Source organism: Rattus norvegicus, chromosome 7, assembly GCF_021556685.1.
Source record: "Rattus norvegicus strain SHRSP/BbbUtx chromosome 7, alternate assembly SHRSP_T2T, whole genome shotgun sequence".
Lineage (NCBI taxonomy): Eukaryota > Metazoa > Chordata > Mammalia > Rodentia > Muridae > Rattus > Rattus norvegicus.
The window spans coordinates 12,736,588-12,807,575 of record NC_141540.1 but is presented as its reverse complement, the minus strand read 5'-3'; the positions used below and the strand labels follow the sequence as shown (position 1 = coordinate 12,807,575).

Here is a 70,988-nt window from a genome sequence, read left to right as displayed (position 1 = left end):
CTGTAGGCTTCTTCTATGCTTATGGGTATCTCTTTCTTTAGGTTAGGGAAGTTTTCTTCTATGATTTTGTTGAAGATATTTACTGGTCCTTTGAGCTGGGAGTCTTCACTCTCTTCTATACCTATTATCCTTAGGTTTGATCTCCTCATTGACTCCTGGATTTCCTGTATGTTTTGGACCAGTAGCTTTTTCCACTTTACATTATCTTTGACAGTTGAGTTGATGATTTCTATGGAATCTTCTGCTCCAGAGATTCTCTCTTCTATCTCTTGTATTCTGTTGATGAAGCTTGTATCTACGGCTCCTTGTCTCTGCCTTTGGTTTTCTATATCCATGGTTGTTTCCATGTGTTCTTTCTTGATTGCTTCTATTTCCATTTTTAATTCATTCAACTGTTTGATTGTGTTTTCCTGGAATTCTTTCGGGGATTTTTGTGATTCCTCTCTGTAGGCTTCTACTTGTTTATTTATGTTTTCCTGTGTTTCTCTAAGGGAGTTCTTCATGTCTTTCTTGAAGTCCTCCAGCATCATGATAAAATATGATTTTGAAACTAGATCTTGCTTTTCTGGTGTGTTTGGATATTCAGTGTTTGCTTTGGTGGGAGAATTGGGTTCCAATGATGCCATGTAGTCTTGGTTTCTGTTGCTTGGATTCCTGCGTTTGCCTCTTGCCATCAGATTATCTCTAGTGTTACTTTGTTCTTCCATTTCTGACAGTGGCTAGACTGTTTTATAAGCCTGTGTGTCAGGGGTGCTGTAGACCTGTTTTCCTGTTTTCTTTCAGCCAGTTACGGGAACAGAGTGTTCTGCTTTCGGGCTTGTAGTTTTTCCTACCTACAGGTCTTCAGCTGTTCCTGTGGGCCTGTGTCCTGAGTTCACTAAACAGGTCGCTTGGAGTAGGAAGGTTTGTCTTACCTGTGGTCCTGAGGCTCAAGTTTGCTCGTGGGGTGTTGCTTATGAGCTCTCTGTGGGGGCAGCAACCAGGAAGTTCTGCACTGCCCTTTCCGGGAGCTTCCGTGCACCAGGGTTCCAGATGGCATTTGTTGTTTTCCCCTGGAATCAGTAATGTGGGCAGAGTGCAGTCTCTTCTGGTTTTCCAGGCGTGTCTGCCTCTCTGAAGGTTTAGCTCTCCCTCCCATGGGATTTGGGTGTAGAGAACTGTTTATCTGGTCGGTCCCTTCAGGTGGACCTGCTGCTCCTGGGCCCTCCTCTACGGGAACCCAGAGGCCGTATACAGTTTCCTCTTGTGCCAGGGATGTGGGCAGGGGTGGGCAGTGTTGGTGGTCTCTTCCGCTCTGCAGTATCAGGAGTGCCCACCTGTCCAGGTGGTGAGCTCTCTCTCCCACGGGGTTTGGGAGCAGCGAGCTGCTGTGGGCAGGGATCCACGGGTTTGGGACTCCCTCTAAAAACCGGAAGTGCCTGGTCCTAGAGGAATTTTGCCTGTGTGTGTCCTGAGTTCACCAGGCAGGTCGCTTGGAGCAGGAAGGTTTGTCTTACCTGTGGATCCGAGGCTCAAGTTTGCTTGTTGGGTGCTGCCTACGAGCTCTGGGCAGCACCCCACGAGCGAACCTGAGCCTCGGGACCACAGGTAAGACCAAATTTTCTGCTGCAAGAAAGCTGCCTGGTGAACTCAAGACACAGGCCCACAGGAACAGCTGAAGACCTGTAGAGAGGAAAAATTACACGCCCGAAAGCAGAACACTCTGTCCCCATAACTGACTGAAAGAGAGGAAAACAGGTCTACAGCACTCCTGACACACAGGCTTATAGGACAGTCTAGCCACTGTCAGAAATAGCAGAACAAAGTAACACTAGAGATAATCTGATGGCGAGAGGCAAGCGCAGGAACCCAAGCAACAGAAACCAAGACTACATGCCATCATCGGAGCCCAATTCTCCCACCAAAACAAACATGGAATATCCAAACACACCAGAAAAGCAAGATCTAGTTTCAAAATCATATTTGATCATGATGCTGGAGGACTTCAAGAAAGACATGAACACACTTAGGGAAGCACAGGAAAACATTAATAAACAAGTAAAAGCCTACAGAGAGGAATCGCAAAAATCCCTGAAAGAATTCCAGGAAAACACAATCAAACAGTTGAAGGAATTAAAAATGGAAATAGAAGCAATCAAGAAAGAACACATGGAAACAACCCTGGATATAGAAAACCAAAAGAAGAGACAAGGAGCTGTAGATACAAGCTTCACCAACAGAATACAAGAGATGGAAGAGAGAATCTCAGGAGCAGAAGATTCCATAGAAATCATTGACTCAACTGTCAAAGATAATGTAAAGCGGAAAAAGCTACTGGTCCAAAACATACAGGAAATCCAGGACTCAATGAGAAGATCAAACCTAAGGATAGTAGGTATAGAAGAGAGTGAAGACTCCCAGCTCAAAGGACCAGTAAATATCTTCAACAAAATCATAGAAGAAAACTTCCCTAACCTAAAAAAAGAGATACCCATAGACATACAAGAAGCCTACAGAACTCCAAATAGATTGGACCAGAAAAGAAACACCTCCCGTCACATAATTGTCAAAACACCAAACGCACAAAATAAAGAAAGAATATTAAAAGCAGTAAGGGAAAAAGGTCAAGTAACATATAAAGGGAGACCTATCAGAATCACACCAGACTTCTCGCCAGAAACTATGAAGGCCAGAAGATCCTGGACTGATGTCATACAGACCCTAAGAGAACAAAAATGCCAGCCCAGGTTACTGTATCCAGCAAAACTCTCAATTAACATTGATGGAGAAACCAAGATATTCCATGACAAAACCAAATTTACACAATATCTTTCTACAAATCCAGCACTACAAAGGATAATAAATGGTAAAGGCCAACATAAGGAGGCAAGCTATACCCTAGAAGAAGCAAGAAACTAATCGTCTTGGCAACAAAACAAAGAGAATGAAAGCACACAAACATAACCTCACATCCAAATATGAATATAACGGGAAGCAATAATCACTATTCCTTAATATCTCTCAATATCAATGGCCTCAACTCCCCAATAAAAAGACATAGATTAACAAACTGGATACGCAACGAGGACCCTGCATTCTGCTGCCTACAGGAAACACACCTCAGAGACAAAGACAGACACTACCTCAGAGTGAAAGGCTGGAAAACAACTTTCCAAGCAAATGGTCAGAAGAAGCAAGCTGGAGTAGCCATTCCAATATCAAATAAAATCAATTTCCAACTAAAAGTCATCAAAAAAGATAAGGAAGGACACTTCATATTCATCAAAGGAAAAATCAACCAAGATGAACTCTCAATCCTAAATATCTATGCCCCAAATACAAGGGCACCTACATACGTAAAAGAAACCTTACTAAAGCTCAAAACACACATTGCACCTCACACAATAATAGTGGGAGATTTCAACACCCCACTCTCATCAATGGACAGATCATGGAAACAGAAATTAAACAGTGATGTAGACAGACTAAGAGAAGTCATGAGCCAAATGGACTTAACGGATATTTATAGAACATTCTATCCTAAAACAAAAGGATATACCATCTTCTCAGCTCCTCATGGTACTTTCTCGAAAATTCACCATATAATTGGTCAAAAAACGGGCCTCAACAGGTACAGAAAGATAGAAATAATCCCATGCGTGCTATCGGACCACCACGGCCTAAAACTGGTCTTCAATAACAATAAGGGAAGAATGCCCACATATATGTGGAAATTGAACAATGCTCTACTCAATGATAACCTGGTCAAGGAATAAATAAAGAAAGAAATTAAAAACTTTTTAGAATTTAATGAAAATGAAGATACAACATACTCAAACTTATGGGACACAATGAAAGCTGTGCTAAGAGGAAAACTCATAGCTCTGAGTGCCTGCAGAAAGAAACAGGAAAGAGCATATGTCAGCAGCTTGACAGCACACCTAAAAGCTCTAGAACAAAAAGAAGCAAATACACCCAGGAGGAGTAGAAGGCAGGAAATAATCAAACTCAGAGCTGAAATCAACCAAGTAGAAACAAAAAGGACCATAGAAAGAATCAACAGAACCAAAAGTTGGTTCTTTGAGAAAATCAACAAGATAGATAAACCCTTAGCCAGACTAACGAGAGGACACAGAGAGTGTGTCCAAATTAACAAAATCAGAAATGAAAAGGGAGACATAACTACAGATTCGGAGGAAATTCAAAAAATCATCAGATCTTACTATAAAAACCTATATTTAACCAAATTTGAAAATCTTCAGGAAATGGACAATTTCCTAGACAGATACCAGGTATCGAAGTTAAATCAGGAACAGATAATCCAGTTAAACAACCCCATAACTCCTAAAGAAATAGAAGCAGTCATTAAAGGTCTCCCAACCAAAAAGAGCCCAGGTCCAGACGGGTTTAGTGCAGAATTCTATCAAACCTTCATAGAAGACCTCATACCAATATTATCCAAACTATTCCACAAAATTGAAACGGATGGAGCCCTACCGAATTCCTTCTACGAAGCCACAATTACTCTTATACCTAAACCACACAAAGACACAACAAAGAAAGAGAACTTCAGACCAATTTCCCTTATGAATATCGACGCAAAAATACTCAATAAAATTCTGGCAAACCGAATTCAAGAGCACATCAAAACAATCATCCACCATGATCAAGTAGGCTTCATCCCAGGCATGCAGGGATGGTTTAATATACGGAAAACCATCAACGTGATCCATTATATAAACAAACTGAAAGAACAGAACCACATGATCATTTCATTAGATGCTGAGAAAGCATTTGACAAAATTCAACACCCCTTCATGATAAAAGTCCTGGAAAGAATAGGAATTCAAGGCCCATACCTAAACATAGTAAAAGCCATATACAGCAAACCAGTTGCTAACATTAAACTAAATGGAGAGAAATTTGAAGCAATCCCACTAAAATCAGGGACTAGACAAGGCTGCCCACTCTCTCCCTACTTATTCAATATAGTTCTTGAAGTTCTAGCCAGAGCAATCAGACAACAAAAGGAGATCAAAGGGATACAGATCAGAAAAGAAGAGGTCAAAATATCACTATTTGCAGATGACATGATAGTATATTTAAGTGATCCCAAAAGTTCCACCAGAGAACTACTAAAGCTGATAAACAACTTCAGCAAAGTGGCTGGGTATAAAATTAACTCAAATAAATCAGTTGCCTTCCTCTATACAAAAGAGAAACAAGCCGCGAAAGAAATTAGGGAAACGACACCCTTCATAATAGACCCAAATAATATAAAGTACCTCGGTGTGACTTTAACCAAGCAAGTAAAAGATCTGTACAATAAGAACTTCAAGACACTGAGGAAAGAAATTGAAGAAGACCTCAGAAGATGGAAAGATCTCCCATGCTCATGAATTGGCAGGATTAATATAGTAAAAATGGCCATTTTACCAAAAGCAATCTACAGATTCAATGCAATCCCCATCAAAGTACCAATCCAATTCTTCAAAGAGTTAGACAGAACAATTTGCAAATTCATCTGGAATAACAAAAAACCCAGGATAGCTAAAGCTATCCTCAACAATAAAAGGACTTCAGGGGGAATCACTATCCCTGAACTCAAGCAGTATTACAGAGCAATAGTGATAAAAACTGCATGGTATTGGTACAGAGACAGACAGATAGACCAATGGAATAGAATTGAAGACCCAGAAATGAACCCACACACCTATGGTCACTTGATTTTTGACAAAGGAGCCAAAACCATCCAATGGAAAAAAGATAGCATTTTCAGCAAATGGTGCTGGTTCAACTGGAGGGCAACATGTAGAAGAATGCAGATCGATCCATGCTTATCACCCTGTACAAAGCTTAAGTCCAAGTGGATCAAGGACCTCCACATCAAACCAGACACACTCAAACTAATAGAAGAAAAACTAGGGAAGCATCTGGAACACATGGGCACTGGAAAAAATTTCCTGAACAAAACACCAATGGCTTATGCTCTAAGATCAAGAATCGACAAATGGTATCTCATAAAACTGCAAAGCTTCTGTAAGGCAAAGGACACTGTGGTTAGGACAAAACGGCAACCAACAGATTGGGAAAAGATCTTTACCAATCCTACAACAGATAGAGGCCTTATATCCAAAATATACAAAGAACTCAAGAAGTTAGACCGCAGGGAAACAAATAACCCTATTAAAAAATGTGGTTCAGAGCTAAACAAAGAATTCACAGCTGAGGAATGCCGAATGGCTGAGAAACACCTAAAGAAATGTTCAACATCTTTAGTCATAAGGGAAATGCAAATCAAAACAACCCTGAGATTTCACCTCACACCAGTGCGATTGGCTAAGATCAAAAACTCAGGTGACAGCAGATGCTGGCGAGGATGTGGAGAAAGAGGAACACTCCTCCATTGTTGGTGGGATTGCAGACTGGTAAAACCATTCTGGAAATCAGTCTGGAGGTTCCTCAGAAAATTGGACATTGAACTGCCTGAGGATCCAGCTATACCTCTCTTGGGCATATACCCAAAAGATGCCTCAACATATAAAAGAGACACGTGCTCCACTATGTTCATCGCAGCCTTATTTATAATAGCCAGAAACTGGAAAGAACCCAGATGCCCTTCAACAGAGGAATGGATACAGAAAATGTGGTACATCTACACAATGGAATATTACTCAGCTATCAAAAACAACGAGTTTATGAAATTCGTAGGCAAATGGTTGGAACTGGAAAATATCATCCTGAGTGAGCTAACCCAATCACAGAAAGACATACATGGTATGCACTCATTGATAAGTGGCTATTAGCCCAAATGCTTGAATTACCCTAGATCCCTAGAACAAACGAAACTCAAGACGGATGATCAAAATGTGAATGCTTCACTCCTTCTTTAAATGAGGAAAAAGAATACCCTTGGCAGGGAAGGGAGAGGCAAAGATTAAAACAGAGACTGAAGGAACACCCATTCAGAGCCTGCCCCACATGTGGCCCATACATATACAGCCACCCAATTAGACAAGATGGATGAAGCAAAGAAGTGCAGACCGACCGGAGCCGGATGTAGATCGCTCCTGAGAGACACAGCCAGAATACTGCAAATATAGAGGCGAATGCCAGCAGCAAACCACTGAACTGAGTATAGGTCCCCTATTGAAGGAATCAGAGAAAGAACTGGAAGAGCTTGAAGGGGCTCGAGACCCCAAAAGTACAACAATGCCAAGCAACCAGAGCTTCCAGGGACTAAGCCACTACCTAAAGACTATACATGGACTGACCCTGGACTCTGACCCCATAGGTAGCAATGAATATCCTAGTAAGAGCACCAGTGGAAGGGGAAGCCCTGGGTCCTGCTAAGACTGAACCCCCAATGAACTAGTCTATGGGGGGAGGGCGGCAAATGGGGGAGGGTTGGGAGGGGAACACCCATAAGGAAGGGGAGGGGGGAGGGGGATGTTTGCCCGGAAACCGGGAAAGGGAATAACACTCGAAATGTATATAAGAAATACTCAAGTTAATAAAAAAAAAAAAAGAATTTGATGACCTGGAAAACAGACTCTTTTTCTTCTTAGAGCAGTGCCTCTCTTCTCCCTCCTTCATTTCCTGTGCAGCAGTTCTTTCCAGAATATCCAAAGGAATAAGGCTGAGAAAGGCCCAAACCAAAGGCTAAAAGATACAGCCACCACCTTTCTTAGAATCAAAACCAAGTACAGCCTCTAGACAGAAGCATAGATCGAGAGTAAAGTTTGCCTTTTTCAGATACTACAATTGGAGTGGTGATCTCTTTCTTTACCACGCTTGAACATTCTTCTAGCATGACCACACAATAAACAACTTTTAAGGGTAATTTAACACCTGTTACCGGACACATAGTCTACTACACATGAGCTGCAATCTGCCTGACCTGCCTGCTCAACACCATGAATTTCTGGGAAAGCAATGTGGCTCAGATACTCATAGATAGCAGCACAGTGGACAGAGTGGATTCACATGTTGGCCTCAGAGGAGAATCTTGGAAAGAAACAACATGCTGCTGCTCCCTGGTGTTCCCACTGCAAGGTCTGCCCAGAGATCTGCTTTGGCAAGAGTCACCCAGCTAGATAGGTGAAAAAAAGTATATATATATATATATATATATATATATATATATATATATATATATGATCATAACTGCTCCTAGGTATTTTGGAGCAGTTTATGATAGATAAAAAGGAGAGCATAACTTGAGGCAGAGACATTTGTAAGAGTCCATTTGAACATAACCCTGAACCAGGACATGTGAGGGAGGGGCTGGTCAAGGGAGAGGGAAGATCCAAGAGAGAAAAGGGTGGATGAAAAAGCCAGGGATCCTAAATGATTGGATTATATAAAGAAGGGCAGCTCAGCACCCGATCTGAAGAAGTCTAGGGTAAGGAGTAGGGTATGCCAGGTATGCTGGGAGAACCTGGTGGTCATTTCTTCTGGGTTTGAGACCTAACTTCCCAGCCTTTTCATTGATAATAATGATAAGTTGTGGTGCAATCTTTTCTATGACTACTTCATACTTCATGGCATTGTAGTTTGGGACTCATGAAGACTGGAATGCTCTCCACGTTTGGGAAGAGCAGTACGTCTCACTTGCTGTCCAGGCTCTGCGGGACCACCTGGGGTTACAGAAATTCAGTCCACAGAAAGATGGGGAACTTCCCGGGTCCTTTTACAGTATACTATTAGAGACTACTCCACTTCACTGTATGACTCCATTTATCCAGATCGCTAAAACTTAACAACATGAACAAATGAAAGCTAGACAAATGTTACCGTGAACCTGAGGAGACCTTAAAAATATACAAACCTTATTTATCAGGCACATGTTGTTACCTATCTACATTTTTCAGAAACCTGGTATTGCAGTTACCAAAGACATAAGTAGTTAGGTATAGCTCTCTAAGTCAGCTTCTGCTGATCTGAGTAGACCTTAAAAACCTTGAAATTTTATCACACAAAAGTCCACACCAATCCAAAATACTCTGGAAGCCTGCTACTGTCTTCTTTGTATAAATGATAAGCAGAGAGCTCAGCAGGACTAAGAAGTTTTATAGGCGCTGCCTTAGTTGGTGCATACCATGTGGTCATCTTAAGATGATGAAGTCACATGGCAAGTACCCTTTACCCTTAGTAAAGATGGCTGCCAACCATGCAGTTGCCATTTAAAATAGCTGTTTTTCAGATTTATTTTTAAGTAAGAGTTGCATCACAGCTATAGTAAGTTGTAGCAAATTAAGATTACCCATGTATAGATTTTTAAGCATGCCCAATGAACTTCCAGACAAACCTTGGCCATTTGTTTCTTTGTGTGTGTGTGTGTGTGTGTGTGTGTGTGTGTGTGTGTGTGTGTGTGTGCCTTTATGTGTTTTTCTCTGCTGAATAACAGGTGACTTTCCTCCAGGCTTATTTCTAAATAGTAAAAGGTTAAAGATCACTGCCCTTGTTTTCTGCAACTGTCATTTAGTCACAATGTGCTCTCTATATTTGCCAGAATCATCTAGAACAAGTAACTAAACAAACACAGGTTGTCTAATATAGATATGCTTAATAGACCTGATCTCAATCTTGTCAGAAATCTGCTAAATGTTTAAGCTTATGACAGACAAAGATCCCAAAGCCTAACATGACCCCCTCCCCACAAGACCTCTGAGAAGATAATGGGCACAAACACAAGATTCTGCCTGGACTGTGGTATTCCAACCACTGAGAAACACTGCTTTATTGCCTTGCCTGCTCTTGACCTACATACACTGTGGCCAAACAGGATACCCAGAGAGTTAAATGTCTCATATTGCCTAAGTCAAGGTGGGTCATTTCTCATTTCGCACACATTTACTCCACAGGAAAAAACTTTTCATCTTCTGGGCCTGACAGCCAGACTGTCTCCACCCAAGTTGCCATGGAAACCACAGAAACCTGAGAACTGCCCTGGAGACCACAGGGAACTGTTTACTTTGTGGACTACAGAACAACTTCTGTTATTTTAATTATTACATGACTCCTAGATTATAATTGATTCTTCCAAGATTTCTGACTACATTGAAGTTAAGCTTGAGAGCTAGAAAACAGACCTAGCTCCTTATCCCAATGTAATCTACCACTATATTACTTCATTAGTCAATTTGTTAATTACTTAAGACTACCAGATCTCTTATAAAAGAGACTTCATGATAAAGCACACAAGTTCATATATAAGCCTTCACAGATGTAACCTTCTACTTCCTTATGTAAACTCAATTTCCATTGATCAAATGCTTCATATATCCTCTTCTTGCTACGTCACTGTCTTACCATTAATTGGTATAGCTCTTATAAAGTAGCCCAACTCAAATAAAACATTTCATTATATGATCCAACTGTATAATCATAGGTTCAAATTTTAAGTTTTCTTTGATTGTCTTTTACCTATGGACTTAAGGTGTTTCTCATACAAAAACTCTATGATCAACTATTTGATCAACTACGTTCACAAGGTCAAGGTTTTGAGTTCCCTTTTCTTTCAAATGTAAACTAAAAATTGTTTATCTATCTATATCTATCTATCTATATCTATCTATCTATCTATATATATATATATATATATATACATATGACAAGATTTTGCCTGGATTATGGTATGATAACTATATATATATATATATATATATATATATATACATATATATATATATATGCAGTCTTCTAGACAAAACAAAAAAGCCCTTCTTGTTCTTCTACTCCACAAAAGGTTATCTTCCCTAAGCTCATTTTAAAGACTGTTCATATTGTTAACAAATATATCTCTTTTGTAAACTTATAAGCTACAGGAAACCCACTCAGATCTACCTCTTGTGAACCAAATAGACTCCATCCAGATAAGTATACCTGCCAGTCAATAGCCTATGTTCTCACCTGCTACCTACTCCAGAGTGTGGGATTCTTCTCCTGTGCCATGGGAATGGGACCCCTTTCACCCCAACCATTTCAAATGTACTTACAAATGTACATATAAGAAATTATCCCAAAAGTATATAACCTTATTCTCTACCTCTAATATATATGTGTGTGTGTGTGTGTGTGAGTGAGTGTGTGTGTGTGTGTGTGTGTGTGTGTGTGTGTGTTTCATCAACTTGTCAAGCCTGGCATTTACTACATCCAGGACTGCTCCAGAGAAGCAACCTACACTGTCTCCTCACCCTCTACCATTTTCCTAGATGGCTGGGAGCCAGAGTAACTGAAGAGGAATCCATAATGACTCACTGGATCAATCAGCAAGGATAGACACATACCCTTCCTAATTTTTTTCAGCCAACTGGAAATCAAACTCTCAAATTCTTCAAACCACATAGGCCAGTTCAGAAAGCTATGCAGACAAATGGAGTTTTTTTTATTCTTAAACACTAATCACCTGGTGGTAAATTTTAAAAATGGAGAGTAAATAAGTGAAAGAATGCCCCTGGTATTCCCACTTTTTATGTTTTAATAATTGTTTTAATGTTCTCTGTGCTCTTTCAATTATATCCTGGCCTTGAGAATTATAAGGAATGACTACAATATGAATAGTATTCCATTCTCTAAAGAACTTCTTAAACTTTTTACAAACTACAGGCTGTTCATCATCTATTTATATACAAAGGCATGCCCATAGCAGCAAAAGTTTGTATAAGGGAAGAGCATACCAAAGAAGGATTCTCTCAGGATTAAGGTACAGTCCAAAGAAATATCGGCATATGTATCAATGCAGATATGCAGGTATGGCATCAAAGGTACAAGGACAAAGTGACTGACATTCACTTGCCATAATTAGTATTTTTAACTTTGGGAATAACCTTAACTATACAATCATGACAGTGAAAGAGAGCATAAGTAGGACACTCCTGCACAATTTTCATGTTCATCTAAGCATGATGTGCTAGATAAAATGTGTTAGCATTAGTGTATTGATGTTCCTATTCTGGAGGAGTAAAAGGAGGGCAGGTTAATGTATCATCTTGCATATTCTGCACTAAAAACAGAGTATGCATGAGTAAGAGGAATAAACAAAGGACATGTGAGGGTTTCAAGGAGATGGTGCAGTTCCTGTAGAGTGAGAGCATAACAGGATGTGAAGATGAAACTAAAGCAATTTTTATTTCTGGAAACAATCCCACTACATAAACAAAATCTAAAATGTTATTTAAAATTCATGAATTAGTCATAATAGATGGACAAAAGTTCCACCTGTTTGACTGAGGAAGAAGTATTAATTGATTTTTGACTATCTGGATCCCGAATCTCTCCTACACCATTAGATGAGTCATCAATAAAATAAGTTATCTGCCTGTGGAATGGGAAAAGTGGAAAGGTTTGAAATCATAAATTCAGTTTTGATGAGAAAATCACATTGCTGGACAGGTGGATAATGTTTTCCTATCCTTCTAAGGTTATCTACAGATGAATCCATAGAATTGTATAACACTCTTAAACAGATTGTTAGGGACAATATAAAAAATAAAGAAAGAAAAGTAAGGAAGGCAGTAAACATTTCATAGACCTTATGGTGTAAATAAACCCATTCCAAAGATTTATTCTCTTGTGCTATAATACTTGTAGGAGACAATTTAGTGGGGGAAAAAGAGTAAGTTTAGCAGCAGCAAAGAATCCAAATGCTACAACAATGACTCTTTTAGTCTGGATTCAAATAGCTATCATTTTTTCTTGCCCAATAAGATAATAACTGAGGACTTTGCAATGACATCTGACCTTCTAGAGTTTTAAATAATATGATTACTGCATAATTGGGCATTCCTAAAGCAGAATGTATGTTGGACCCTCCTGGGATCCCTCAGTGTTTGCCCCCTGCTGAACCTTCCAGACAAATGTGGAAAGTTTTGTTTTTAAGAAAACACCATTGAGTCAGTTCCTGTTTTTATCCTGAGAATGTAAACTTGTTTTTGTCATTTCCGTTTCCTATTTTTATCCTGAGAACGTAAACTTGTTTTTCCATTGTGTTTCCAGGGGTTTTTCTACCCGATGGACTTGGTGTATATATACTGTGAACCTCAGTAAAGCTTTGGCATTCTCCTAGCATGAATGACCCAAGTCTTTGTCTTCTGTTAAATCTCCCAAGCCTATGCCCACATCTCGGTACTGTGGTGGCATGGGCGCCATCTGATGTATCCAATTAATATCCCCTAAAAATTTCTGAAAGTTAAGTATTTTTAAGTTGTCTTACCTAATGGACATTTTTTGTAGTTTAACAATTGTTCTAGTAATCAGTAGCCTCAAATCATTAGTGTCTAATCATTGTACCTTTTCAGATGCAATAAGCCCATTTTTAGATAGCATATCATGATTCATGTTACATATGGAAGGTAGCTCTTCATCTTTGAAGGGGGCCAACAGTATATCATCCATATAAGCCTGATGAAGGCTTTTCATCTAGTTCATGTTCCTGTCCAATATTACTTCAGATTCTGTTCCATACTTCTTCATCTAAAGTTCCATCATCTGGAAACCAGAGTTTATAATCATAAACAACTTATGGGCAATTGAATGGTTGTGATTTTAATATTTAAGGTGATTTGAATGTTTGTTTAATAAAAATGATGCACAAGCTCAACAAAGTCAAAGGTTTCCCTAGTTTCTGCCCCATTAGTTTCACTCACCTCTTTCTGTGAGAGTCCCCATTCTCTTCTTTTGTAGCCAACTTCTGATCTAAGTTCAGACACACTTGTCACTACTATAGAGGAGATTTGGAAGAATGGAGCCAACAAATGAGACAGACTAAAGTCCCATGCAATAGTCAGCTTTATTCAGGGCCCAACACACTTTATATTCTCAGGGTTAAAAAAAGGTCATATGAGTAAAGTTTTCAGGATGTTGAGCTGTATGCAATCACAAGAACCCAGACATGGGAAACTAGCATTGCAGGGTATTTGACCACATTGTGAACCCCAGTAGTATGAACAGTATCATATTGAGGTATGGCTTAGCCTTTGGTCCTAGAGCTTTCTGTTTACTGTAAGTACTTGTGGTATGGCCTAGCCCAAGCGTACATCCTTAATCCAAGAGGTAATGCAACTAACCAGCTGACAGGGAGTGAACATAAGTAAATAGAAAGAAGGGCCTTTAAGACATCATGGAAAAGGAGAAAGAGCCTTTTTCTTCTGGGATGTTGGTGGAGTAGGAAGGTAAGCTGAGTGCTTTCTCTACCTCTCTGAGCTGGCAGGTTTTCACCAGGGTCTGGCTCCTGAGTCTTCATATGGTGAAACTATATAGCTGGAATTTTTGTTTTAAGACAACTAACAAGTTTTATCATATAGGCATATAAAGGATAGTTTAAACATTTAATTGAATAACAAGGGCAATAATGATTAATCTGGAGAGAACTCACTCTTATCCACTACACTAGAAAAAAGAAACCACATTCCAAAAACAATTCTGTTTAAAAAACTAAGGTCAAAGAAACGAAGGTCACAAGACTTTTCTTATATTTTTTTAAAAGATTGATTGATTGATTATATATTGGTACACTGTAGCTGTCTCCAGACGCACCAGAAAAGGGCATCAGATCCCATTACAGATGGTTGTGAGCCACCATGTGGTTGCTGGGATTTGAACTGAGGACCTCTGGAAGTCATTGCTCTTAGCCACTGAGCCATCGCTCCAGCCCTTTTCTTGTATTCTTGAAGTGTCCACACAAGCACAACCATGTTCCAAGAGTACAGTTAAATTTTCTATTCAAATTAGTTTAAAAAAAATAAAGCCCCTTTTACAATAAGTAGTCACATATCTACATAATTTACATGTAATCATGTGTGTGTAATGAGTTCAAATTTTAAAAGTACTATCAAGCTTGCTATAATTGAGAAACATATAATATATATAAAAACTGTATACAATGTATATATGCCTTTACACTACTTACATACCTGGTGACCAAACAAGCCAGAAGAGTACATTTGGACCTGGAATTACAGGTAGTTCTGAGGCATTTGATGTGGGTGCTAGGAAACACAAGTTGGACACCCAACAGGAGCAGTACTATTGAGTCAACTTTCCAGAATCCAAATATGTCATTATAATGTAAAAGATGAAGATGTCCTATTACCCGCTCTACCTTGTACATGAAGAAATGTTCCTGCTACATCGTCATGAAAGTATTGAATGGATTTCTATTCCTGTGAATGAACTTAGCATATTGCTTATTTTCATTATTAACTCCATTCTCTTTATGTGAGTGAGGACCTAGAAAGGTTTAATTGAATAAAGTACAGAGTATTATTAGGAAAGGTTCTATAATGTGATATGTGCTACATTTACTTATTCTTTTTGGTTCTTTTTAGCAAGGATCGCTCTACATGGCTACTGGTGTCCTGGAACTTACCATGTGGATCAAGATGGCCTCAAACTCAGAGATGCATTTGTATGTCTCCAAAACACACCACTAGGTCCAGGTGAGATATTCATAAAATGAGCTATCTTTGAATTAAATCAGAGACAAACAACATAAGATTTAAACAGAAACCATCACTATTTTGTTGAGTATTAACACTCCACAGAATGCTTCAGTGTATTAATTTCAATTGGTAAATAGTTCCCTTTGTTCTCAGTATTTTGGTTATTTGCTTTGCTTTGTTTATTTCTTTAAAAACTGTTATCATTTCTTAAGTATCTGTACCATAAATGCACATGCAAAGCAAAGGACAATTTACAGGTGTCTATTATCTGTTTCCTCTATGTCAGTACTAGAAATCAAACTGAGGTAGTCATATTTGGGATCGAGTGCCTTAAACAGTTGAGTGGCCCTTATTTCACTTTAAAAAAATTTATCCAAGTCGTGGATCGTGTGTGTTTCATATGTCACAGCCCAAATATAGTAATCAGAGAAAAACTGTTATGAGTACTATGGATCTTCCAGAGAATGAACTCAGGTCATTAGGCTTAGAAGCAGCCACTTTTTTGTTTTATCTGTTAATATATTTTATTATACCTTACTCCAAAAAGAGGTGAGTCTATTACACAATAGGTATACATTAACAATATGTTTCCTAAAATATTTTAATGTTTAAAACAAAAGATTAATATTAATAGCCATTGTTTAAATCAATACACTGAAATTTTTTTAGGGTGAACATGAAGATAGTTAATTACCTAAATTTTAAGGTTGTAAAAGTTTAGAGAAACAACGGTCAATCATGGTTATTAGCCTGACTAGATCTTAAGTCAGCTAATGGACTTTCCTCTGATTGGTCTATGGAGTATTTCCCTGGAAGGACTAACAGAGGCAGAGAAAGCACCTGCAGAAAGGACTGTACCTGTGCACCTGACTTTGGTGGCAAAAGATAAAAAGTGATCTGAGGGAAAGAACTCCTGCCTGGTCACTCATGCTCCTTGTGAGTAAGCCCATATACTCTGTTAGTGCCATTTTTTTTTGTTTTGTCTTTTTCAATTTTTTTTCATCTTCATTAACTTGGGAATTTCTTATTTACATTTCGATTGTTATTCCCTTTCCCAGTTTCCAGGCAAACATCCCTCTAGCCCCTCCCCATCCTCCCCCCATTACCGTGTGATTACAATCACATTCACTGTAGGTTCAGTCTTGGCAGGACCAAGGGCTTCCCCTTCCACTGGGGCTCTTACTAGGCTATTCACTGCTACCTATGAGGTTGGAGCCCAGGGTCAGTCCATGTATACTCTTTGGGTAGTGGCTTAGTCCTGGAAGCTCTGGTTGGTTGGCATTGTTGTTCATAGGGGCTCTTAAGCCCTTTCAAGCTCTTTCAGGCCTTTCCAACATTCCTTCAATGGGGGTCCTGTTCTCAGTTCAGTGGTTTAATGATGGCATTTACCTATGTATTTGCTGTATTCTGGCTGTGTCTCTCAGGAGAGATCTACATCCGGTTCCTGTCGGCCTGCACTTCTTAGAAGCAGTCACTTTTAACCACTGCAACAATTCTATGAGATTTATTTGCATTTCTGACAAAGTGTTAAGTACTTATGGGGCTGGAGAGATGGCTCAGTGGTTAAGAGCACTGACTGCTCTTCCAGAGGTCTTGAGTTCTATTCCCAGCAACCACATGGTGGCTCACAACCATCTGTAATGGGGTACAGTACCCTCTTCTGGTGTGTCTGAAGGGATCAACAGTGTAATCACATACATTAAATAAATAAATCTTTAAAAAATCTGATGCTTACAGCTAAATTTAAAAAAAAGTACTTATGTACTTATTCCTCAATAAACTAGCATAGCCCATTCAAAAGGATGGCAGTATAAATATTTTCATTTTCAAATAGGTTTTATTAGTCAAATTGTTTGGTATACCTCTATTCTTAGATGAAAATGTATATACAATTTGAAAACAAAACAATACTTTAATGATGAAATGATTATACTAACATGAGTACCAGGAAGATGACTCAATGGGGGGAAAATGTGCTTGGTATGCATGGCTTTACTGCATTTACTAGATTTGTGGTGTTTCTCTTCAGTAGGGATTCATTCCTTTGAAGAAGAGTGTAACATGCAAAGGCTTATATAATCGATCACATTGATTATATTAGTAGGGTTTACACTGATGTAACAAAGTTTTACTGCATCAATTACATCCATTGGTTACTTCTCCAGTATGCCTTCTTTCATGTTTCTGAAGATTACTTTGACTTACAAAGTCTTTACCACACTGATTACATTGATAATGTTTGTTTTCTGTATGAGTTTTCTCATGCCTTCGAAGATAAATGATATGTGAAAAGGCTTTACCACACTGATTACATGAATAGGGTTTCTCTCCAGTATGAATTCTTTCATGTACTTGAAGATTACAGCGACTTGCAAAGGTTTTACCACACTGATTACATACATAGGGTTTCTCTCCAGTGTGAGTTCTTTCATGTGTTTGAAGATTACTTTGACATGCAAAGGCCTTACCACATTGATTACACTCATATGGTTTCTCTCCAGTATGATTTTTCAGATGATTTTTAAGACGTCCAAAATGTGTAAAGCCTTTACCACATTGATTACATTCATATGGTTTGTCTCCATGACTTCTTTCATGCCTTTGAAGATAAACAATATGTGCAAAGGCTTTACCGCATTGATTACATTCATGGGGCTTCTCTCCTTTATGAGAGGCTTCATGTATTTTAAGATTACAGCGAAATGAAAAGGCTTTACCACATTGCTTACATGCATAGGGTTTCTCTCCAGTATGAATTTTTTTATGATTGTGAAAACTTGTGAAATGTGTAAAGGTTTTACCACATTCATTACATGCATAGGGTTTCTCTCCAGTATGAATTTTTTTATGATTGTGAAGACTTGTGAAATGTGTAAAGGCTTTACCACACTGATTACACGTATAGGGTTTCTCTCCAGTATGAATTCTTTCATGAATTTGAAGATGACGGCGCCTTGCAAAGGCTTTACCACACTGATTACATAAATAAGGTTTCTCTCCAGTGTGAGTTCTTTCATGTGTTTGAAGATTACTCCGACTTGTAAAGGCTTTACCACACTGACTACATTCATAGGGTTTCTCTCCAGTATGAATTCTTTCATGTACTTGAAGTTCATTTCGACGTGCAAAGGCTTTACCACACTGACTACATTCATAGGGTTTCTCTCCAGTATGATTTTTATAATGTTTTTTAAGAAGCCCAAATTGTGTAAAGCCTTTACCACATTGATTACATTCATATGGTTTGTCTCCATGACTTCTTTCATGCCTTTGAAGGTAAATGATATGTGCAAAGGCTTTGCCGCACTGATTACATTCATGGGGCTTCTCTCCTTTATGAGAGGTTTCATGTATTTGAAGATTACTGCGACATGCAAAGGCTTTACCACACTGACTACATTCATAGGGTTTCTCTCCAGTATGAATTTTTTCATGCTTGCGAAGACTTGTGTAATGTGTAAAGGCTTTACCACATTGATTACACGCATAGGGTTTCTCTCCGGTATGAATTCTTTCATGTGTTTTAAGATAATGGCGACTCCCAAAGGCTTTACCACACTGATTACATTCATAAGGTTTCTCTCCAGTATGAGTTCTATGTTCTTGAAGACAACTGTGATGTGCAAAGTCTTTTTCATACTGATAATATTTATAGGGTGCTACTTCCAAATGAGGTCTTTGGTGTAAGGAAGAATCAGATCTAAAGGCTTTATCACATTGATTATATTCATAGGTATCCTCTTCATTATTGGTTCTTTTGTGTGTTTGAAAATACATGTGATGGTTAAAGCCTTTAGTACATGGCTTACATTTATCAATTTCTCTTCCAAGATGAGTTTTTTCATGTCTTTGAAGAGAAGTCAGAGCTTTACCACACTGAGTGCATTCATAACATTTTCTTACAGTGTGATTCACACTACATATGCAAAGTGAACCAGGATAAACAAAAGAATTCCCATATTCCTGGTACTCATAAGACTTTTCTCCATTGTAAGTCTGTTGATTCATTCCCACTGTAGTTGGAACACCAAGTGCTTGTAAATTCATGTCATATTCATGAAGTCTATTCATATATCCTCTAACTGTTGTTGGCGAAAGAGAGGTAAACTGCATCTTTCCATAGTCCTTGTGCACAAATGGCTTGTTTCCTGAGTGGCAGATGATATCCCTATTAAATAAGAATAACAAATAAAAGGTTTTCACACTGAATTCACATAATCTAACCTTTTATATCTCAGAGATGTGGTATAAGGATTCAGGTTCTTCCACCACGGCAATCCTCTTGTGTCTCAAACTGCTCCTCTCACTACACTAGCATAAGTCACTACAAATACATAGGAACACTAGGATTAATATAGACTATTTGCTTATAAAAGGCCTTGGGTAGATGCTGATTCCCCTAATCAATGTGTATACCTTTTATACTTGAATGGTATAAAACTAAATGGATGGACAGTTCTACAACATGGCTCTCACAGGGCTAAGATTAAAATGCTAACGTCTGGTAAGGCTTTGTTCTATTGTCTTCTTTCTTAGAGGAATGCCTTGCAAACACTGATCAGGTACCTGACACTGAGGTATAGAGTACTGTGAAAATTTAATAAAAAAGTGTGCTTATTTACAGTCTTTCATTTCCTTAAAGCTTCAGGGCACACTAAAATTTCTTCAGAAATACATATATATCAACATGCACATAAAATGCATCAGAAGAAAATCCCCCATGCTCATGGATTAATAGAATTAACATGTAAAAATGGTCATTTTAACAAGAACAATCTGAAGATTCAATGCAACTCCCAGCAAAGTCCAACACAATTCTTTACAGATCTTGAAAAAAAAATGCTAAACTTCCTATGAAAAAGCAGAAAACCCAGGATATTTAAAATGATCCTATACAATGAAAGAACTTTTAGAAGTATCACCATCCCTGATTTCGAGCTGTTTTATAGAGTAATAGCAATAAAAACCTTATGATATTAGCATAAAAACAAACAACTTGATAAATTGAATTGATTCAAAGTCTCAGACATAAATATACACACCTATGGACACTTGATTTTTGACAAAGAAACTAAAATTATACAAGGGGAAAAAATAAAGCATTTTCAACAAATGGTGCTGGTCTAATTGGATATCTGAATATAGAAGAAAGTGAATAGATCCACAGCTATTACCCTGCACAAAATTCAAGTCCAAGTATATCAAAGACCTCAATATGAATCCAGACACACTAACCTTGATAGAAAAGAAAGTAGGGGATAGCACTGAACTTATTGGCAAAGGAGAAAACATCCTTAACAGAGCTCTAATAACTCAGACACTAAGATCAACAATTAATAAAGGAGACCTCATAAAACTGAAAAGGCAAAGGACACCATCACAAGGACAAAACAGAATCCTACAGAATGGAAAATATCTTCACCAACCCCACATTTGGCAGAGGGCTGACTCAAGAAATTAAACATGAGCAAACCAAATAACCCCATTAAAAAATGAGGTACAGATCTAAACACAGAATGCTAAACAGAAGAATCTCTAATGGCAGAGAAGTGGCTTAAAGAAATATTCAACATCCTTAGTCACCAGGGAAATACAAAGCAAAATGACTCTGAGATTCTATCTTACACCCACCAGAATGGCTAAGATCAAAAATTTAAGCAGCAGCTCATGGTGGTTAGGATGTGGAGTAAGGGGAACACACTTTGCTGATGAGGATAAAAACCACCTTGGAAATCAATTTGGTGGTTTTTCAGAAAATTGGAAGTAGATCTACTTCAAGACCCGACTATACCATTCCTGAACATATATCATAAAGGACACCCCACCAACCTTTGGATCTATGAGCAGGGGCAGGAAGGACTGAAGGAGCCAGAGGGGTGAAGGACATGACAAGAATACCTGTAGAATCACCTAACTTGGGCCAACAAGCTCACAGAGACTGAACCACCAATCAGAGCAATCACATGATTGGTGGACATATTGTAATAGTTGTGTAGTTTAGTCTTTATGTGGGACATCTAACAGCTGGAACAGGGCTGTCTCTGACACCGTTGCCTGCCCTTGGGAATCTTTTCCCCCACAGGGCTACTTCATATAGACTCAATAAAAGAAGATGCACCTAGTCTTACTGCAGCTTGATATGCCAAGACTCAATAATATCATGGAAGGGCTCCCCTTTTCTGAAAAGAAAAAGAGAAGGAATGGAGGAAAGAGAGAAGTACCTTTCGTGTTTTCCAGAACTCTGACAATGTTCTTCAATATTCTGACTGTTCCATTTGTAGCCTAAAATATAGTACCAGAAAATGTCTGCTATATTATTAAAAATTATGCAAAATTTAAGTTACTATCTTTGTCGAACCTGAGAATCATACCTGATTTATTCACCACATTCTTCCACTTTCATAATTGAGATCAAAGTAGTGTACCAATAACCAATAAACACTTGTCCCCTTGTCTAACAGGTGAAGGAAAAAAATTAACATTCTTACCTATAGCAATGAGGTTCCTGCAGGTTTGCATCATCACATCTTTGTAGAGATTCTTCTGGGAAGGATTCAGCAAAGCCCACTCTTCCTGAGTAAAACTCACATACACATCCTCATAGGTGACTGCATCCTAAAATTTCCCATATATGTACATAATAAAAATGGTGAGACTTACTGCATTGTAGCGTACACTTTATTTTGATTATATTTACATAATTCGGTGTGCTCCACACATTTATTTCATGTCACAGAATTTCAAATGCAATCACCAAGTCATTTTAAAAGGAACCAAAAAAAAAAAAAATTCCTGTCTCTCTTTTCTGAACCTAGAAAAAGCATGTGGCATTGCAATACAAATGACTATTAACCAATATACAGAAAGACATGCAAACAGAGCCAACACTTTTGCTTATACATCAACAAAACTGTATCAAAATTACTAACTTCAAGTAAGATTGGACAAGCAGGGCATGTTGGCTCACACCTTTAATCCCGTACTTTAAGAGGCAGAGACAGGTAAATATCTGTGATTTCAAGGCCAGCCTTGTCTATGTAGATATTTCCAGGACAGAAAACCTGTACAAAATGAAACCCTGTTTCAAACAAACAAATGAAAAAGGATAGAAAGCACTCAAGGGCTCACTCAAAATTTCTCCAAAGAGTTAAATATTCATCCTGTAAGAAGGAATGGAACTGAAGACATTTTGGGCAAACTTCATTTTAAATAGGGGTCAAATAAAGTTCCCAAGACCTCCCTGGGTAACTGACATCCTGCTTGGCAGAGACATGTACCTGGGTAACTGACATCCTTGTTGTCAAGTTGAAACATGAGTACTAGACAAGTTGCACAACTAATAAGAACAGGATAAATTTACCACAAATACATGTTCCTAAGGAAGTCCACTAGCCCTAAATTCTGATGGGTGAAAAATATAACTGTAACTTGACACAGATGTTTGTAGTTTTTAGGCTTAAAGGCTCTGTAACATTTTGGCTTGGGGTCACAGGTCAGCTCCCGAGTCTGTTTTGTGTCCCTGATCAAAAGCAGTTTGATTTCATTTTTCTTTTCTGTATCAACTCGGTGTTTGAATTGTGTTAGATCTAAGAAGACCCTATAATGACTCTTGCCCTAGTTTAAACTGTAAGGCTACTAAGATATTCCTACAACAAAAAAATGTATTTTTGATAAATTACTGGTTGAGAAAGTTCTCAGAAACATTAACAAAGAAAATGCTGATCAAAAAACTAGATACAGGAAGAAAGCAACAGTTAAGATTATGTGTTGTTTTGGCAGAGAATGTTAATCAAGTCCCAATACACAAACAAATACAATGCTCTTCTCTCTCTCTCTCTCTCTCTCTCTCTCTCTCTCTCTCTCTCTCTCTCTCTGTGTGTGTATGTATTCAAAAGACTCGTGCACATATTTTTAAAATTTAAAGACAAACTTTAAACATAAACAAAGGTAAGGAGAATGTTATGCATCTGTAACCCATGTGTGCTGGATAGTTTTATGTCAACTTGACAGAAGATACAGGAATTGGAGAGGAAAGCAGCACAACTAAGAATACACCTACAGGAGATGAGGCTGTGGACAAAACTGTACAGTATTTTCTTAATTAGTGATTGATGATGAAGTGTCCAGCCCAGTGTAGGTGATGCCATCCTTGGGCTGGTTGTCCTAGATTCTATAAGAAAGCAGACTGAGCAATCCAACAGGTAAGTTATCTCTTCCATGGCCTCTTCCTCATCTCATACCTCCAGCTTCTAGCCATTTTACTTCCTATCCTGACTTCCTTTGATGCACAGTGATATGAAGTATAAGCCAGTATAAAATCCTTTCCACCTCAACTTCCTTCTTAGTTATTGTGCTTCGTCCCAGCAGTAGAAATCCTAACCAGACAGGTTGGTACCAGGATAGTGGGGAGATACTTTTACAGATATAATCACGATGTTTGGGGGAAGACCGTGGAAGGACTTTGGAACTTTGGGCCCCTGAGTGTTGAAAGTTCAGGGAGCTGTTGTGTAGAATCTTAGAAGATACAGACTATTGAGAACATTACAGAAGATGGAAGCCTGGCTTGTGAAGTTTCAGAGGACAGTAAAGACTCTACCAGGCCTTTCTGTGTGCTGAATCTATGATATCTGGTCACATAGAACCAAAGAATCAACTCTGATTAACAAGAGACCAGAAACACTGAAGTAAAACCTTTGTCTTACTAGGACAATTGACAACGGTTAGCTGCAGCTAAAAAATTTGCAAAGGTTTAAGAACAGACCAGCATCCCTGAAGTGAAATCTTCTGGTCAGGGTTTTCTCAGACTCAATACACAGAAGCTGCGTTCCAGAGGTGGCCAAGATAATATCTTTTATTAGCAGCCAAGCTTGGTAGTATAAGACTCACCCATACTGGTTTTGAAGATGTAAAAGGGTCATATAGAGCAGTTGAAGCTTGGCACTGTGAGAGGCCATTGGTGAAGGAACAGCTTTAGTAGCAGCTGCAGGCCAGGATCATGGACAGATTTATAGCTCAGCACCATGAAGAAAGCCTAGGAGAGGCTATCTTTGTTAGGGTTGTACTGCTGTGAACAGACACTATGACCAAGGCAACTCTTATAAGAACAACATTTAATCAGAGCTGGCTTACAGGTTCAGAGGTTCAGTCCACTATCGTCAAGGCATAGCAGTGTCCAGGCAGGCATGGTGCAGGGGGAGCTGAGAGGTCTACATCTTCATCTGAAGGGTGCTAGCAGAATACTGGCTTCCAGGCAGCTAAGATGAAGGTCTTAAAGCCCACACCCATTTTGACACACCTACTCTAACAGGGCCATACCTTCTAATAATTGCCACTCCCTGGCCCCCATGGGCTTGTTCAAACATATGAGTTTATGGGGGCCATACCTAAACATAGCATAATACTGTTGGGCCCTACCTTGGTGTTTCCCCCCCACCCCTTGCTGAGCCTTTTAGCCTGCTATAGCAAGAAATTGTTTACACCCTTGGGAGCTGCTCTTAGCCCCTGATTTGGGGCTGGGATTTTCCATGGCACCCTTCCTCCCCACTGAGCCTTCCTGCTTGTTGTTGTTAAGAAGTTGTTTATGTCCCTGACTGGACCTGGAACTTTCCACCACACAGACTTTTCCTGTTTTCCTGGTTGGGGATTTTCACCTGCCTTGTTGTTTTCCTTGGCTTTTGCCTCGGGTATATAAGGAGATCTCAGTAAAGCCTTGGTGGCATTCGCTGAAAATGGGTGACCCGTGTACGTGTTTTCGTTCAATCCCACAGACCTACGCCTGATACTCACACACTGGCGGCATGGGCGCCGACGTAATACAAAATACACTTAGTCCAACTTCAAAAGTCCTCATAATGTTTGGCAGTCTCAATAGTGTTAAAAGTCCAAAGTTCAAAGTATCTTCTGAGATTCATTCAATCACTTAACTGTAATACCCTAAGCAAGACAGGAAACCAGCTGGACAAACTCCAAACTCTCCATCTCCAATTCTGATGTCAAAGTTGTCTTCAGATCTCCATCTCCTTTTTCATCTTTGTTGAGTGCAACAAACTTCTTTCTCCTGGGCTGCTTCCACTCCCTGTTAGCCGCTTTCCTCAGTAGATAGCCCACACCTCAGGCATCTTCAATGTTTGGGATCACAAATGATCTTCTGGGCTCCTCCAGCTCTGCCCTCGGTAGCACTCTAAGCTCAGGTTGATCCACTCCACTGCCACTGCTCTTCTTGGATATAATTTCATGGTACTGGTATCTACAATATACTGGGATCTTCTACTGCAACTAGGCTTCACCAATATCCTCTCATAGGCTCTCTTTATGGTGCCAAGCCTCAACCTGTTTGCATGACCCCTTCAGTCTTGGGCCATCAACTGCAGCCGAGGCTGCACCTTTGCCAAGGGACATCCATGGCCTCTCTCAGTGCCAAGTCTCAGTTTCATGACCCCTTCATGCCTTCAAAACCAGTACCACCCTGGTAACTCTTGCACATTACCAAGTCCAGCTGCAGCACAGGGTACAACCTTGGCTATCTCTGGAACACAGCTTCTTTGTGCTCTCAGAAAACACTTCCCCGATTTCACCTCAGTGATGCTGGCCTCTTCTTAATCACTGCTAATTTCTTAGCTCCAGCTAACCAGCATCAATTGCCTTTATAGTCTCTTCTATTCTTGACTCTAAAACCAGAGCCACATGGCTGAAGCTGCAGAATTCTGCTTCTTGCAGGAGCTGGAACATGGCCCCTGTTCTTTAACATTATCAGCAGCTTTCTATTTTCCAACTCCTTCACTGCTTAAGCTTGGCTGTCCTGGATCTTGTTCTGTAGATTGACCTTGAACTCAGAGATCTGCATGCCTGTCTCCTGGGATTAAAAGTGTATACCACCATGCCTAAACTTAACTTTTCTTTACCTAGAACTTGGTCTGTGCCATGCGGGCCTTGATCTCAGAGATCTGCTTGACTTTATCTCCTGGGATTAAAGCTGTGTATCACTATGCCTGGATCTAAATTTAGTTGGGTAGGATCTTGCCCCCAAGCCTCACTCCCTTAATTCAATTTAATATCTGTTAAGGCAGGATTCAGTTCCATTTCCCTTCCTGGTATGCTTTAATACTCAAATCTATATTTTGTATTTTTCCTTCCTCAGCTTGCTATGCTTGTTCAAAACACTCTTCATGAGACTTAACCAGAGAACAAAGCCTATGATGGGTGTTTCTGAGCCTTCCTTTGTCAATACAAATAATCTGAGTCTCTTTACCTTAGCCTCAGGCAGACTCTTCAGACAAGTGCAGTCATGTTCTTCACCAAAATATCACAAAACCAGTTTCTAGGCCACATATTGAAATTCTCAACTGAAACATCTTGGGCCAGGTCCAAACATTTCAAATCATTCTAAGCAACAAAGTCTTCCATATTCCTACTAGGATAGCCCATTAAGCCCCATTTAAAGCATTCCACAGCGTTCCAAATCCAAAGTCCCAAAATCCACATTCTTCCCAACAAAAGCATGGTCAGGCCTATCACAGCAATACCCCAATCCCTGGTACCAACTTCTCTGCCTTATTGGGTTTTACTGCAGTGAACAGACATCATGACCAAGGCAAATCTTACAAAGAATAACACCTAATAGAAGCTGGCTTACAGGTTCAGAGGTTCAATCCATAATCATCAAGGTGGAAACATGGCAGCATCCAGGCAGGCACGGTGCAGGAGGAGCTGAGAGGTTTACATCTCGATCCGAATACTCACTTTCAGGCAGCTAGGATGAGGGTCTTAAAGCCCCACATCCACAGTGACACACCTACTCCAACAAGGCCACACCTACTCCAACAGGGCCACACCTTCTACAGTGCTACTCCCTGGGCCAATCACATACAAACCATTATAGAGGTTACTGGTAAACAAGAAGCCCAATTGCAGCAAGAGGCCTGAACATATTGGAGATGGCACTAAAATGGAATGACCACCAAGAACAGCTTACAGTAGAGTGGAGGCAATTGGAGCATAGAAGACAAGTTGTATGGACTGCAGACAGCAGAGGTGGAGAAGATCATGAGTCCAAGATAAATGGACACTGAGCTATTCAAACTTGAAGGTTTGTTCTACTATGTTCAGACTGTGACTATGCCTTCTTCCCAAAAGTAGGTTGATAGTGATCCACATTTATCCAGTTCTCCAGATCCAGTCTCCAGAGACTCATCTGCAACTTTGTAGTAGAAACCCTGCAGTGGTCTCCTTTTCCTCTCTGACTGCATCCCAGTGGATCTCAAAGATCACTTCCAACCTTCTTTCCCCCCAACACATCCCAACCTCCAGCATCAGCAGGCATTCACTGTGAACACTCCAGCAAACAGGCTGGGGAACCAGCTAAAGATTTTGGCACTCCCTCCTCTCCTCCAAACCCAATCCTTGAGTTGCATCCCTTTTTCTACAACAAAATAACAGCCATAGCCATCCTTCCCCCTCAGACCACATCTCCTGGGAATCCCCCAGACCTTCCCTTTCTAACCACCCTTTCCACACTTGTTGCTTTATTTCAGGCCCCAACTCCAGAATTCGCTCCATGCTAAGTGACAGACCATTCCTGCCAGGGGACAGGGAAGCTATCTGTACATCTTTCTCTCTCCTCTAGATCCAACCCACCAGTCTCATTCCCAGTGATATAGAGTGACCTCTTCTCACTATCTTCCCCCATTCCAAGGAGACAAAGGAAGCAGATCTTGACTGAACTCTGCTCTCCTTTCTCTTATGAACCGCTTCAGACATCTAGCCACCCCCACTTCTAATGTCAGCTCCCAATATCCAGCAATGCTTTTTACCTGGAACCCTAAGTAGACAAAATAAAAGGTCCAAAGAGAATTTTCTACCAGGTAACACATAGCCATTACAATTCCTGAAAATACAGAGAGAAAACAAAAACCAAGAAACAAAACACCCACTCAAAAAGAAAGAAAAAAACAGCAATCAGCCTGTCATACACCTATAATCATCCCAATCCCAGATGCCCAGATGGAGAAACCATGGAGTGTGCTGTTTATTAGCTTTGTCCCATGACTTGTTCAGCCTGATTTCTTATGGAGTCCAGGACCACCAAGCCCAGGACAGCATCACCCACAATGAGCTGGGCCTTCCCCCATTAATCAATACAGCTGGATGGCATGGAGGAAGTTTCTCCATTGAGGATTCCTGTTTTGCAAGGACTCTAGTTTGTGTGTCAAGTTGACATAAGCCTACCAACACAGACACCTCTGACATAGACCAGGTCTCAGTAGCTTTCCTTACTAGGGAGGGAGATTCCACCACATGTATCCTTGACTCTAAAGCCAAAAAGATGTGGCCAAAACTACCAGGTTCTGTTGATTCCTAGGGATGAAACTTTGTCACCTCCTTCAATTACATTTGCACTAGCTTTCTGTTGCTGAAGGTTTCCTTCAGTTCCGTAAGTTTTTCCTTTAATTCCTTTCCACAAGTTGGGACTTTGGCTGGTTGGATGGTTGAAAGAGGTCACCACTCTGTTTATTCCATTTAGCATCAGGCTTTCTGCAAATTTTTATCTCTTTGCACATGGACTTAGCTCCATTACACTCCCTGGTTCTCCTTTTCTCCTCAAACTATACATTTTGTATTTCTTACTGCTTGTTTTCATTATAAATCTGCCTGAGTGTGACCACTTATAACCACATGACAGAGCTAATACTGGGCTGTTCTTGAAATCTTCTCTGCCAACGCCATTAATCCAAAACTCGTCAATTTAGCTGGGGCTGAAAAATCAGTCATGATCAACAAGCACCCTGCAGTAAGGATATAACCAGAGACCACAGAGGGGTGCTGCTTACTAGCTTGCTTTCAAAGTGAAACTTCTGTGTTACTAGGAAATTGATGCTGGATAGGTAGAGCCAAGAAATCAGTGGTGATTAAAGAGATACCAGCATTACTGAGGTGCAGTCTTCCAGGAAATGTTTCCTCAAGGTCCGCACACAGAAGCTGTGTTCCAGAACTGGCCAAGGTTGTATCTTGTCCTGACAGCCAAGTTTGGTAGTGTAAGAGTCACCCAGATGGTACTGGTTTTGAAAGTATGGGTGGGTCATGGAGAGCAGCTGAGGCTTGGCACTTTGAGAGGCCAGGAGAGGCCATTAGTAAAGAAATGGGCAGTTGAAGACACAGGATAGAAGGGTCAAGCAAAGATTTTGAGGTTCGGCACCATGAAGAGAGCCTATGAGACGCTATTGGTGAAAGTGAAGCTCAGTTGAGCAGAAGACTCCAGTAGTTTTGGCAATAACAGTACCATGGGATGACCTCCAATACAGTAGAGTGGAGCCAGCTGGAGCTCAAGGGCAAGCTGTGTGGAGGCGTAAGCTGGAGAAGTGACACAGAAGATCATGAGTGAGTCTCAAACAATTTGACATTGACTTCTTTATGCTGATAGAGTTTTATGTAGTGTAGATAGTGACTGCCCTGGTTCTTCCTCCTTGAAGAAGGTATTTCGTTTAATTTTGATTTCCACAGGAGCCAACAGCTGAAAGACTGAATTTAAGAAATTTATTATTTTTAGAGAAATTGGATATTTTAAAGAGACTGAAATTTTAATGTGTTTAAATTTGTAAAAATGTGTAAGTAGATTGATCTACTAACCACATTTTCCCCTCCTCCCCTCTTTCCAGTCCTTCCACACACCTCCCCCTTTCCCCCACCTTACTCATTCCTCCTCTGCTTCTCTTCAGAAAAGGGCAGGTCTCCCATGAATATCAACCAGCCATGGCACATAAGATTGTGAGACTTTTTAAAGTTATTTATGTTTTTAATGTAAGTTCTTGAGGATGAATAAGAAAAGAAGGGTTGTAGTTTCACAGTGATATGTCTGTGTGTCAAGTTGACAAGGGGTCAGTTGGCTGGTTTGGGGGCAACTTGATACAGCTACAGTCATCATAGAGAATGGAGCCTCAGTTGAGGAAATGAGATCCTGCTATAGTACATTTTCTCAATTAGTAATTGATGAGGGAGAGCCCAGCCTCGTTGATGAAGGTGCCATCCAGGAACTGGCGGTCCTAATTTCTATAAGAAAGGCTGAGCAAGCCAGCGGAAGCAGCCGGTAACCAGAACCCCTCTGGCTTCTGCAGAACCTCCTGCCCTTAGATTCCTGTACAGTTTGAGTTCCTGTATTCACATCCTCCAGAATAAACACTGATAGGAAGTGTAAACAAACAAAAAAACAAAAATGATAAACAAACAAAAAATTAACAACAACAACAACAACAAAAACCCTTGTTTTTTGGTCATGGTTTTTAGAAACCCTAATTAAGACACAATGATGCAGGAGACTCAAGATTAATGCCTTGAATGCATGCCATCATGCTGTAAAAAGTGATACCCTCTGCCAAAGATCAAAAGTCAAGGTGTGAGTAAATATAAGAACAGAATCAAATGTTTCACACGTACAAAAGCCTAAATATCCAAATATCCATCTGCCAAAAATATAAACATAAAAACATCAGGCTGGTAAAATGGCCTGGCATGGAAAAGCAATTTGTTCTATTTTATCCCACATCATTTAGGGATAGAGTCTGTAATGATGGAGATGGTGTGGCTGCATGAGAAGAAACAAGGCTGCTCAATTTCAACCACACAACGAAAAGGAAGTGTGGTGAGGGTATAAACACTCAATGCCCTTCCGCAGAGACTAACTTCCTCCAGAAGGCTCCTCTTTCTAAAGGTTCCGTAAGCACCTCAGTGAAAAGCACAAACCAGACACAAATGTTCAAATACATCATCCTACATTGGAGGTCTTTCATTCAACCTACCACATTTTCACATAGGTCATAATAGGATCACAGTCAACCCATGATGCAAAATGCATTTAGTCTAACTACAAATTCCCCAGATTATATCACAGTTCCAACACTATTTGAATGTTCAAAGTTTCTTCTGACACTCAAAACAATCTCTTTACTGTGACATCTTGTAAATTCAAAACACTAATTTATATCTTCTACACAACACACGATGACACAGAATACACTTTTACTCTAAAGAAATAAGAACAGATCAGATCAAAGCAAGCCTGAAACCATGCTAGGAAAACACCAAATCTGCAGTTCTGTGCTAGATACCTGGGGCTTCAAAGTTTTTAGATGACTCTTTCTCACTGCGACTTTTTGCATGCCTCTCTTTGGCTACTTCCACTTCCTACACGAAGCTGTCAAATGACAAATGTCTCAAAGCTTGGATATCTTAACCCCTTGTAATCTCAAAATGTAAATGAAGTTTATCTTCAAGGCTTCATTTAATGAACTCTCAGAGTCTCCTCACTGGAAATGGAACTCTGCTAAACAGATGGCTGCAACAGTGTTGAACTAGAAGCATAGAGGGAAAATCCATAACCTTAAAATCTTTCATCTTTCTTCTTTCAACAAATAGTGGCTTACAGATGCCACCATCATCGTGGATTCTATCTGTGGGTGGACCTGGCTCTACTGGAACAGAGCAGCAGCAGATCCTGTATGAAGCTGCTCTCTGGGACTATGAATCACCTGTCCTTTTCCTTCCACAGTTAAACGCTTAGCTGGGCAGTGCAGTGACCTTACAGTACCTATTCTATCTTTTCAAAGAAGAGCAGGTGCCTTCTCTTTAATGGCCCTAATCTCCCTGATAGTTGCTGCCTCTGTTTCAGCACATGACTGCCATCTGAAACTACCTAGTGCTCTGTCCCTATGGTTACTCTTTTCTCTACAGACTTGCAGGAGTCATCAGTAACAACCATGCCACAGACTGAATGTTTGGTCAAGAAAACAGCCCATTACTCTTTCATTCAGCCTTACTGAATTTCATGCGATGTGGGCAGAATACAGACAGATAATATGCCAAAATATTACACAAACAACTCATCTTAGTGACTATTCTATTGCTGTAAAGAAACATTATAACCAAGGTGTCTTAGTCAGGGTTCCTATTCCTGCACAAACATCATGACCAAGAAGCAAGTTGGGGAGGAAAGGGTTTATACAGCTTACATTTCTGCATTGTTGTTTATCACCAAAGGAAGTCAGGACTGGAGCTCAAGAATGTCAGGAAGCAGGAGCTGATGCAGAGGCCATGGAGGGATGTTTCTTGCTGGCTTGATTCCCCTGGCTTGCTCAGCTTGCTCTCTTAGAGAACCCAAGACCACCAGCCCAAGGACAGCACCAACCACAGTGGGCTGGGTTTCCCACCACCCCTTGACCACTAGTTGAGAAAATGACTTACAGGTGGGTCTCATGGAGACATTTTCTCAACTGAGGCTCCTTTTTCTGTGATAACTCCAGCTTGTGTCAAGTTGACACACAAAACTAGCCAGTACACAAGGCAACTCTATAATGGAAGGCTTTTAATTTGGGGATTGATTATAGTGGCAGGTTAGTTCATTATCATGCAAGGAAGCATCTTTGTGGACAAACATGGGGCTAAGTGTTACATCCTAACACAGGCAAGCAGGCAGAAACGTTTACCTTGTAGAGGTCTTTCAAAACCTCAAAGCCCACCTACAGTGACACACCTTAACAAACAAGACACACCTACTGCCACGTGGGCATATCTCATAATTTTGCAAAATTAATTCCAATTATTGAGGACCAGACATTGAAACATAAGAGCCTAAGGCCATTGAGTAAATATAAATAATGACAGAAATATAACCTAAGTAGAGAGCTCTAATGAAAAAGAAAGGGGAAAAAATTGAGAGAAGCAGAAAAAGAAAAAGAGATGGGGGTTGGGGGAAGACAGAGAGAAAGACCAAAAGAAAACATTACATGGAATAGAAAGGAGCCTCCTCCTTTGGCAGGTTATAGGCTTCTTCACTATTAACTTCCCTTCCTGTCCAGTGAGGCCTCCAAACTTGGGATTAAGTACCTATTTTTTCTATCTGCATGGTATAACCCCTTGTTTCCATAATGACAATGGACTGATCCTCTGAAACTGTAAGCAAGCCCCAGTGAAATGTCCTTTATAACAGTAGGTTTTTCTTTTCAGCAATAGAACACCAGCACAGATACCAATCCATGGCATTTCAAGAGATAAAATATCTAAAAACACACTTAGCTACAGTGATGTTGAGGTAAAGTAGGCCACTTCATGGTACAGGAATGCCATTAATAACTGACTGTATCAACCTGTCCTGTGTAAAATGTTACCCACTGCATGCTGTATGCTGACAAAGAAGTTACAGCCAACTTCCCTGTGTCTCAATCTTCTCACCAGGTTTGCACTTACCCATATGAGAGAATTGCCCCACTGGAAATTTCACTGGCTCAAGCTAACCTCCAGAAATTGTATGCCTACCAATTTAGTTTACCTTCATTCATATGGTATGAATTAACTCATGCTGAGAAAAGTACACAGAAAGCACTCATCCTGCCCTATAAAATCTGTCTTTATATCAGAGACCTCTGCAACTCATTGCCTAACCTGTTTCCCCCTGTAGTGTATACAATAAATTATTCCCTGTATTCTGGTCTCAAAGGAAAAGCCATGGTCCACATACAAACTCTTTTCCTGTTACTGAATGGACAGTCCACTTCATGACTCAAATGGGTAGTTTTAGAACTGTGTGCTACTAGAACCCTTTAATCCAAATAATGAGGAGTGGATTCAGGACAGCAGCAAAATCAATGCCCTGAGGAGCTACACACAGGATCAAGTCAACCTTAGAAAGCAATGTTAGACTCTAATAAAGAAAAATTTCTTCAATAAAAACAAGCTTCCAGCTCTGGATAACACTCAGAGGAACTGGCAAAGAACAGATATGCTAACTTACATACACACTAAGTGTATACATTCCCCATATGCTGTCAACCTGAAGAAATGTTGCTTACTGCCCTCTGGCTATCAAGACTCCTTAAAAGTGCTTTCTTATACAACGCAGGACAACCTGCACAGGAGGCACCAACCACAGTGGGAGAGACACTACCACATCAATCATTAATCAAGAAAATACTCTATACATTTACCCACAGGCCGGTGTGTTCTAACTTATTTCAACCTGATCATAGCTAACCAGCATAACTACTCAGTCACCGCGAACACCCAAAGAGATGTTTAAGTAACACTTAACACTCAGTTTGCAGCATGTACACATTCACATGTAAATTTTTGAAAATCTGTCAAGTTTATATCTAGAGAGATGGTTCAGCAGTTAAGGCCACTTTTGCAGAAGACCTGAGTCTAGTTCCCAGAACTAACAAGGTGGCACAAAGTTATCTATAGATCCTGTTGCAAGGCATCTAATGGCTTCTTCTGTCTTCCGTGGAAACCAAACAGCCAGGTGACGACCACACATGCATGGAAGCAAAGCACTCATGCATAGGAGGCAAACTTAGTAAACTGGAAATACAGACTCCCTTATCTCTTATTGTGTCGGCAGGAATATAATGGCCAGAAACACATAGAAATATGACAAACACCTGTAGCCAAAGTTATAACTTGGTAACTAAAAGAATCAAGGAACTCAAAGGAGAGGAATTGCAAGGTTGTAGACAAAAAATCTCGATATTATTTCAGTACACAATCTAAGCTATAGATTCAACAAATTCCTCAAAAAGAGATTTCTGCGAAGAACAACGAAAACCGATTACAAAAGGTCATCATGAATGACAACATGAGCAAAACAAGACTGAACAGACAGCACAGTGACACCGTCTGACTTCAAAACTCCCCTACACCCGCAATAAAGACTGTGCTGCTGAGAAAAAATAAAGAGATCAGCAGAACATGAGAGAACACTCAGAACAAAATCACAATTAATATTGGGTCAATTTCGCCAACTTGAGCCAGGAAACAGTGAGGCTGGCCTTCCTGACAGAAGTGACTGGACCCCCGCGGCAACTACCTGCGAAAGTGTTAATAACGCAGACTTTACACCTGCGCAGAGTTAACTGCAGACGGATCCTCCACCTCAATGTCAAGGGCCAGGGGAAGATCTTCTAGAAGACACCAGAGAAACTAGAGCTCTGCCAGTCAGAAAAATTTGCCTTTGGGGACTATGAAAGCCGCGCATGCGCGCACACTGCAAGATGACGTCAGCAACAAGACAACCACACACACAGCACCCCAATACCCTGTTCTGCACAGGCGCGCCCCAGGGATGGAAGTTATTCAGCGGCTGCCGGGAGCCTGAGTTCCAGGGGTTGCAGGAACCTCACGGGGTGTCACGTCTCTCCTCCACTTCCCGCAGCCCAGGGCGAACAAGCTCCCGCAGCTCCGTCCCGGTGACGGAAGGCGGCCCCGCTCACCATGGTGCGGATTCCGAGCTCTCCCCGCTCGGCTCACAGCTCCCGGCAGCAAGACAGCGCGAAATAGAGACACGGGGGGCCTCCCTAAGCACCCAGTGGAGCCTGCACTATGGCGGACCGGAAGTGTCCACTCCTATTCTGACTGGCAGTCTGCCTCGAGGCCCTGATTGGCTAGTGACAGGAGCAACTCGGTCAGAGAGAGTGGCTCGCATAGGTGGTTCCTAGCCCTTGCTTTCACTCCAGGCACAGAACTGTCCCAGACTTGCAGAGACTAGCATAGCAGTAGAGCTTGCGCCTAAACTGCAAAGTGGTCCCTGCACTTTTCCTGAACGCAGTAGATACTTCTTCTTCCTGGGCAGAGAGTATTCGGTTATCAAAGCAGAGGCTGTCTGCCAGCTTCTCCCTGCATCCCTCAGTCCGTACTTATTACAAAGTTGGCTGCCATGCCCCGCCCCTACCCTGAATTTGTCCCGCCCAGGGTTTGGGCTGCCCTTCATCCAGCTGCCTTTCCCTATATAATCCAACCATTTAAGTTACCTGAAGGTTTTTTTGTTTGTCTGTTTTTTTTTTTTTTTTAATCTACCCTTTATGTCCCTGCTCTCTTGGTTGGACTCTCCCCCCGCCCCTTCCTCCTCTCCTCATATGAGTCATGTCCACCCTGCTCTCTACCACACGCCCCTGCTTCTTGCTGTCTTCTCCCATTTTCCCATTTACCTACATTAACTTTCTCCTCCACCATACCTAGGACCACTCATGTCCTTCCTTCCTTCCTTCCTCCCTCCCTCCCTTCCTTCCTTCCTTCCTTCATTCCTTCCTTCCTTTATATTCATCCACAGTATCTCTAGCATACGCACACGTATCATCACTCAATGGGCAGTGGAGTGGTCCTCCTGCTCACAGATGAAATGACGCCCAGCCCATTCAAGTCAAATTTAAGCCACGGAACTGATATTCACCAGGCATCAGCAATTTCAATAAGGCACACTTAGGATTGCTCGCCAAATATTAACTTTCCCAGCCTTCTGAGGTCGCAATGGCCTTTCATGCCACCTTTTGGGAGGTGGAGGCAGGGCATCAAAAGCTTAAATTAGCTTGGTCTATGGGAGCAAACACCAGTAATTATTGTCTCCAAAGTGGAGGTATCTAGGGAGATATCAGTATAATGTGTGCAAGCTCATGACTCATGGTATGCAGGTTTATTAAGAACTACAACTCTGATGCACCTATTTAAGGGGGAAAAGCAGACTGAGTCAGTAGAAATCTAATTTCAAAATGTTGATAAGAAGCCAGTATACGTCAGACCACACTGTGGCCTTGGGTGGTAACCACAGCCTGTCAGGCCAAAGACCCTGGCTCCCTTGACTCCTTTAAGACTCTACCTCGAGCACCAAAACAGACCTTGTCATGTAGGTCCTTGAGCAAGGACACAGGGCTTGTGCCTCTGAGGAAATACTGGATTGGCATGGCTCCCAAAAGACCGATTTCTAACCTCAAAATGAAAAAAGCAAGCAAGCAAGCAAGCAAGCACACGTGAAAATGAGAACAAAAGGATTATTGTATGAAAAGATAGGGCCTAGAAAGAAAGAAATTAGAGATTAAAGTTGTGTCATAGAGAAGGAGGAAATTTGATTTAAATACCTTAACTTATATTATCTTTTTTTAAAAAGACAGACTCAAATTGCTATTTTCTCACATGATCTGAGAGTGATGGTGCAATTCTGGAATTCCATCACTTGAAAGGTGCATGTTTAAGGTCTTGTATGGCTACAGGTTAAATTGACATAGAAACTTGAGGAACTTAATCAGAATCTGCCATAAAATGGCATTTCATTTAAGGTTCAGTGGACCAGTGATGCCCAAGCAAGGAAGGGGGTCTAAAATGAGCACCCAGTATTCTCTACCACCAAAATGAAAACGGATCAACTAAAACCAATATTCTGAAGTAGGTGGATGAGAAGGGCATGCTGTGAGAGGAACCAGCTAGTTGGCTGAAAGAGTAAAGGCACTTGCAACCAATCCTGAGGCCCTGAGATCTATACTCAGGATAGAAGCTATTCCTTCAACTTTAATGCTTCTAACCTCTGTGGCATGTATCTTTTCACACATGTCAATAGCCTAATTTCTTTCATAAATAAAACTGAAAACAAAATAAAACACAGAAAGGCACCAAAACAAAAAAGATCCAGTAAAATACCTAACTATGAACAACCATTGTCCAAAATAGAACCCCGTCCCCACACCGCCAGAATGACAATGGGAAGAAAGGTTTACAGTTAACTTCCTACAACTTATCCAGTTATCTCTGCACAGCTTCCAAAAACGGGAAGAAATGAAGAGCTTTACATGGAAATTACGCCCTGGGCATTTCTGCTGCATTAAACCACTAACTCTACTATGAATAACTAAAGAAAGAAAATCAAAGAAAGCAGGATAGACAAAAATAATTATACCAAATAGCATGTGCTAGGTCTGTCACTGTCCTATGGACTCTGCCTCAGGCCTACTCAGGCTGTGCCTAAACAGCGTCCAGATTGAAGCCTGAGTGTTTTATGGTCATCAAATTTACTGAGTTCCTTTGGGACAGGAAGAGTTCATTGTGGACACTTCTCACGTCTGAAGATCTGAGACCTCAAGATAAGGCTGTTCACCACACACCTGGGCAGTGACTTCCTCGGGGACTAAGGTGCTAGAAGCCATCAATAACATATGCTGCTGTCCTGGGACATTCATGTGTGCTTCTGTAATCTTCACACAGGTACCATGTAGATGATAACCACAGGTGACCAACGTCTTACCATGATGTACAGATATGACAGGTGCCAGAGGGCTTAGCTTCACCCCTTCCACCTGTCAGACCCACTCAACAGTCCTGAGACCACCAAACATCCTCATCATGCAGAGCTGCCTTACTGTTGTGGTTTGCCCTGGAGTTATCTGTATTTTGGTGCTAATTCTGCTGCCCCAAGGACAGCTCAGGTACCTGACCAGAACCTTCTCCCACTTAATTTGTAAAATAAAGGCAAGAGCATAGGATTGGGCCTGGGAAGAGAAGTTGGAAAGGGGGAGGGGAGGAGTCCTTCGAGGAGAGAGAGGAGAGAGAGGAGTTGGAGGAGGAGAGAGGAGCTGGAGACATGGCATAGAAAAGGCACATGTTATGAGGGATTTCGGAGCTGGGGAATAGGGTAGTGTAATGGTGGATCTGCCCAATCTAGGCGCTCGCTTGTGTTCATATTAATTGAGTTGCGTTTTCTTTGTGCGGGATCATTCGGGTTGGAGAGGTTACTGCAACACCTTACAACCTCCATACCCTGGACCTCTACAATGCAGGACAGGCCACCAACTTCTGCAAACCATGCAAGTGAAATTCTTGCCTGGAAGCCAAAGTGATACCTTTCTCCTTTCTTGCTCTGATGTTGTACTCCCAGATCTGTGTCCCCAGTACCTGAATTATTCACTACCGAAAGCTGGGCATAACTCCAAGAAGGAGGGCCTCTTAGTTCTGCAATCTTAGGAGAATGTAGCTAATCTCAGGAATTTACCCAGTAGAGCTAGATTAAGTGTCTGATCTAGAAAAGCCAATCCCGACTCCAAGCCCTTTGTAATACACTGCAGAGTGAGGTGAAGGGGTCCCACCATACTAGACCAAATGCAAATATGGTGGCTTGAACCTCTGCTGACACCAGCCATCTGCTGAGCCAGACTTCAACTGTGACCTCTGCAGGCTCTGATCTCATTTCTGGGGCAGTGGTCTGGTTTTGCTGTGAAACTGAAAAGGGAAAAAAAGAAACCTACCAGTTTCTGGCCAGCTGTGGGAAACATGCCCTGATTTCCTTTTCTTTAAAAGAAAGTTTGATTTAGAAAATATGCACCAAAACCCTGTGTTCTTATTTAGGTTTGTACTGCTATGAAGAGACACCATGACCAAGACAAGTCTTATAAAGGACAACATTTCATTGGGACTGGCTTACATGTTCAGAGGTTCAGTTCATCTTCATCAAGGCAGGAGCATGGCAGTGTCCAGGCAGGCATGGTGCAGGCAGAGCTGAGAGTTCTACATCTGCATCTGATGGCTGCTACAGAATATTGACTTCCAGCCAGCTAGGGTGAGGGTCTTAAAGCCCTCACCCACAGTGACATGCCTACTCCAACATGGCCACACCTTCTAATAGTCCCATTGGCTGGGCTAACCATATACAAACCAACACAACAGGGCTACTCATTTCTACCTGAACTTGAAAATTAGCATGTGGAGCCATATACTAATGGTGATTACAGAAATGGAGAGCCTCTGAAGAGGCTGAGGTACATATGGTGGTATTTTTGTCACAACTTGTAAGCAATCAGTAAAATGACTGGAAAGCAGGTGATGGGTAGCCGAAGATACCTTTCCCTTCCAGGATGACCCTGCTGGGGTCAAGTAGGTTCGTTCAGATTCCAAGACATCGAGCATCTGGCAAACTCACATCAACCTTATACCATCTTACTTCTGAACATGGAGAGAGCCAGTAAGAGCATGACCAAGAATTCTGTAGTGACCCTTGCTCCTTGAGAGTGCGTTGAGTGGGATGCTATAGAATGGCATGTTTAAGTCATCCACAAAGAAAAGTTAAGTAAAATGATCTTGCATTAGTTTTGGCTTTCTGACATTGTTGTAGAATTTTAGAAACTCCATTGCACCTGGCATTTATTCGGGAGTGATGGCCTCCAAGCTTTGAAATAATCTCTTATAAATAATCAGCAGTTTTCGTCTCAAGTTTATGGGAATGTCCTTCTTGGGAATGTCAGAACCTTAGTGTAGCTGGCTTCTTTGTTCCAAGAATAATGACTCTGAGAATTAATTGTCTATAGAGAAATGCCTAGGCCATAAGCTTTAGCTCATTCCCCAACTAACTCATAACTTATATGACCTAGTCTATATCTTCCACATGGCGTATTAATTACCTCTAACTATCTCACTGTCAACGAGTGGTGCTGAGTACCTGGAAGAGAATGGGGGACAAGAGACGCAAAGAAGGACGCCAAGACAAGAGTCTGATCAAGGCCACAATTTTATTTTTCCCCAAGGTTGAATTTATACCATAACAGGGGAAACAGAAGGAGGGGGGAAGTAAGAAACATTTATGGAGGCCAAGGACACAGTTCTTGTGTTCAGGGAATTGACTGATGTTGGCAGGATGTCAGAAAGGTCACAGGTTTGTCATATCTATTAGTCAGCAGGATGTTGGTTTTTCAGAAAGGCTACAGGTCGTCACATTGGGTATCTTGACACATCACATTATTATTCATTTGACCACAAAATTTGTATTAGTCTTCTGCAGCTGGCTGGGGATTTTCCATGAACCCAGTCAGACTTAATTCTAACCATAATAATAACATCAATAATGGAAGGCTTCAAGGTCATCATTCCCAACATCTCACAATCTCTCTCTCTCTCTCTCTCTCTCTCTCTCTCTCTCTCTCTCTCTCTCTCTCTCTCTCCCTCTCCCTCTCCCTCTCCCTCTCCCTCTCCCTCTCTCTCTCTGTCTCTCTCCCTCTCTCTCTCTGTCTCTCTCTCTCTTTTCCTGGATACCCAACCTTCTAAACCTGCCTCAGCTTACTGGACATCAGCATTTTATTGATGGTGATATTTCTACGTAGTTCACAAGAGATTTTCTCTACATCTCCCCCTAGTCCAATAAATAACTTTGTCTAACTTCAATAAACTAGATATAATAAGAACAATTGTGAAAACTGGGTAAAATCATGTGTGCATGCATTTTATGCATGTGAAATTTATGAAAATTATGTCTATATGCATTTGGCAGCCTTGGAGAAAGTACTCTATTTTCCTATCTTGGTGAATTCAAAGTTCTGTACTTAAATCATGTACTATCATAACTTATTTTTAACGACTTAAAATGTCTTATTAGATCTTAAGACATTTTTCTAAGCCCTAAACAACTTAAGCTTAATTGTGAGACTACAACTATCTAGTCTTCTACCCTGTCAGAGACCGAGAAGGAAAAATACTGAGTAAACAGGAAGTGCAGAGCGTGTAGCTTCTGAAACTACAGAAACGCCAGAGGGTCCTAGCTACATGGACAATCGCCCAAGATACTTCTTAAATGTTTTAACATCAGTCTTCTGGCCCAAAATATCTGACAGACTGCTGGGCACCAATGGAAGGAGAAGCCCTTGGTCCTGCCAAGGTTGGACACCCAGGGTAGGGGATTGTTGGGGGGGGGGTGGAGAGGGAGGGGAACACCCCTCTAGAAGAGGAGGGGGAGGGACTAGGGGGCTTATGTATGAGGAACTGGGAAATGTAAATAAGAAATATCAGTTTTTTAAGTAGCATCTTGTTTAGAGCACAATTAGATCTCTCTACCACTACTTGCCATGCAGGACTGCGTGGAATAGCTGAAATATGTTTTAGATTATAATATGTAAAAAAACACTTCATTTTACTAGAAAAATATGCTGCAACATTGTCAGTCTTCATTTGTACTGGTATTCCCCTAACAGCAAGACTTTCTAACAAACGTGAAAACCAGAGTCAGTCTTTTCAGAGCACAAGGAAGAAGCCCCATAGAATTCTGAACATATATCATCTTACGATGCATCAACAAATGTACATTTTTATTTTCAAATTGTACAAAGTGAAATGTACAATCTACTGTATGACATAGATTGAAAAAGAATCTAGATTCTTGACTCAGCATAAATTTCTTTTAAAATAGGTTGCCATTCTACAATATTGTCACAAGGTGGCACCACAGGCATTGGATTTGATTTCTCTGAAGCCCTTTTGTTCTGAATCAAAGGATTTTCCAATCCCTTTTCTATCACCTCCAATGTAGCATTTGATTTTCAGTCTTTTCCTTATCTAAGTGTGCTTTCTTTTGATTTCTCTTAAAAAGAATATATAAAACTGTAATCATAACTAAAAAGTAATTATTTGTATGTTGACAGTCAAAGGGGTCCAAATGTTCTCTTCTATAGAATTTTTCATTTTTTTAACATAGAAAATACTTTTTCTTTTTCTTTTTTTTTTTTAGTTTATAGAACACATTTATTTCTAAGAGCCATGGTGATTAGGAAGAACAGAACAAAGATATAACAGTCTAATCATGAAGATTTAGTAAAGACCCCACCTCTTAAACCACTATTAACATTGGGTTTGGGATTTTAACAAATGAGTCTAGATCACAAAGCAGTTCAAATATTCAGACTGGTAACTTGGTAGCCATCTGCTTGACACTTTTTATAGAGGTCAATATTCTTTTTTTTTTTTCATCTTTATTAACTTGGGTATTTCCTATTTACACATCCATTGTTATTCCACTTCCCGGTTTCCAGGCCAACATCCCCCTAACCCCTCCACATCCCTTTCTCTATGGGTGTTCCCCTCCCCATCCTCCCTCCATTAGCACCCTCCCCGCAACAATCACATTCACTGGGGGTTCAGTCTTGGCAGGACCATGGGCTTTCCCCTTCCGCTGGGGCGCTTACTAGGCTATTCATTGCTACCTATGAGGTTGGAGCCCAGGATCAGTCCATGTATAGTCTTTGGGTAGTGGCTTAGTCACTGGAAGCTCTGGTTGGCTGGCATTGTTGTTCATATGGGGTCTCGGGCCCCTTCAACCTCTTTCAGTCCTTTCTAAGATTCCTTTAACCAGGGTCCCATTCTCAGTTCAGTGGTTTAATGATGACATTCTCCTATGTATTTGCTGCATTCTGGCTGTCTCTCAGGAGAGATCTACATCCAGTAACCTGTTGGACTGCACTTCTTTGCTTCATATATCTTACCTAGTTTGGTGGCTGTATATGTTTGGGCCACATGTGGGGAAGGCTCTGAATGGGTGTTCATTCTGCCTCTGCTCTAAACTTTGCCTCTCTATTCCCTCCCAAGGGTATTCTTGTTTCCCTTTTAAAGAAGGAATGAAACATTGGCATTTTGGTCATCCTTCTTGAGTTTCATGTCTTCTGTGCATCTAGGGTAATTTGAGCATTTGGGCTAATATCCACCTATCAATGAGTGCATACCTTGTGTGTTTTTCTGTGATTGGGTTACCTCACTCAGGATACTTTCCAGTTCCATCCATTTGACTATGAATTTCATGAGTCATTGATTTTGATAGCTGAGTAATATTCCATTGTGTAGATGTACCACATTTTCTGTATCCATTCCTCTGTTGAAGGGCATCTGGGTCCTTTCCAGCTTCTGGCTATTATAAATAAGGCTGCTATGAACATAGTGGAGCATGTGTCTTTGTTATATGTTGGGGCATCTTTTGGGTATATGCCCAAGAGAGGTATAGCTGGGTCCTCAGGTCGTTCAATGTCCAATTTTCTGAGGAACCTCCAGACTGATTTCCAGAATGGTTGTACCAGTCTGCAATCCCACCAACAATGGAGGAGTGTTCCTCTTTCTCATCCTTGCCAGCATTTGCTGCCACCTGAGTTTTTGATCTTAGCCATTCTCACTGTTGTGAGGTGAATTCTCAAGGTTGTTTTGATTTGCATTTCCCTTATGACTAAAGATGTTGAACATTTCTTTAGGTGTTTCTCAGCCATTCAGCATTCCTCAGCTGTGAATTCTTTCCTTAGCTCTGAACCCCATTTTTAATAGGGTTATTTGTCTCCCTGCAGTCTAACTTCTTGAGTTCTTTGTCTGTTTTGGATATAAGCCCTCTATCTGTTATAGGATTGGTAAAGATCTTTCCCCAATCTGTTGGTTGCTCTTTTGTCCTAACCACAGTGTCCTTTGCCTTACAGAAGCTTTCCAGTTTTATGAGATCCCATTTTGTCAATTCTTGATCTTAGAGCATAAGTCATTGGTGTTTTGTTCAGGAAATTTTCACCAGTGCCCATGTGTTTGAGATTCTTCCCCACTTAATCCTTCTATTAGTTTGAGTGTATCTGGTTTGATGTGGAGGTCCTTGATCTACTTGGACTTAAGCATTGTACAGGGTGATAAGCATGGATCTATCTGCATACTTCTGTTGACCTCCAGTTGAACCAGCACCATTTGCTGAAAATGCTATCTTTTTTTTCCCATTGGTTGTTTTTGGCTCCTTTGTCAAAAATCAAGTGACCATAGGTGTGTGGGTTCATTTCTGGGTCTTCAATTCTATTCCACTGGTCTATCTGTCTGTCTCTGTACCAATACCATGCAGTTTTTATCACTAACATTAAACTAAATGGAGAGAAACTTGAAGCAATCCCACTAAAATCAGGGACTAGACAAGGCTGCCCCCTCTCTCCCTTCTTATTCAATATAGTTCTTGAAGTTCTAGCCAGAGCAATCAGACAACAAAAGGAGATCAAAGTTTTCTGTAAAACTGCTTGAGTTCGAGGTTAGTGATTCCCCCCGGAAGTCCTTTTTTTGAGGATGGTTTTAGCTGTCCTGGGTTTTTTGTTATTCCAGATGAATTTGCAAATTGTTCTGTCTAACTCTCTGAAGAATTGGATTGGCTTTTTGATGGGGATTGCATTGAATCTGTAGAACGCTTTTGGTAAAATGGACATTTTTACTATATTAATCCTGCCAACCAATGAACATGGGTGATCTTTCCATCTTCTGAGATCTTCTTCAATTTCTTTCTTCAGAGGCTTGAAGTTCTTATCATACAGATCTTTCACTTGCTTGGTTAAAGTCACACCGAGGTATTTTATATTATTTGGGACTATTATGAAGGGTGTCGTTTCCCTAATTTCTTTCTTGGCTTGTTCCTCTTTTGTGTAGGCTACTGATTTATTTGAGTTAATTTTATAGCCAGACACATTGCTGAAGTTGTTTATCAGCTTTAGTAGTTCTCTGGTGGAACTTTTGGGATCACTTAAATATACTATCATATCATCTGCAAATAGTGATATTTTGACTTCTTCTTTTCCAATCTGTATCCCTTTGATCTCCTTTTGTTGTCTGATTGCTCTGGCTAGAACTTCAAGAACTATATTGAATGAGAAGGGAGAGAGGGGGCAGCCTTGTCTAGTCCCTGATTTTAGTGGGATTGCTTCAAGTTTCTCTCCATTTAGTTTAATGTTACCTACTGCTTTGCTGTATATGGCTTTTACCATGTTTAGGTATGGCCCTTGAATTCCTATTTGTTCCAGGACTTTTATCATGAAGGGGTGTTGAATTTTGTCAAATGCTTTCTCAGCATCTAATGAAATGATCATGTGGTTTTTAACTTTCAGTTTTTTTATATAGTGGATTACGTTGATAGTTTTCCGTATATTCCACCCCTGCCTTCCTGGGATGAATCCTATTTGATCATGATGGATCATTGTTTTGATGTGCTCTTGGATTCAGTGTGCCAGAATTTTATTGAGTATTTTGCATCGACAGTGATAAGGTAAGTTGGTCTGAAGTTCTCTTTCTATGTTGGGTCTTTGTGTGATTTAAGTATAAGAGTAATTGTGGCTTCATAGAAGGAATTTGGTAGCTCTCCATCTGTTTGTATAGTATTGGTATGATGTCTTCTATGAAGGTCTGATAGAATTCAATACTGAAACCATCTGGACCTATGCTGTTTTTCGTTGGGAGACTTTTAATGACTGCTTCTATTTCTTTAGAAGTTAGAGGGTTGTTTAAATGTTTTATATGTTTTTGATTTAACTTCAGTACTTGGTATCTATCTAGGAAATTGTTCATTTCCTCCAGATTTTACAGTTTTGTTGAATATAGGCTTTTGTAGTAGGATCTGATGATTATTTTTAATTTCCTCTGACTCTGTTGTTATGTCTCCCTTTTCTGATTTTGTTAATTTGGGCAGACTCTCTGTGTCCTCTGGTTAGTCTGCCTAACAGTTTATCTATCTTGTTGACTTTCTTAAAGAACCAGCTTTTAGTTCTCTTGATTCTTTGGATAGTCTTTTTGGTTTCTACTTGGTTGGTTTCAGCTCTGAATTTGATTATTTCCTGCCTTCTACTCCTCCTGGGTGTGCTTGCTTCTTTTTGTTCTAGAGCTTTTAGGTGTGCTGTTAAGCTGCTGATATGTGCTCTCTCCTGTTTCTTTCTGCAGGCACTCAGAGCTATGAGCTTTCCTCTTAGCACAGCTTTCACTGTGTCCCATAAGGTTGGATATGTTATACCTTCATTTTCATTAAATTCTAAGAAGTCTTTAATTTCTTTCTTTATTGTGGTCCTTGACCACGTTATCATTGAGTAGAGCATTATTCAACTTCCATGTATATGTGGGTATTCTTTTCTTATTGTTATTGCAGACCAGCTTTAGCCAGTGGTGGTCTGATAGGACACATGGGATTATTTCTATCTTTCTGTATCTGTTGACGTCTGTTTTATGACCGATTATATGGTCAATTTTGGAGAAAGTACCATGAGGTGGTGAGAAGAAGGTATATCCTTTTGTTTTAGGATAGAATGTTCTATAGAAATCTGTTAAATCCATTTGGTTCACGACTTCTCTTATTCTGTCTATGTCTCTGTTTAATTTCTGTTTCCATGACCTGTCCATTGATGAGAGTGAGGTGTTGAAATCTACTATTATTGTGTGAGGTGTGATATGTGCTTTGAGCTTTAGTAAGGTTTCTTTTATGTATGTAGGTACCCTTGTGTTTGGACCATAAATATGTAGAATTGAGAGTTCATCATGGTGGATTCTTCCTTTGATATGATGTGTCCTTCCTTATCTTTTGATGTCTTTTTTTTTGAAAATTGATTTTATTCGCTATTACAATGGCTACTCCAGCTTGTTTCTTCATACCATTTGCTTGGAAATTTGTTTTCCAGACTTTTACTCTGAGGTAGTGACTGCCTTTGTCTCTGAGGTGTGTTTCCTGTAGGCAGCAAAATGTTGGGTCCTCATTGCATATCCAGTTAATCTGTGTCTTTTAATTGGGGAATTGAGTCCATTGATTTTGAGAGATATTAAGGAATAGTGATTGTGGCTTCCTGTTATATTCGTGTTTGGATATGCGATTATGTTTGTGCTTGTCTTCTCTTTGTTTCGTTGCAAAAAGTTTAATTTCTTGCTTTTTCTAGGGTGTAGCTTGGTTCTTTGTGTTGAGTTGTACCCTTTATTATCCTTTGTAGGGCTGGATTTGTAGAAAGATATTGTATAAATTTGGTTTTGTCACAGAATACCTTGGTTTCTCCATCTATGTTAATTGAAAGTTTTCCTGGATACAGTAACCTGGGCTGGCATTTGTGTACTCTTAGGGTCTGTATGACAAATCTGTCCAGGATCTTCTGCCTTTCATAGTCTCTTGTGGGAAGTCTGGTGTAATTCTGATAGGTTTGCCTTTATATGTTACTTGACCTTTTTCCCTTACTGCATTTAATATTCTTTCTTTGTTTTGTGCATTTGGTTTTGACTACTATGTGATGAGAGGAGTTGCTTTTGTGGTCCAAACTTTTTGGAGTTCTGTAGGCTTCTTGTACGTTTATGGGCATCTCTTTCTTTAGGTTAGGGACGTTTTCTTCTATGATTTTGTTGAAGATATTTACTGGTCCTTTGAGTTGGGAGTCTTCACTCTCTTCTATACCTATTATCCTTAGGTTTGATCTTCCCATTATGTCCTGGATTAGCTGTACCTTTTGGGCCTGTCTCTTTTTCCGTTTTGCATTATCTTTGACGATTGTGTCGATGATTTCTATGGAATTTTCTGCTCCTGAGATTCTCTCTTCTCTCTCTTGCATTCGGTTGGTGATGTTTGTATCTACAGCTCCTTGTCTCTTCCTTTGGTTTTCTATATCAAGGGTTGTCTCTGTTTGTGCTTTCTTTATTGCCTCTTTTTCCATTTTTAATTCCTTCACCTCTTTGATTGTGTTTTCTTTAATTCTTTCAGGGATTCTTGCATTCCCTCTCTATAGGCTTCTGCTTGTTTATTTGTGTTTTTCTGCATTTCTCTAAGGGATTTCTTTATGCCTTTCTTGAAGTCCTCCATCATCATGATCAAATATGATTTTAAATCTAGATCTAGATTTTCTGGTGTGTTTGGATATTCAGAGTTTGCTTTGGTGAGAGAATTGGTCTCCGATGATGCCATGTAGTCTTGGTTTCTGTTGCTTGGGTGCCTGTGCTTGCCTCTTGCCATCACTTTGTCTCTGGTGTTACCTTGTTCTGCTATTTCTCACAGTGGTTAGACTGTCCTATAGGCCTGTGTGTCAGAAGTGGTGTAGACCAGATTTACTCTTCTCTTTCAGCCAGTTATGGGAACAGAGTGTTCTGCTTTCAGGCGTGTAGTCATCCCTGCCTACTGGTCTTCAGGTGTTCCAGTGGGCCTGTGTCCTGAGTTCAAAAGGCAGGTCACTTGTAGCAGAAAAGTTGGTCTTACCTCCGTTCTCAGGCCTGGAGGCCCTTCTCAGAGCCAGGTTTCAGCTCTCTGTGAGGGCAGCAACCAGAAGGCCCTGCCCGACCTTCGCTCAGGACCCTGTGCACAGGGGGCCCAGATGGCACTAGGCGTTTTCCTCTAGATTCAGAAATGTGGGCAGAAAGTAGTCTCCTCTGGCTTCCCAGATATGTCTGCCCCTCTGAAGGTCTAGCTCTCCCTCCCAAGGGATTTGGGTGCTGGGAGCTATTTGCCCGAGTCCCTTCAGATCTGGGCGGTTTCTGGACCACAGCATTGAGTGCCCTCATTTTCCTGTTCCCAGAGGCCCTATACACTTTCCTCTTGGGCCAGGAATGTGGGCAAGGATGGGCAATACTGTTAGTCCCTGCTGCCCTGCAGTCTCAGGAGTGCCCACCTCTCTGGGCATTGAGCTCTCTCTCCCACAGGGTTTGGGAGCAGGGAGCTGTGGGCTGGGATCAGCGAGGTTTGAGCCCCAGCTCAAATCAATCCATTCTTATCGCCCTGTACAAATTTAAGTCCAAGTGGGTCAAGAACCTCCGCATCAATCCAGATACACTCAACCTAATAGAAGAAAAAGTGGGGAAGAGTCTCAAACACATGGGCACTGAAAAATTTCCTGAACAGAACACCAATGGCTTATGCTCTAAGATCATGAATTGACAAATGGGATCTCAGAAAGCTCAGAATTAGGACAAAATGGCAACCAACATATTGGGAAAAATATCTTTACAAATCCTATATCTGATAGAGGACTAATATCAAAATATACAAAGAACTTATGAAGTTAGACTCTAGAGAGCCAAATAACCCTATTAAAAACTGAGGTTTAGAGTTAAACAAAGAATTCACAGCTGAGGAATATCGAATGGGTGAGAAGCACCTGAAGAAATGTTCAACATCCATAGTTATCAGGGAAGTCCAAATCAAAACAACCCTGAGTTTCCACCTCAGACCAGTCAGAAATGCTAAGATCAAAAACTCAGACAGCAGATGCTGGCAAGGATGTGGAGAAAGAGGAACACTCCTCCATAGTTGGTGGGATTGCAAGCTCGTGCAACCTGTATGGATATCAGTCTAGAGGTTCCTCAGAAAATTGGACATTACCCTACCTGAGACCCCAGCTATACTTCTCCTTGGCAAATACCCTAAAGGTGCTCCAACATACAACAAAGACACATGCTCCACTCTGTTCAAAGCAGCCTTATTTATAATAGCCAGAAGCTGGAAAGAAGTCAGATGCCCTTCAATAGAGGAATGGATGAAGAAAATATGTTAATCTACGCAATGGAGTACTACTCTGCGATCAAAAACAATGACTTCATGAAATTTATAGGCAAATGGACAGACCTAGGAAATATCATCCTGAGTGAGGTAACCCAATCACAGAAAAATACACATGGTATGCACTCACTGATAAGTGGATATTAGCCCAAATGCTCGAATTACCCAAGATGTACAGACCACATGAAACTCAAAAAGAATGACCAAAATGCGGATGCTTCAGTCCTTAAATGGAGGAACAAAAATACCCATAGGAGGGGATAGGGAGGCCAAGTTTGGAGCAGAGACTGAAGCAATGGCCATCCAGAGCCTGCTCCACCTGTGGCCCATATACATACAGCCACCAAAACTAGATAAGATGGATGAAGCTAAGAAGTTCATGCTGACAGGAACCAGATATAGATCTCTTCTGAGAGACACAGCCAGAACATGTCAAATACAGAGGCAAATGCCAGTAGCAAACCACTGGACCAAGAACAGAACCCCCGTTGGAGGAATTAGAGAAAGGTCTGAAGGAGCTGAAGGAGCTTGCTACCCCATAAGAACAACAGTGCCAACCATCCAGAGTTTCCAGGGACTAAACCATTACCCAAGAACTATATCTGGACTGACACTGGGGTCTGACTGTATAAGTAGCAGTGAATAGCCTTGTTAAGGGACCAGTGGAAGGGGAAGCCCTTGGTCCTGCTAAGGTTGGACATCCAGTTTAGGATATGGGAGCTTATGGGGGAAGGATGGATAGGAGATCACCTATATAGAAAGGGAGAGGGAGGGGTTAGGGGGATGTTGGCCTGGAAACTGGGAAAGGGAATAACATTTGAAATGTAAATAAGAAATACCCAATTTAATAAAAATTAAAGAAGAAATTTTAAAAAATGGAGTATGGAGCTAAATAATAAATCCTCAGCTGAGGAATGGAGAATGCCTGAGACGCACCTAAAGAAATGTTCAATATCCTTAGTCTTTAGGAAATTGAAAACAAGCCTTAGATTTCTCCTCACCCCAGTCACAATGGCTAAGAGATACTCAAGTGACAATAGATGCTGGCGAGGATATGGAGAAAGAGGAACACTCCTCCATTTTTGGTGGGATTGCAAGTAAAAGAAAAATCATACAGATTTAAGGGGTTTAAAAATATAAAATTAAAAGAATAAGCCCCAAAAGCCACAGACTCAGGGCTAAGCCCTGCCGCCAGGAATAACAGGCCATAAAGATAAAAAAAAAAAAAAAAAAAGGAATGCAGGAACCAACCTAGGCTATCGGGACTGATTCATGGGCCATCTGAAAAGAAGACATCCCCCCCAGTTTACTCAGGGTCATACTTTAACCAGATGTCCTCCAGATCCTGATAAGCCCCTGACTTCTAGCACATACTCTTCTGCTTTGTTCTCACTGCTATGTTTAAATGAGCCAATTGTGTGCACCCGCGCCAAAACCCCCTAGCTTTCCCTATATAAACCCCTGACTTTTGAGTTTCAGGGTCGACTCCTCTGTCTCCTGTGTGAGATACGTGTCGTCCCCAGAGCTCTGGTTCCTCCAATACACCTCTTGTTTATTATATCAAGATCAGTTTCTCGTGAGTTCTTTGGGGTTGCGTCGTCTCGAGATTTGAGTGGGGCTCTCCCCACTCCGGGGGTCTTTCATTTGGGGGCTCGTCCGGGATTTAGCAACCACCCACAACTCCGAAGACCTTCTTGGAGGTAAGGGGAATCCCCATTTGTGTCTGAGTGTGCGACCACTGTCTGAGTCTGTCTCTGTTTTGGTTCTGCCGTGTGTGTGTGTGTGTGTGTGTTTGTGTGTGTCTCGGTACCGGTAGAATCTCACTCTGGTCAGTGCTTAGAGAGTGGACGTGTGCAGCGGCCTCGGCGGTCCATGTGGAAGCTGCAGCCCCTGGAAGATCTTCCACAGGCGGAGAGCAGTCGGGAGAGTCCAGCTGTGGGCAGTCAGGAGGACCTGACTGTGGTTTTCTGGAACAAAGGAGATGGAATGCTCCTTTTACCTAGGCGGGAGTGGACAAGGAATCCCACTCCGTCAGAGGTCGCGTTCTGCTGCCTATTTAAGTATAGGTGCGGACAAGTGTGCTTGGATGTTAGGGGAAAAGGACACTCTGGAATCCTGTTGGGAGGTGGAATCAGGTGGTCCGTCTCATCCCAGAAGCAGCTAAGGTTAAGCTGCAGTTTGGGCCAGGTACTGAAGGTACTAGGCATCTGTGGAAATTGGTTATACGATACTTTGTCTTGGTCTTGTTTGTCTGGTTTGTTTTTCTGTGGTATTGTTGAGTGTCTTTTTGGCTTTTGTTTCATTTTTGAATTTGGACTGACGACTGTGTTTGAAATCATGGAACTGTTTGCTTTGTTCAACAAAGAGTTTTACTTGGTCCCCTTAGTGCTTAAGTTAAAAGTTGAAAATAATTTGCTTGAAAAAAATTGTTTTCTGCCAGGGAGTTTTGTCTTTCTCTCTTGAGCCTCCTCCCCAAGGAGAGATGCCCCTCCCTTTACTCCCCTTGACCAGTCTAGCTGCTGTTAACAGTTGTGTAAACAGGCATTAACAAAAACCTTGAGGAAGAAACCGCTCGTAAATAAAAAAAAAATTTTCCCAGATTAGGCCTCTGGCTATGGAACAAGTATAGTGAGTAGGAAACTTAATTTTATGGACCCCGCTTTAGTGGCGGTGTGTTGGTTGATAGCCAACGTTAATTTTTAACACATAGTGTTTTATCTGTGCTTGTGCTCACAGCCCACACAGTAGGGGGGAGCGAAACTAGCTGCGGAGCTGCTGCAGCAAGCATGGGGACTTCTCAGTCTCACCCAATTTTTCTGGCTCTTCAGGAGCTGTTTAAAAGAAAAAGGCTTAGGATAAAAAGAAACACTATAGAGAGATTTCTGGGATCTCATGGTGGACAGCTGAGATAAGCTGGGAAAAGATTTAAATTTTGCTTGGGAGCAAGGAATCTTAGAGGCAGTGTTTCAGCCGGTATGGCACTTAGTGCGTAGCTGCCTAAAAGATCAGAAATGCTGTCAACAGGCTATAAAAAAGGGACAGGCTGTGTTAAAAATGCTACAGGAGGAATGATCTGAAAAGGCTGAGAGCGAGGTGGGGGAGGACTCTAAGAAAAACAAGAACAAGAAAAGAATTTCTGCTTTTAGTGGCCAGACCTTCAACTCTTGCTCACAGAAAGAGAGTGCTCATTAGGAAAAGTTCTTTAGGGAGCCTGCCTTATCTGCTGACCCTATTCCAAGAGCGGAGTTGATCTCCAACATTAAATAACCTTCCTGTTAGTCAACATTGACATGGAGAATGCCTTTGAGCCTATCTCCACAGCAGCCAGTTCCTGCCCCTGTGGTCGAAATGCCCCAGGTTGGGGGGCAGAGAAGCCCCTAAAATAGTTTCAAAAAATCTACAACAAACTATGAAGAACTTTGTTTTGCCAGTCAAAATTTAAAATTCAGGCTTTGGCTGTGGCCAAAGTCAGGATTAATGTTTTCTTTTCCATGGGCCTTTAGCCCAGTGAGACAGCTTGGTAAAGGACTACTACTACAGTCCTGATAGCCCCAGGTGAACTGGTTACAATTCTTTTGTCAGTTGCTTAGTATCTAATGCCCAGGTTCTAACCGTCTCTCCATCCTTTTGTTATTAGTTCTTACTAGAAGCCTAGTGTCCTTCAGAGGCTGGGTTTATTGAGAGACAGAGCCACTGAGCTAGCACTGAAGGGAGGTACTCCTTAAGTAAAATCTAAGTCCAGAGAGACAGTTGATAAGAGATCACCTGCCTCTCTGCTCGCCTTTCTGTTTCACAGACACAAAGCTTGTGCTTATTTTTACGACGGCCTTTTTGGCCTCCTCAGTGGACCTTTATTCTCTAGATTCTCTTCTTGTTTTCTCAACATCCCACTTGAGATGCTCATTAATAGCTGTTACAGGAAATACAGAATCCTACTAGAGGCCAGAAAAAATGTTCCAGGCATGGATGGAAGACCCTCACTCTTGACTGTTGACTTGAATACCCCTGAAGGTAGGGAGTGCTCCGGGTCTGCTGCCAGGCTCCAAGGGTGGGTCTCCGAGGGGCTAAAAAAAATGCCCCACCAAACTGGCTAAGGTAAAAAAAAAGATATAAAAAAAAGTTACAGAAACTTGAAGGGTTAAGCCAAGTCACTGAGAGTTATTATAAGTTACAGAGAAAATAAGATAAAAGTGTACACAAAAGTGGACAGTATCTAATAGCTGTAGAGAAAGATACAAAAGATATAAACAGAGAGACTAAGAAAAAAAAGGTAAAAAAAGAGGAAGCTAGAGAGCTAAAGAGAGATAAAAGACAGGAGAAGAACATATACTGGCCACAGTAGTTAAGGAACCTAGGAAGACAGTACCTGACAACAGAAGAGAATTCCAGGCTAAAGATCAGTGTGTCTAATGCAAAGAAAAAAGGACACTGGGTCAGGGACTGCCACAGAAAGAACAAGAGGGGCCTCTCCAGTGGCTCCAAAGGCAAGCCTCTGGTCCTAGAGTGCTGGCTATATACAAAGTTAGAAGGGAAGCCCGCCCAGTTGTTTTGTAAATACTCTACACTCTGTGCTCCTATGCCCAAATGGACTAGTGTCCAGCAAAAGACCTTGAGTACAGGGGGCTACTGGCGCAAACAACACTTATGGACTACCCGAAGAACAGTAGACCTTGGCGTGGGCTGGGTAACCCACTAGTTCATGGTCATCCCTGACTGCCCTTATCCCTTGCTCATGAGAAATTTGCTCTCCAAAATGGCTTGTGTGGGCTGAAATGGCTGGGTGAGGCCATGTGTGTACATATCTACAGACTGTGTATGTGGAGCTTAAGACCTGTCTCAGTGCACCAGTACCTGATGCTGGGAGATGTGTGGCTTAGTGCTGTTTTGCCTGGAACACAACACTCCTGCCAGCCGGGCACTAACCATTATCACCCAATCCAGGTTTAAACCGTGGTAGAGTGGCTGATGTTTTGCCTTTTTATGAAATGTCCCAGAGGATGGGACCACTTGTCAGCTGACATGGACTAGATTCTCCACCGGTTGGGGGCAATCTTGCTGCCCAATCCTGACTTGGAGCCACAATAACACAAGTGTCAAGTACTGGCAGAAGCCCATGGGTAGAGGAAAGACCTCTGCAACTGGCTGATTGACCCCTGCTGAAAGTGGAGGCTACCTTGTCCACAGACGAGAACAGTTCTCTTCATGAAGGTCAGAGATAAGTGGGTGCTGTGGTGGACAACACAATGTCATCTGAAATGGCTGAATCCCAACCCCCCAACACATGAGTGCCACAGATGTCTTTGCCATCTCTTGGATGCCCTGATAAAGCCAACAACTGTGAGTATTATTCATTGCCCAGGACATCAAAAAGGAAGAGATTCAGTGACATGGGTCAGTAACAAAACAGATAAAGTGGCTCGGAAAATGGCTATACAGGAGCCTATCCTGGTTACAGGCCTACAAGAGACAGCCACTGGGAAGTGGGGTTAGACTAAGGGATGGCCTCACTTAGAATGTACAACAGAAGAAAAGACCCAAATTGCTTAAAAGATAAACAGACAATGACACACTTGAGGGGAAAGCTATACTCCCCAGAAAGAAAAAACTCACTTTGCCAAATATAAAAATGGACTCATTTAAGAGATAAGAAGTTTGTCCAAATAGTTAAGGTGTATGTAATAGACTTTAAAATTTTAGCCAAGAGAGACAGTAAAAAAGTGTAAGGTATGTCAGTAAATAAATGCTTAACAAACAAACAAACAGGACAAAGAGAACTAGAGAGTTTAATAAAAAGTCAAAGTGAACTTCACTGAGATAAAACCAAGAAAATATGGTCACAAGTATCTCCTAGTGCTTGTAGATACCTTTTTAGGAATAGATAAAAGCTTTCCTCACCAAGCAAGAGACGGCCTCCATAGTCATCAAGAAGATACTGGAAGAAATCTTCCCTGGTCTGGAGTGCCCAAGGTAATCTGGTCAGACAATGGCCCTACTTTCGTTGCCAAGGTAAGCCAGGGTGTGACCAAGTATTTAGAGATCGATTGGAAGTTACGTTTTATTTACAGACCTCAAAGTTCAGGACAGATAGAGTAAATAAATAAAGCTCTAAAAGAGACCCTGACCAAATTGACCATGGAGACTGGAACAGACTGGGTGGTACTCCTTCCCTCTTGCTCTCTTCAGAGCAAGAAATACCCCTTCCAGATTCAGCCTTACCCCCTTTGAGATCTTATATGGGGCCTCAGCTCCTCTGACTGTATTAGATGATGTTACTGAACCAACATGTCATAGTAATAATGATTTGTATGCCAGGCTAAAAGACCTACAGGTGATACAGAAAGAAATCTGCTCACAGCTGGCAACAGCCTATGCTCCAGGGACCCTTGAGACATCTCATCAGTTCCAGGTCGGAGACTACAGCTACGTACAATGACACGGAGCCCAGACACTCGAGCCTCGCTAAAAAGGACTATACCTGGTGCTGCTGACCACCCTGACAGCTGTCAATTCTCAGCCCTCACCAGCCGCATACTAGCTGTTGGGGCTGAGAGCTGGGATCTAGAGGGAAACTCAGATCTTCAAAAAGCTCCCTAGACTTACACATCAGATAAGTGGATACATCAGAGACGAAACTGAGAGGTTGCTATAATGCTCACTTAAAGAGTGTGCTTTAAAAACAAAAATTTCATGTTTGCCCTGGGTTCCATCGGAAAAAGTATAGAGATAGGCTTGATTTCTATTACAAATGATATAACATTACATATGTTAATACTCCTAACACTTCTTGGGACTGTGCCTCAGGGATCACAATCTATATAAGTTTAGAAGTTCTAAAAGCTAGTCATGACCTTGGTGTGTAGGTTTAGATAGTGTCCAGATTAGAATCCTGATGCTAAAGACTTAATAAGACAAAAATAAAAGAGTTAAAAATTACTTAAGGCTATCTAGGTGCTACAAGGGCAGCACAAAGACATCTGCTATAGCCCTACAATACAAGGCTTATAAAAAAATTCAAAACTGCCATTGACTCAGATATAAAAAGAGTAAAAAACTTTTTAGCTGACCTCCAAGAATACCTAACCTCCCTTTCAGAGGTAGTCCTTCAGAATAGGAAAAGATTAGACATGATATTCCTTAAAGAAGGAGTCTGTGTGCTACACTGAAAGAAAAATGTTGCTTCTATACAGACCATTCAGGAGTAATTAAAGACTCCATAAATAAACTTAAAAAAAGGTTAGACAAAAGACAGACAGAGAAACACATCAAAGATGGTTCGAGAGCTGGTTTAGTAGATCTCCTTAGATGACTACCCTGATATCTTCCCTTATGGGACCCTTCTTAGTTTTGCTTCTGCTTCTGATTATAGTTCCATGTGTGTTAAAGAAACTAGTTAATAGGCTTGACTCCTACAAAAAGTTAGAGACGCTCAACAAGGTTGGTTTGAGTCTTGGTTCACTCGGTCTCCCTGGATGACTACCCTACTCTCTGCTATGGCTGGGCCATTACTAATAATTTTCTTGGTTTTAGTTTTTGGCCCCTGCATGAAAAATCGAGTGGGTGCTGTGTGGTTGATGGTTCTGAGACAACAGTACCAGTCAGGACAACTGGTGAGACCAAATATGAGACTTGATATCAAAATTCTAAGATTAGAATTACTTAGTAGAAGAAGAGGGGAATAAAAGAAAAATCATACAGATTTAAGGTTTAAACATATAAAATTAAAAGAATAGGCCCCAAAAGCCACAGACTCAGGGCTAAGCCCTGCCGCCAGGAATAACAGGCCATAAAGATAAAAAAAAAAAAAAAAAGGAATGCAGGAACCAACCTAGGCTATCGGGACTGATTCATGGGCCATCCGACAAGAAGACATCCCCCCAGTTTACTCAGGGTCATACTTTAACCAGATGTCCTCCAGACCCTGATAAGCCCCTGACTTCTAGCACATACTCTTCTGCTTTGTTCTCACTGCTATGTTTAAATGAGCCAATTGTGTGTAACCGCGCCAAAACTCCCTAGCTTTCCCTATATAAACCCCTGACTTTTGAGTTTCAGGGTCGACTCCTCTGTCTCCTGTGTGAGATACGTGTCGTCCCCAGAGCTCTGGTTCCTCCAATACACCTCTTGTTTATTACATCAAGATCAGTTTCTCGTGAGTTCTTTGGGGTTGCGTCGTCTCGAGATTTGAGTGGGGCTCTCCCCACTCCGGGGGTCTTTCACAAGCTGGTACAATCACTCTGTAAATCAGTCTGGAGATTCCTCAGAAAATTGCACATTGCACCACCTGAGGACACGGATGTATCAGTCCTGGACATATACGCAAAATATGCTCCAACATACAACAAAGGCACTTGCTCCACTATGTTCATAGCTGCCTTATTTATAATAGCCAGAAGCTGAAAAGAACCCAGATGTCCTTCAACAGAGGAATGGATACAGAAAATGTGGTACACCTACACAATGGAGTGTTACTTAGCTATCAAAATCAATGTCTTCATGCAACTTTTAGGCAAATGGGTTGAACTAGGAAATATCATCCTGAGTAAGGTGACCCAATCATGAAAAATCACACATGGTATGCACTCACTGATAAGTTAATATTAGCCTAAAAGCTCAAATTATCCAAAGATACAATCCACAGACCACATGAAGCTGAAGAAGGCCAACCAAAATGTGGATGCTTCCCAGTCCTTCTTTGTTGTGGTTTGCCCTGGAGTTATCTGTATTTTGATGCTAATTCCACTGCCCCAAGGACAGCTGCCTAGTTAATACTCAGGAATCAGGTGACTTCAGCAGAAACTTCTCCCCTTTGAATTTTTAAAGTTCGGGTGAGCAGCAGGTACAGGATAGAAGGAGGCCTGTCATTGGAGGAGAAGGAAGGATGGGTGGGAGAGAAGTTTGAAGGAAGAGGAGGAGACTGGAACAGAGAGAAGAAGAGACAGGAGGGAACAGGAGAGAAGCCGTGGCAGGACAATAGAGGCTGATGTAAAGATTCCTCTCTGTGTATTTACAGGTTGTTATTAATGTTCTTAGGGGATGGATGGTACTGGGCTTTGTATGTGTAGGTGGACAATTATATCTTATCAATTAGATTAAAGGTTATTGTGTTGTATGTTCTTTTATGTGATGATTTGAGTGTAGTAAAGTGTGTGGCGACAGGAGACACTGGGCCGCCCAGGAATTGGGATGTGTTTCTGCAGAGATATCTTGCAGATGTCTTGGGGCACTGTGGTGTGGACCTAGCAGATAAAAGACAACAATACTTTTTTTTATTTTTATATTTTTACAACAACGCTTCTTAAATGAGGGAACAGAAATATCCACAGGAGGAAACATGGAGACGTTTGGAATAGAGACTGAAGGAATGGCCATTCAGAGCCTACCCCAGCTGGGATCCAGCCCATATACATACAGCCACCAAAACTAGACAATATTAATGAAGTCAAGTAGTGCATGCTGACAGGAGACTGATACAGCTTTCTCTTGAGAGGATCAGCCATAGTGTGACAAATACAGAGGCAAATGCTAGCAGCCAACTATTGAACTGAGAAAGGGGTCCCCATTGGAGGAGTTAGAGAAAGGATTGAAGGAGCTGAAGGGGTTTGCAACCCCGTAAAAACAATACCAACCAACCAGTGCTCCCAGGGACTAAACGACTACCCAAAGACTACACATGGACAGACCCATGGCTCCAGCTGCATACATAGCAGAGGATGGCCTTGTTGGGCAACAATGGGAGGGAAAGCCCTTGGTCCTGCCAAGGCTGGACCTGCAGTAGGGGAATGTCATGGCAGGGAAGCAGGAAAGGGGGGTGTTTGGGGAGAGAGAACAGCCTCATAGAAGAAGGGGGAGGGGGACAAGATAGGAGTCTTATGGACAGGAAACTGGGAAAGGGAATAACATTTGAAATGTAAAGAAAAAATATCAAATTAAAAAAGGCACATTTTGACCTTTTTAAAATTATATATTCTTCAGGGCATGTGAAGTGGATTTGAGGGGGTAGAGACAGAGAAAGGCAGGCAGGGGAGGGGCAGAGGGATGGGGAAGAAAGGAATAGAGGCCAGCCTTGAACATGTGGAAAGAAAAGGGGAAGGGTAATGGGGAAAGAAGAGACAGAGAGGGAAGTGGGTAGGAGAGGAAGAGCAAGAATGAGAGGCATTTTGATATTTTTGTTCCCTCACAGAATCCATCATTTTGCCCACCTTGCTGCAGCCCTACCTTGGCTCCACCCACCCCTGACATTGTCTTTTCTTTTCTTTCCTCTGGCCCATCCCTGCGGTCTTTTTCTATGCCTACCCATGAGATCCTGGCTAGACCTGCCACCATCCAGAATCTGCCCACCCCCATACTTCTATCCCCTATATTTGCTCCAACCCTCCCAGTTTCTGGTCCTATTCCCAGGGCAGCACACTAAACTTCTAGTCCCTTACTCTGTGGCCCTGTCCTCCCAGGTTGCCATTCCTACCACCAGCAAAAACAGATGGCTCAGCAGTCTCCTTACCTCATATTTCTCCTCTAGAAACTACCATAGATCCTGCATTTGCAGATGAGGTCAGTGCTCAGAGGACTCTGGACCCCAGAACCCTGCACATAGACCCAGGACCCAGATCACAGAACCCAGGACTCTGAGCCAAAAGACCCTGAACCCAGGTATACACCCGAGGGCTCTGGGACCCAACAAACCTAAACCAGAATGCTTTCAGAACACTGGGGACTCAGAACCCTGAACCAAAGCTCTGGTGGTGCCCTCCCCACCTATCTGTCGCTGTAAGCTGTGCACTGAGCAGGACTCTGCCAACAAGGGCTATGGTTAGAAGTGGTTGGGGCTGGATAGACCTGGCAGAGCCATGTGCAACCTAGTGTCTGAGAGTCATGTCTCTATTCTCCACAGACATGGCTTTTAGCTCATATTGGTTAATCAACTACAAACAATGTATAATAGCATTTATAGGACTGGGTCTAAGACTTGTATTCTTAGATGTATTGTCTAGGTACAATGCTTATATTAAAGTAGAAATATTAATCTCAATTATAAATCAATAAGAAATTATACCAGTGAAAACCTTGCATTTGTATAAAATGCATTCTATACCAATGAAAAGATTGTGAAAGACCCCCGGAGAGGGGAGACCCTCACTCAAGTCTTGGAATGATGCAACTCCCCAAGAACTCACAAGAGACCATCCTTGCTGTAATCGCAAGACGTTTATTGATAGGAACCAGTGCACTGAGGTCAAGATTCATATTCCACGCAGGGGTAGAGGAGTTCAACCCCAAATAGCTGGGAGAAGGGGTATTTAAAGAAAGCAACCACAGCCCATGGGGGTAGGGATGGCGTCATTGGAAAATGTCAAGAATACCAGTGAAAAATCACAAGGAGAAGCTTCCCACTTCTCAAGATTGTTTAAGTTTATGGTCATCCAGTTCCCGGAGGAGCTTCCTGTTTCTCAAGATTGTTCTTTAAGATTTTAATCTAACTTTATGGTCACTGAACAGAGTTGCTGAACTGACTGGTGTAATCATCAGTTCTATAGTCAGTCAAGTTCCTGGAACAGAGTCACTGAACTGGCTAACCTAAATTTTTGGCTCTATTCTGTTTGTTAAGGGGTTTGAATTTTTCATGGTCCTTCATTTCCCCACTGCTTCTAGTGCCTAGTTCTAATCATAGAACTAGATTTCAGTATCTTTATAGTATTGATTTTTTTTGACCTTGCAAAACATGATATTGCTGGCATAACATCATTTGTAATAGACATCAAGCCTACCCCCTGAACTTACAATTGGGGGACCTATCTCGATGGAAGCCAGGCAAACATAAAATTCTTGTTTCTAAATAACATTCCTCAAGTGAGCATTATAGCAAAACCTCACGTCACATTTCTGATGTATCCACTTACCTGATGTGCAGATTCAGGGAGCATTTTGAAGATTTGAGTGTTCCTTTAGGTTCCAGCTCCCAGCCCCAACAGCTAATACTCCGTTGGTGAGGGCTGAGACTTGACGGTTGTCAGGATTGTCAGCAGCACTAGGTATGGTCCTTTCCAGTGAGACTTGAGTGTCTGGGCTCTGTGTCATCATATGTAGTCTTAGTCTCTGACCTGGAACTGGTGAGATGTCTCAGGGGTCCCTGGGGCATAGGCTGCTGCCAGCTGTGACCAGATTTCTTTCTGTATCACCTGTAGGTCTTTTACCCTGGCATGCAAATCATTATTATTATGACATGTTGGTTTAGTAACATCATGTAATACAGTCAGAGGAGCTAAGGCCCTGTATAATATCTCAACGGGGGTAAGGCTGAATCTGGAAGGGATATTTCTTGCTCTGAAGAAAGCAAGAGGGAAGGAGTGCCACCCAGTCGGCGCCAGTCTCCATGGTCAATTTGGCCAGGATATCTTTTAGAGTTTTATTCATTCTCTCTACCTGTCCTGAACTTTGAGGTCTGTAGATACAATGTAACTTCCAATTGACCTCTAAATATTTGACAATACCCTGGCTTACCTTGGCAACGAAAGCAGGTTTGTTGTGTGACCCAATTACCTTGAGCATTCCAAATAGAGGAAGATTCCTTCCAGTATCTTCTTGATGACTACAGAGGCTGTCTCTTGCTTGGTGGGGGAAAGCTTCTATCTATTCCTGAAAAGGTATCTACAAGCACTAGGAGATACTTCTAACCATACTTTCCTCATTTTATCTCAGTGAAGTTCACTTCTACTTCTCATTGAACTCCTAGGTGTCTTTGTCCTGTTTGCTTGCTAAGCATTCACTTTCTGACATAGCTTACACTTTTTTACTGTCTCTCTGGCTAAAATCTTAAAGTCTATTACATATACCTTAACTACTTGGATAAGGTTCTTATCTCCTAAATGAGTCCATTTGTGTATTTGGCAAAGTGAGTCTTTTGTTTGTTCTCTGGGGAGTATAGCTTCCCCTCAAGTGTGCCATTGTCCTTCCTCTTCTAAGCAATTTGGGCATTTTCTTCTGTTGTACATTTTAAATGAGGCCATCCCTTAGTTAATTCCCAGTTCCCAGTGGCTGTCTCCAACCAGGATAGGCTCCTGCAGAGCCATTTCTTGAGTCACTTGATCTGCTTTGTTATTGCCCCAAGTCACTGAATCTCTTCCCTCCTGATATCCTGGGCAATGAATAATACTCATAGTAGCTGGCTTCATCAGGGCATCCAAGAGATGGCAAAAGCATCTGCGCTAATATGCTGGGGAGTAGAGGTTTGTCCATTTCAGATGACATTGTGTTGTCCACCATGGCACCAACCACTCATCTCTGACTTTCATGAAGTGAACTGTTCCTGTCTGTAGACAAGGTAGCCTTGACTCTCAGAAGGGGTTGATCGATTAGTCACAGAGGTCTTCCCTCCACCCATGGGCTTCTGCCAGTACTTGACTCTTGTGCTGTGGTGGCTCCAGGTCAGGATTGAGCAACAAGGTGACCATTTTGCCCCTAGCCAGTGGAGAATCTAGTCAGCTGACCAGTGGTCCCATCCCCTAGGACATTAGGAGTTAGGCATAGTCAGGAGTAGTGTGTTCCAGGCAGAACAACAATAAGCCATACATCTCCCAGCATCAGGTACTGGTGCACTGAGACAGGGTCAGCCTGGGTCTTAAGCTCCACATACACAGTCTGCAGATATGCATACACATGGCTTCACCCAGCCATTTCAGCCCACACAAGCCATTTTGGAGAGCAAATTTCTCATGAGCAAGGGATAGGGGCAGTCAGGGATGACTATGAAATAGTGGGTTACCCAGCTCATGCCAAGGTCCACTGTACTTTGGGTAGTCCATAACTATTGTTTGATGCCGGTAGCCCCATGTATCCAAGGTCTTTTGATAGACACTGGCGCACTTGGGCATAGGAGCACAGAGTGTTGGGCCCCTGTGTCCACAAAACACTGGGTGGGCTCCCCCTCTATCTTGGGGCAGTCCCTGACCCAGTGCCCTTTTTCCTTACAATAGGCACACTGATCTTTAGCTAGGAATTCTCTTCTGTTGCCAGGTACTGTCTTCCTAGTCTCTCTAACTAATGTGGCCAGTATAAGTTCCTCCCCTGCCTTTTATCTCTCTTTAGTTCTCTAGCTTTTTTTTCTTTCTGTCTCTTTTCATTCCTAGCTTTCTGCTCTTTTTGTCTTTTATGATCTACTTATGTGCACAGACCCTGAACCACACTTTAACCTTACTTTCTCTGCAACTTACACTAACTCTCTCAGCAAATTAGCTTAACCCCTCAAGTTTCTGCAACCTTTTTCTCATATCTTCTTTTACATTAGCCAAATTGGTGGGATATTTTTCAGCCCCTCAGAGACACACCATTGGAGCCTGATGGTAGACCTGGCCCTCCCTACCATCAGACGTATGGAAGTCAATAGGCAGAAGTGAGGGCCTTCCGTCCATGTCTGGAACATTCTTTCTGGCCTCTAGTAGGATTCCTTATTTCCTGTAACTGCTACTAACAAGCATCTCAAGTGGGCTACTGAGAAAAAAAGAAGATAGTCCATAAAATTGAGGTCCACGGAAGAGGACAAATAGCATTCAGTCGCACAGAAAGTCAATCAAAAGATTAACTGATAAAAAACAGAAATGCACACAAAAACAAAAAACATGCGGCCACCACGAGATCACCACAAAAATGAACTGATTCAGACAGGAGCTTCCATGAGCTCACAAAAGACAGATGAAGGGGAGCAGTTCCACATCACTCCTCCTTCCCAACCTGAGAGAGATGAAGGGGAGCTGATTCCACATCTCTCCTTCTCAACCAGAGATAGATGAAGGGGAGCGGATTCCACTTCACTCCTCCTTCCCAATAGGACACCAAAGACAGATGGAGGAGAGCAGATTCTACAAAAATGATGGCTAAGTGTAAGATGCCCTCTGGAGGACAGCCAACATCAAAGGTCGGCCACTCCGAGGAGCAAAACATCTGCCACAGTCCCTTCTTAATCTCAACTGACAAGTTGTGTGCTCTAGCCCTAACTTCAGTCCAGTGGTCTAAAGTCAAATTCAGAGGAGTCGTCACAGTCTGTCCTATCATCGAAGTCACAAGTAACACAAAACAGAGACCTAAGACACACAGACAAAGACTAACAGATGTCCATCTTCACATAGACAGTTAAGATCACTCTGCAAATACAGATGGCGAAGAGGGCATGCAGTTTTCTCCAATCCAAGAGATCTACATTACTACCTTATCCTCACTGGTACCCAAATGGGAATCTCCCAGGCATCCCTGGGGTCCGCCCAGACCGCCTGGGATGTCTCCCAGGGCAACACAATTGGTGATACCCTGGCACGTCTACCACTCACACTCACTGCCTCTTCTGAGACGCGCACCTCTGTCTCTACCCGAGATGCAAGCAACTGCGAAACCAGAACTCACGGGCAAATACAGACCCAGAGTTCAGTTGGCACAAAAACACAGACACAGACAATATCTCACTTCCAAGTGGGTCTCCAGAGAGGAGGGTGGTCACCGATCACAGACAAGCCCCCAGACAAGCTTGGGGCCCAAGGGAAAGTAGGAAAATCTGCTTTGTCAAAGTAGAGCTACTTGGCATTTCCCTGCCTGTCACTCTGTGCTGAGAAAGTTCATCACTTAGCTGACATCTTGACTATGACAGTCTGAAGGACTGAATAAGCGAGCTGGCGATTCTGGAAAGTTTATGGAAGCAAGTCTTTAAACAAAGCAGTTTCAGTGTAGTTGAGGTAGAATCAAACATGGAGCTGGAATGGCAGGTCCCGGAATCACAGCATCCCAGAGTGTGGATCGTTTCAGGGCCGTCTTTCTCTTCTTTCATCCTGCAGCAATCAAAACTTACAAGCATCGTATAGTTCTGTAAAAGTTCACATGGAGTGAGTAGGATACACACTTGGCATTGGTTTTGTTGTTGAAGATTTTGCTGTATCCTCTCACCATCTGCTTATGTCTAACGTTAGCTGGTCTTACTGTCTCTGACAGTGGCTTGACCCTCCTGTAAGCCTGTGTGTCAGTACTCCTAGAGACCCACTTTCTCCCAGTGGGATCTGGGTACAGAGAGCTGTGTCACAGAGTCAGCTCTGGGTGCAGGCAGAAACAGGAAGCATCCTCTCCTAGATTGCATCTCAGTTCCTGTGTCCAGAGGTCTCCAGACAGGTTCCTCTTGGGCCAGAAATGTGAGCAGAAGTGGTGTTCTCACTTGTGCTCTCAGGATTTCCTGCACTTCCGAGAATCCAGCTCTTTCCCCAAGGAATCTGGGTACAGAGAGATGTGGCACTGGATCAGCTCTGGGTGCAGGCAGAAATGGAAAGGGCCCTAATTGGTTCTTGATTTGGTCAATAAAGATGGCAGAAGCTAAATGCTGGGTAAAGGACAAGGTGAGATTTGCTGGCCAAACAGGAGGACAAGGGAATGCAGAGTGTATGGGAGGGTCTGACTAGGCTATTGCAAAGACAAGATGGACACTATATAGGCTTGGGGGGCTATCAGGACTGGTGGCGGCCTCCGCCATTGGAAGAATTTTGATATAAGATATCTGATGAGTTTAAGACAATAGATTCAGTGCCCAGTGGTTATGTTACTTGGCTGATTATAAAATATTAAGGCTGTCTGGTGTTTTCCATCATCTGTGACTCAGGTGGGCAGGAGAAAGGGCAGGGCCATGGGCAGTCATTGGGGGTTTTCAGCCAGGAAGGTTAGCTGGTAGCATGTGAGCAGCGGTTCCCAGAGTTTTTGGGAATGGCAGTTGTTGTCAGCTTAACAAAGTCAGCTTGAGCAATGGGTATCATTCTCATGAAAATGCCAACTGGCAACATGGCGGCTGCTGTTCTAGGAGCATAGCCAGGAACTGTGGGAGAGCTCCCAGGAATGAATAAGTGTGTTTTAAAAACTACTCTCGACAAAAGGTGTCTTCCTTACCCCAGGCAGGTCCAAGGAGCTGTTAGGTCAATCAGGAGGCATGGCCGTCTTTTCTTTTTGATAACCTGTAGAAGAAGCTTTACCAGGGAGCAGAGCCCTGGCAGGGGAGTGTTTGAACGGGGTGATATATATGTTAAGCCAATAACAGTTCGTTTGGGAGCACATCAGTGGTCTGTTGCTATGGTCCTTCAGAAAGGCAAGAGTGTTGAAGGAATTTAGTCCTGGAAAGCATCCTTTAAGTGAGGAGCTACCTGTGTTGTATTAAGGAAAGCAGAGGGAAGAGTTGGGAATCTATGTGCTTGAGGAAGCTGGTAAAGAAAATACCATATTAATTATGTAGGTGGGGTAGGCAGTAACAGTTTATCTGCAAAAGGCTAAGAAGATAGTATTATTTCATTAATTAAGGATTAAATAATAGTTATTAACATAGTTGATTTGGCCTGTGGGGATAGATTAAATATGATTTCTGAACCTTTAAACAAACTGAAAAATTTTAGAACAACTTTGGGTTAAAAAACTTTAGCATTGTCTCCTGTGTTTTTGCTTGGGAGAAAAAAATTAAACATTTAAACAAAGAAGCTTGGAACTTTTAGGCTAAGGGTTTCAGGTATGTTGTTTCATGTTCTCAGAAGCAAGGTCACATCTGTTATGTCTTTGTTTGGCAGGCTCTTTTTGCTCAGGTAGAGGTGGAGGAGCCTGCTATGCCACTATGTGGCTGCTGGCCCTTTGCTATAGTGGGCAGGTCCTTTTTTCCCTGTGTGGTTATTCTTGGCTGGTACTGCTGTAAGGCGGGGTGTGCTGCTTTATGGAAGCCCTAAAAGTAGAGTTGAAAAAGAAGGAGCAAAGGGGCTGAGGTAAGGTTAGGGATTGATATCTGTGTTAATGGCTGAGTGGACTGTGGTTTGAGACAGGGTTTGGTGCAATAGCTCTGCCAGAAAACAAAAGGGGGAAGAAGACAACCTGTCTGTCTTCAAAGTGGGACAGCCTAGGTCTTCTGGGCTATTGCCACAAGCTTGTGGGGCATGAACCAGGGGATGTTCATGGTCTTTGTTTAATCTGGAGTTCCAATGTGTATCTCCATAAACTGCTTGTTGTGGTATGTTTCAGCTGGGTAGGTCCATGCTGTTGAGCCAGATGTGGTTCTACACTCTGCTACACTACTGGGGTGTCAGATCACCCCTGGGATTTTCCGTTTGGAGAGGTGAAACTTTCTCCCCGTTGGGGTGCTGGGCTTGTGGGATTCTTGTCCCCGTCCCCTCTCCCACCCAGTTCCCTCACTCCCTCTGGCTCCTATGACTATTTTATTCCCTATTCTGAGTGAGATTCAAATATCCTGGCTTGGGTCTTCCTTCTTGTTTAACCTTTTTGGGTCTATGTGGTGTGTCATAGGTATCCTGTACTTTATGGCTAATATCTAAATATCAGTGAGTGCATACCATGCATGTCCTTTTGGGTCTGGGTTACCTCACTCAGGATATTTTCTAGTTCCATCCATTTGCCTGCACAATTCATGATGTTCTTGTTTTAAATAGAATTCTATTGTGTGGAATAGTATTCTATTTTGTAGGTGCACTATTTTTTCTTTATCCACACTCTTTTTGGTTTCTCTCTTCCATATCTCATGTTCTGTTAGTGGTGCTTGTGTCCGTTGTTCTGGTTTCTTTCCTAGGTTTTCCATCTCCAGCATTCTCTCAGTTTGTGTTTTCTTTATTTCTTTCACTTCCATTTTCAAATCTTGAACAGATTTTTTTTAATTTCCCTTATCTGTTTAATTTTATTTTCCTGTGTTTCTTTAAGGGGTGTTATACATTTCCCTTTAAAGGCCTCTATCATCTTTATAAGATTGGTATGAGGTCATTTTTCTATACTTTGTTTGTGTTCAGATATCCAAGTCTTGTTGTAATGGATAGATGTTCTCCAAAGGTATCATATTGTCCTGGCTTTTGTTGATTTTATTGTTTCATCAGCCTGTGGCCATCCGGATGCACCTGCTGTAACAGCTATTGGGAGGGGGCCTGTGATTGTTTGCATATGCTTGGCCCAGGGAGTGGCATTAGTAGAAGGTATGGCCTTGTTGGAGGAAGTGTGTCAGTGTTGGGCTGGGCTTGGAAGCCCTCCTCCTAGCTGCCTGAGGATGCTCAGGCTCTTTCTGGCTTCCTTCAGGTGAAGAGGTAGAACTCGGCTGCTCCTGCACCATGCCTGCCTGGATGCCTCCATGCTGCCATGCTCCTGCCTTGATGATAATGGACTGAACCTCTGAACCTGTAAGCCAACCCCAGTTAAATATTGTCCTTTATAAAACTTACATTGGTCATAGCATCTCTTCACAGCAATAAGACCCTAACTAAGACAGGGCCTCACCGTAATGATACTAGGCCTCTTGTGGGTATCCCTGAGCAGGACAATAGAAGTAAGGTTGAGTTGCATGTCTCCCAGCAATTGAGTAGTAGCCCCTGGGGTTACTTAAGGGAGGGGATTGTTTGGAGATAGACAGGTAGGTTTGTGGCCAGACAAAGGAGGTCCCTGGAAAGGTGACCACTCAGGGAAGGTTGAAATGCCCCAGTGAACTTGGCAGGCAGGGAAAATGGCTGCACAAAGGGCATCTATACTGTATCCTTTCTAACCCAGGCAGCCTGACTTATTAAACAGCCATCTATACATGGAGGATTTAGTCTAAGCTCTTTCATATTCTTTTATTTAGATTGAAGACTATTACAAAGATTGATGGATTATAAAATTGGAAAAGAAAGTCAAGGAAATGGTTATTTCTATTTTTTCCCCTGAGGGGTGGGCAGCAGGATTTTTGTCCAGCCCTGGGTGTCCTGGAACTCACTCTGTGAACCAGGAGGGTGTTTAACTCCCAGAGATCTGCAAGCTTGTGCCTCAGTAGTGTTGGGATTAAACGTGTTCCCCCATCAATACCCAGAATCAAGGAAATGTCTAAAGTGACTATTGGAAGTTTATTACTCAAGAGAGCTAATATCCTCTCTAAGTCATAGCTATTGGTATTTACCAGTCTCTTTGGCATGTGAGGTTTAATATATACATTCAAGAAGTTCGACTACATGAAGTGTGAGCTCAGACAGACTAAACTCTAAGAGAGTGACATACAAAGAATTCAGGTCGGTTACAGGTATTTCAGTCACAACTTGAAGGGTGGAGAAACTGAGCACACACTCTCTTTTTCATGGTCCCTAATGAAAAGGAGGAGAATTCAGCTATCCAGGCAAACATCAGTTAATTGGATCATTTGATAAATTTATCTGTTAATGTTTTTATGCTTCTTGACAGTAAGTAAAAGAAAATGCTAGAATCATCTACATATTCAAATATAATAAAGGACTTAGATGGGTGAAGATGACTGATGTCTTCAGAAAAAGACTAGAAAGCTTTTGCAAGTTATAAAGATCTGAATCAGTTATTTAAGGAACATAAATGATTAGACATTGTCATGATGTCTGGTCTACTAAAGTTGGTAAGGCCAGAGATCCACTATTTACCAGATGGACTAAAATGAGTATCAATTTTAAGTTTATTCAGAAATGCTGGCTATTAAAATATAAGAAGTTGAAAGTGCTCAGTTGGTGGTGTTCTTCTAGACGTCCATAGCCACACTTGGAGGCTATCGTATTGTGGTCAGAGGGATTAACATGGAGAATATTATCCCCTTTGCCCTCACAGGTTAATGAGAATCTGGGGGCCACTGGAAACAATGTGGAAACAAGTGGAACATCTCTTGTATTGTTCATGGATCCAAGGTGACACTACTCATGAATTCAAAATATTGTCAGTCGACAATGAGGAAGCTCAGTGCATGTTTCACAGGAAGCCACATTGGT

At 41.6% G+C, this 70,988-nt stretch overlaps 1 protein-coding gene across 8 annotated transcripts; it reads right to left on the bottom strand.

Moving 5' to 3' along the window:
• Positions 1 to 17,239: 17,239 nt before the first annotated feature.
• Zfp347 (zinc finger protein 347) lies at positions 17,240 to 36,610 on the bottom strand. Of its 8 annotated transcripts, none has more exons than XM_087555594.1 (4): positions 36,526 to 36,610; positions 21,911 to 22,037; positions 21,644 to 21,704; positions 17,240 to 19,590 (listed from the first exon to the last, which is right to left on the bottom strand). In XM_087555594.1, the coding sequence occupies exons 1-4, from the start codon at positions 36,532 to 36,534 to the stop codon at positions 17,559 to 17,561; spliced, it is 2,229 nt and encodes a 742-aa protein (XP_087411720.1). In that variant the 5' UTR covers positions 36,535 to 36,610; the 3' UTR covers positions 17,240 to 17,558.
• Positions 36,611 to 70,988: the final 34,378 nt, after the last annotated feature.

Coding starts and splice junctions, on each gene's coding strand:
- Zfp347 (XM_087555594.1), bottom strand. Junction 21,705..21,910: donor CAGGAACCTCATTGCTATAG/GTAAGAATGTTA, acceptor ACTATATTTTAG/GCTACAAATGGAACAGTCAG. Junction 19,591..21,643: donor AGTTCTGGAAAACACGAAAG/GTACTTCTCTCT, acceptor CTTATTTAATAG/GGATATCATCTGCCACTCAG.